This window comes from Triticum urartu, chromosome 3 (assembly GCF_003073215.2).
Source record: "Triticum urartu cultivar G1812 chromosome 3, Tu2.1, whole genome shotgun sequence".
NCBI lineage: Eukaryota > Viridiplantae > Streptophyta > Magnoliopsida > Poales > Poaceae > Triticum > Triticum urartu.
In genome coordinates, this window is record NC_053024.1 from 629653472 (window position 1) to 629725560 (window position 72089).

General features: G+C 43.1%; 3 protein-coding genes across 5 annotated transcripts; all 3 read left to right on the top strand.

Moving 5' to 3' along the window:
* The first annotated feature begins 17373 nt into the window (after positions 1 to 17373).
* On the top strand, positions 17374 to 21436 carry LOC125545472 (two-component response regulator ORR26-like). Its single transcript, XM_048709419.1, has 5 exons — positions 17374 to 17639; positions 18608 to 18760; positions 18869 to 19249; positions 19365 to 19441; positions 20157 to 21436. Exons 1-5 carry the CDS (start codon positions 17531 to 17533, stop codon positions 21189 to 21191), a joined length of 1755 nt encoding a protein of 584 aa, XP_048565376.1. The 5' UTR covers positions 17374 to 17530; the 3' UTR covers positions 21192 to 21436.
* Positions 21437 to 22262: 826 nt separating this feature from the next.
* LOC125545473 (peptidyl serine alpha-galactosyltransferase) lies at positions 22263 to 26676 on the top strand. 2 transcript variants are annotated; one of them, XM_048709420.1, is made up of 8 exons: positions 22263 to 22650; positions 22963 to 23133; positions 23404 to 23647; positions 23768 to 23968; positions 24067 to 24533; positions 24606 to 24770; positions 25052 to 25295; positions 25702 to 26676. In XM_048709420.1, the coding sequence occupies exons 1-8, from the start codon at positions 22367 to 22369 to the stop codon at positions 26368 to 26370; spliced, it is 2445 nt and encodes an 814-aa protein (XP_048565377.1). In that variant the 5' UTR covers positions 22263 to 22366; the 3' UTR covers positions 26371 to 26676. The 2 variants fall into 2 exon arrangements, with proteins under 2 accessions (XP_048565377.1, XP_048565378.1); XM_048709421.1 differs by having other exon boundaries at positions 22268 to 22654.
* Positions 26677 to 27936: 1260 nt separating this feature from the next.
* LOC125545475 (structural maintenance of chromosomes protein 2-1-like) lies at positions 27937 to 37345 on the top strand. Of its 2 annotated transcripts, none has more exons than XM_048709423.1 (21): positions 27937 to 28379; positions 28898 to 29578; positions 29666 to 29809; positions 29894 to 30184; positions 30310 to 30495; positions 30600 to 30764; positions 30849 to 30908; positions 31032 to 31094; positions 31216 to 31307; positions 32310 to 32406; positions 32865 to 32981; positions 33068 to 33286; positions 34252 to 34392; positions 34493 to 34660; positions 34844 to 35028; positions 35163 to 35256; positions 35342 to 35430; positions 35556 to 35781; positions 36599 to 36673; positions 36796 to 36932; positions 37026 to 37345. In XM_048709423.1, the coding sequence occupies exons 1-20, from the start codon at positions 28062 to 28064 to the stop codon at positions 36910 to 36912; spliced, it is 3528 nt and encodes a 1175-aa protein (XP_048565380.1). In that variant the 5' UTR covers positions 27937 to 28061; the 3' UTR covers positions 36913 to 36932; positions 37026 to 37345. The 2 variants fall into 2 exon arrangements, with proteins under 2 accessions (XP_048565380.1, XP_048565379.1); XM_048709422.1 differs by having other exon boundaries at positions 27938 to 28379; positions 37011 to 37345.
* Positions 37346 to 72089: the final 34744 nt, after the last annotated feature.

Genomic DNA, 72089 nt, shown 5'->3' on the forward strand with positions numbered 1-72089 from the left:
AAACCTTCCAGTTGCATCATATACAACTCTTCTTCCAGAAATCCATTCAGGAATGCAGTTTTGACATCCATCTGCCAAATTTCATAATCATAAAATGCGGCAATCGCTAACATGATTCGGACGGACTTAAGCATCGCTACGGGTGAGAAGGTCTCATCGTAGTCAATCCCTTGAACTTGTCGAAAACCTTTCGCGACAAGTCGAGCTTTGTAGACAGTAACATTACCATCAGCGTCAGTCTTCTTCTTGAAGATCCATTTATTCTCAATTGCTTGCCGATCATCGGGCAAGTCAACCAAAGTCCATACTTTGTTCTCATACATGGATCCCATCTCAGATTTCATGGCTTCAAGCCACTTTGCGGAATCTGGGCTCACCATCGCTTCTTCATAGTTCGTAGGTTCATCATGATCTAGTAGCATGACTTCCAGAACTGGATTACCGTACCACTCTGGTGCGGATCTTACTCTGGTTGATCTACGAGGTTCAGTAGTATCTTGTTCTGAAGTTTCATGATCATTATCATTAACTTCCTCAGTTATTGGTGTAGGTGTCGCAGAAACAATTTTCTGTGATGTACTACTTTCCAACAAGGGAGCAGGTACAGTTACCTCGTCAAGTTCTACTTTCCTCCCACTCACTTCTTTCGAGAGAAACTCCTTCTCAAGAAAGTTTCCGAATTTAGCAACAAAAGTCTTGCCTTCGGATCTGTGATAGAAGGTGTATCCAATAGTTTCCTTTGGATATCCTATGAAGACAGATTTCTCCGATTTGGGTTCGAGCTTATCAGGTTGAAGCTTTTTCACATAAGCTTCGCAGCCCCAAACTTTAAGAAACGACAACTTTGGTTTCTTGCCAAACCACAGTTCATAAGGCGTCGTCTCAACGGATTTTGATGGTGCCCTATTTAATGTGAATGCGGCCGTCTCTAGAGCATAACCCCAAAATGATAGCGGTAAGTCAGTAAGAGACATCATAGATCGCACCATATCTAGTAAAGTACGATTACGACGTTCGGACACACCATTACGTTGTGGTGTTCCGGGTGGCGTGAGTTGCGAAACTATTCCACAGTTTTTCAAATGTACACCAAACTTGTAACTTAAATATTCTCCTCCACGATCAGATTGTAGAAACTTTATTTTCTTGTTACGATGATTTTCAACTTCACTCTGAAATTCTTTGAACTTTTCAAATGTTTCAGACTTATGTTTCATTAAGTAAATATACCCATATCTGCTTAAATCATCTGTGAAGGTGAGAAAATAACGATATCCGCCACGAGCCTCAATATTCATCAGACCACATACATCGGTATGTATGATTTCCAACAAATCTGTTGCTCTCTCCATAGTACCGGAGAACGGTGTTTTAGTCATCTTGCCCATGAGGCACGGTTCGCAAGTACCAAGTGATTCATAATCAAGTGGTTCCAAAAGTCCATCAGTATGGAGTTTCTTCATGCGCTTTATACCGATATGACCTAAACGACAGTGCCACAAATAAGTTGCACTTTCATTATCAACTCTGCATCTTTTGGCTTCAACATTATGAATATGTGTATTACTACTATCGAGATTCAATAAGAATAGACCACTCTTCAAGGGTGCATGACCATAAAAGATATTACTCATATAAATAGAACAACCATTATTCTCTGATTTAAATGAATAACCGTCTCGCATTAAACAAGACCCAGATATAATGTTCATGCTCAACGCTGGCACCAAATAACAATTATTTAGGTCTAATATTAATCCCGAAGGTAGATGTAGAGGTAGCGTGCCGACCGCGATCACATCGACTTTGGAACCGTTTCCCACGCGCATCGTCACCTCGTCCTTAGCCAATCTTCGCTTAATCCGTAGCCCCTGTTTCGAGTTGCAAATATTAGCAACAGAACCAGTATCAAATACCCAGGTGCTACTGCGAGCATTAGTAAGGTACACATCAATAACATGTATATCACATATACCTTTGTTCACTTTGCCATCCTTCTTATCCGCCAAATACTTGGGGCAGTTCCGCTTCCAGTGACCAGTCTGCTTGCAGTAGAAGCACTCAGTTTCAGGCTTAGGTCCAGACTTGGGTTTCTTCTCTTGAGCAGCAACTGGCTTGCTGTTCTTCTTGAAGTTCCCCTTCTTCTTTCCTTTGCCCTTTTTCTTGAAACTAGTGGTCTTGTTGACCATCAACACTTGATGCTCTTTCTTGATTTCTACCTCCGCAGCTTTCAGCATCGCGAAGAGCTCGGGAATAGTCTTGTTCATCCCTTGCATATTATAGTTCATCACGAAGCTCTTGTAGCTTGGTGGCAGTGATTGGAGAATTCTGTCAATGACGCAATCATCTGGAAGATTAACTCCCAATTGAATCGAGTGATTATTATACCCAGACATTTTGAGTATATGCTCACTGACAGAACTGTTCTCCTCCATCTTGCAGCTATAGAATTTATTGGAGACTTCATATCTCTCAATCCGGGCATTTGCTTGAAATATTAACTTCAACTCCTGGAATATCTCATATGCTCCATGACGTTCAAAACGTCGTTGAAGTCCCGATTCTAAGCCGTAAAGCATGGCACACTGAACTATCGAGTAGTCATCAGCTTTGCTCTGCCAGACGTTCATAACATCTGGCGTTGCTCCAGCAGCAGGCCTGGCACCCAGCGGTGCTTCCAGGACGTAATTCTTCTGTGCAGCAATGAGGATAATCCTCAAGTTACGGACCCAGTCCGTGTAATTGCTACCATCATCTTTCAACTTTGCTTTCTCAAGGAACGCATTAAAATTCAACGGAACAATAGCACGAGCCATCTATCTACAATCAACATAAACAAGCAAGATACTATCAGGTACTAAGTTCATGATAAATTTAAGTTCAATTAATCATATTACTTAAGAACTCCCACTTAGATAGACATCCCTCTAATCCTCTAAGTGATCACGTGATCCAAATCAACTAAACCATGTCCGATCATCACGTGAGATGGAGTAGTTTCATCGGTGAACATCATTATGTTGATCATATCTACTATATGATTCACGCTCGACCTTTCAGTCTCCGTGTTCCGAGGCCATATCTGTATATGCTTGGCTCGTCAAGTATAACCTGAGTATTCCGCGTGCGCAACTGTTTTGCACCCGTTGTATTTGAACGTAGAGCCTATCACACCCGATCATCACGTGGTGTCTCAGCACGAAGAACTTTCGCAATGGTGCATACTCAGGGAGAACACTTCTTGATAATTTAGTGAGAGATCATCTTATAATGCTACCGTCAATCAAAGCAAGATAAGATGCATAAAAGATAAACATCACATGCAATCAATATAAGTGATATGATATGGCCATCATCATCTTGTGCCTGTGATCTCCATCTCCGAAGCACCGTCATGATCACCATCGTCACCGGCGCGACACCTTGATCTCCATCGTAGCATCGTTGTCGTCTCGCCAATCTTATGCTTCCACGACTATCACTACCGTTTAGTAATAAGGTAAAGCATTACATCGCGATTGCATTGCATACAATAAAGCGACAACCATATGGCTCCTGCCAGTTGCCGATAACTCGGTTACAAAACATGGTCATCTCATACAATAAAATTCAGCATCATGCCTTGACCATATCACATCACAACATGCCCTGCAAAAACAAGTTAGACGTCCTCTACTTTGTTGTTGCATGTTTTACGTGGCTGCTATGGGCTTAAGTAAGAACCAATCTCACCTACGCATCAAAACCACAACGATAGTTTGTCAAATAGACTCCGTTTTAACCTTCGCAAGGACCGGGCGTAGCCACACTCGGTTCAACTAAAGTTGGAGAGACAGTCGCCCGCAAGCCATCTATGTGCAAAGCACGTCGAGGGAACCGGTCTCGCGTAAGCGTACGCGTAAGGTTGGTCCGGGTCGTCTCGTCCAACAATACCGCCGAACCAAAGTATGACATGCTGGTAGGCAGTATGACTTGTATCGTCCACAACTCACTTGTGTTCTACTCGTGCATATAACATCAACATAAATAACCTAGGCTCGGATGCCACTGTTGGGTTTCGTAGTAATTTCAAAAAATTTCCTACGCACACGCAAGATCATGTGATGCATAGCAACGAGGGGGAGAGTGTTGTCTACGTACCCAACACAGACCGACTGCGGAAGCGATGACACGACGTAGAGGAAGTAGTCGTACGTCTTCACGATCCAACCGATCAAGCACCGAAACTGCGGCACCTCCAAGTTCGAGCACACGTTCAGCTCGATGACGATCCCCGGACTCCGATCCAGCAAAGTGTCGGGGAAGAGTTCCGTCAGCACGACGGCGTGGTGACGATCTTGATGAACTACAGCAGCAGGGCTTCGCCTAAACTCCGCTACAGTATTATCGAGGAATATGGTGGCAGGGGGCACCGCACACGGCTAAGGAATAGATCACGTGGATCAACTTGTGTGTCTAGAGGTGCCCCCTGCCTCCGTATATAAAGGAGTAGAGGGGGGAGGCTGGCCGGCCAAGCTTGGTGCGCCAGGAGAGTCCTACTCCCTCTGGGAGTAGGATTCCCCCCCCCCCAATCCTTGTTGGAATAGGATTCGCGGAGGGGGAAAAGAGGAGGAGGGGGACAGCCACCTCTCCTAGTCCTAATAGGACTAGGGGAAGGGGGGAGGCGCGCAGCCCATCTAGGGCAGCCCCTTCTCTTTTCCACTAAGGCCCACTATGGCCCATATAGCTCCCGGGGGGTTCCGGTAACCCTCCCGGTACTCCGGTAAAATCCCGATTTCACCCGGAACACTTCCGATATCCAAATATAGGCTTCAAATATATCAATCTTTACGTCTCGACCATTTTGAGACTCCTCGTCATGTCCATGATCACATCCGGGACTCCGAACAACCTTCGGTACATCAAAATGCATAAACTCATAATGTAACTGTCATCGTAACCTTAAGCGTGCGGACCCTACAGGTTCGAGAACAATGTAGACATGACCGAGACATGTCTCCGGTCAATAACCAATAGCGGGACCTGGATGCCCATATTGGCTCCTACATATTCTACGAAGATCTTTATCGGTCAGACCGCATAACAACATACGTTGTTCCCTTTGTCATCGGTATGTTACTTGCCCGAGATTCGATCGTCGGTATCCAATACCTAGTTCAATCTCGTTATCGGCAAGTCTCTTTACTCGTTCCGTAATACATCATCTCACAACTAACATATTAGTTGTAATGCTTGCAAGGCTTATGTGATGTGTATTACCGAGAGGGCCCAGAGATACCTCTCCGACAATCGGAGTGACAAATCCTAATCTCGATATACGCCAACCCAACATCTACCTTCGAAGACACCTGTAATGCTCCTTTATAATCACCCAGTTACGTTGTGATGTTTGGTAGCACCCAAAGTGTTCCTCCGGCAAACGGGAGTTGCATAATCTCATAGTCATAGGAACATGTATAAGTCATGAAGAAAGCAATAGCAACATACTAAACGATCGTGTGCTAAGCTAATGGAATGGGTCATGTCAATCAGATCATTCAACTAATGATGTGACCTCTTTAATCAAATAACAACTCATTGTTCATGGTTAGGAAACACAACCATCTTTGATTAACGAGCTAGTCAAGTAGAGGCATACTAGTGACACTTTGTTTGTCTATGTATTCACACATGTATTATGTTTCCGGTTAATACAATTCTAGCATGAATAATAAACATTTATCATGATTATAAGGAAATAAATAATAACTTTATTATTGCCTCTAGGGCATATTTCCTTCATAAGCCTCTAGTTGACTAGCTCGTTGATCAACAAATAGTCATGGTTTCCTGACTATGGACATTGGATGTCATTGATAACGAGATCACATCATTAGGAGAATGATGTGATGGACAAGACCCAATCCTAAACATAGCACAAGATCGTATAGTTCATTTGCTAGAGTTTTTCCAATGTCAAGTATCTTTTCCTTAGACCATGAGATCATGTAACTCCCGGATACCGTAGGAGTGCTTTGGGTGTACCAAACATCACAACGTAACTGGGTGACTATAAAGGTATACTACGGGTATCTCCGAAAGTGTCTGTTGGGTTGACACGGATCAAGACTAGGATTTGTCACTCCGTATGACGGAGAGGTATCTCTGGGCCCACTCGGTAATGCATCATCATAATGAGCTCAAAGTGACCAAGTGTCTGGTCATGGGATCATGCTTTACGGTACGAGTAAAGTGACTTGCCGGTAATGAGATTGAACGAGGTATTGGGATACCGACGATCGAATCTCGGGCAAGTAAAATACCGATTGACAAAGGGAATTGTATACGGGGTTGCTTGAATCCTTGACATCGTGGTTCATCTGATGAGATCATCGAGGAGCATGTGGGAGCCAACATGGGTATCCAGATCCCGTTGTTGGTTATTGACCGGAGAGTCGTCTCGGTCATGTCTACATGTCTCCCGAACCCGTAGGGTCTACACACTTAAGGTTCGGTGACGCTAGGGTTGTATGGATATGAGTATGCAATAATCCGAAAGTTGTTCGGAGTCCCGTATGAGATCCCGGACGTCATGAAGAGTTCCGGAATGGTCCGGAGGTGAAGAATTATATATAGGAAGTGCAGTTTCGGCCATCGGGAGAGTTTCAGGGGTCAACGGTATTGTACCGGGATCACCGGAAGGGTCCCGGGGGTCCACCTGGTGGGGCCACCCATCCCGGAGGGCCCCATGGGCTGAAGTGGGGAGTGAACCAGCCCATAGTGGGCTGGTGCGCCCCCCCCCTTGGGCCCCCCATGCGCCTAGGGTTGGGAACCCTAGGGGAGGGGGCGCCTCCACTTGCCTTGGGGGGCACTCCTCCCCCTTGGCCGCCGCCCCCCTAGGAGATCCCATCTCCTAGGGCCGGAGCACCCCCCTAGGGGGCCTATATAAAGGGGGAGGGAGGGCAGCCGCACCCTGAAGTCTTGGCGCCTCCCTCTCCCCTGCTACACCTCTCCCTCTCGCAGAAGAACGGCGAAGCCCTGCTGCGGTGACTGCTGCATCCACCACCACGCCGTCGTGCTGCTGGATCTTCATCAACCTCTCCTTCCCCCTTGCTGGATCAAGAAGGAGGATACGTCACGCTGACCGTACGTGTGTTGAACGCGGAGGTGCCGTCCGTTCGGCGCTAGGATCTCCGGTGATTTGGATCACGACGAGTACGACTCCCTCATCCCCGTTCTTTGAACGCTTCCGCTCGCGATCTACAAAGGTATGTAGATGCATCCGATCACTCGCTGCTAGATGAACTCATAGATGGATCTTGGTGAAAACGTAGGATTTTTTTTTTGTTTTCTGCAACGTTCCCCAACAGCAGGGGGCACCCCATGGACACAACAATTGATCATTGATCTCTTAGCCGTGTGCGGTGCCCCCCTCCACCATAATCCTCGATAATATTGTAGCGGTGCTTAGGAGAAGCCCTGCGACGGTAGAACATCAAGATCGTCACCACGCCGTCGTGCTGACAGAACTCTTCCCCGACACTTTGCTGGATCGGAGTCCGTGGATCGTCATCGAGCTGAACGTGTGCTAGAACTCGGAGGTGCCGTAGTTTCGGTGCTTGATCGGTCGGGCCGTGAAGACGTACGACTACATCAACCGCGTTGTGCTAACGCTTCTGCTTCCGGTCTACGAGGGTACGTAGACAACACTCTCCCCTCTCGTTGCTATGCATCACCATGATCTTGCGTGTGCATAGGAAAATTTTGAAATTACTACGTTCCCCAACAGTGGCATCCGAGCCTAGGTTTTATGCGTTGATTTTATATGCACGAGTAGAACACAAGTGAGTTGTGGGCGATATAAGTCATACTGCTTACCAGCATGTCATACTTTGGTTCAGCGGTATTATTGGATGAAGCGGCCCGGACCGACATTACACGTACGCTTACGCGAGACTGGTTCTACCGACGTGCTTTGCACACATGTGGCTGGCGGGTGTCAGTTTCTCCAGCTTTAACCAATTGTGGCTATGCCCGATCCTTGCGAAGGTTAAAACAACACCAACTTGACAAACTATCGTTGTGGTTTTGATGCGTAGGTAAGAACGGTTCTTGCTAAGCCCGTAGCAGCCATGTAAAACTTGCAACAACAAAGTAGAGGACGTCTAACTTGTTTTTGCAGGGCATGTTGTGATGTGATATGGTCAAGACATGATGCTAAATTTTATTGTATGAGATGATCATGTTTTGTAACCGAGTTATCGGCAACTGACAGGAGCCATATGGTTGTCGCTTTATTGTATGCAATGCAATCGCGCTGTAATGCTTTACTTTATCACTAAGCGGTAGCGATAGTCGTGGAAGCATAAGATTGGCGAGACGACAACGATGCTATGATGGAGATCAAGGTGTCGCGCCGGTGACGATGGTGATCATGACGATGCTTCAGAGATGGAGATCACAAGCACAAGATGATGATGTCCATATCATATCACTTATATTGATTGCATGTGATGTTTATCTTTTATGCATCTTATCTTGCTTTGATTGATGGTAGCATTATAAGATGATCTCTCACTAAATTTCAAGATAAAAGTGTTCTCCCTGAGTATGCACCGTTGCCAAAGTTCGTCGTGCCCAGACACCACGTGATGATCGGGTGTGATAAGCTCTACGTCCATCTACAACGGGTGCAAGCCAGTTTTGCACACGCAGAATACTCAGGTTAAACTTGACGAGCCTAGCATATGCAGATATGGCCTCGGAACACTGAGACCGAAAGGTCGAGCGTGAATCATATAGTAGATATGATCAACATAGTGATGTTCACCATTGAAAACTACTCCATTTCACGTGATGATCGGTTATGGTTTAGTTGATTTGGATCACGTGATCACTTAGAAGATTAGAGGGATGTCTTTCTAAGTGGGAGTTCTTAAGTAATATGATTAATTGAACTTTAATTTATCATGAACTTAGTCCTGATAGTATTAGCATATCTATGTTGTAGATCAATAGCTCGCGTTTAGCTCCCCTGTTTTATTTTTGATATGTTCTTAGAGAAAACTAAGTTGAAAGATGTTAGTAGCAATGATGCGGATTGGATCCGTGATCTGAGGTTTATCCTCATTGCTGCACAGAAGAATTATGTCCTTAATGCACCGCTAGGTGACAGATCTATTGCAGGAGCAGATGCAGACGTCATGAACGTTTGGCTAGCTCAATATGATGACTACTTGATAGTTTAGTGCACCATGCTTAACAGCTTAGAATCGGGACTTCAAAGACGTTTTGAACATCATGGATCATTTGGATGTTCCAGGAGTTGAAGTTAATATTTCAAGCAAATACCCGAGTTGAGAGATATGAAGTCTCCAACAAGTTCTATAGCTAAAAGATGGAGGAGAATAGCTCAAGCAGTGAGCATGTGTTCAGATTGTCTGGGTACTACAATCGCTTGAATCAAGTGGGAGTTAATCTTCCAGATAAAATAGTGATTGACAGAATTCTCTAGTCACCATCACCAAGTTAGTAGAACTATAGTATGCAACGGATGATGAAAACGATTCCCGAGCTTTTCATGATGATGAAATCGATGAAGGTAGAAATCAAGAAAGAGCATCAAGTGTTGATGATTAACAAGACCACTAGTTTCAAGAAAAGGGCAAAGGGAAAGAAAGGGAACTTCAAGAAGAACGGCAAGCAAGTTGCTGCTCAAGTGAAGAAGCCCAAGTCTGGTCCTAAGCCTGAGACTAAGTGCTTCTACTGCAAAGGGACTGGTCACTAGAAGCGGAACTGCCCCAAGTATTTGGCGGATAAGAAGGATGGCAAAGTGAACAAAGGTATATTTGATATACAGATTATTGATGTGTATTTTACTAGTGTTCGTAGCAACCCCTCGGTATTTGATACTGGTTCAGTTGCTAAGAGTAGTAACTCGAAACGGGAGTTGCAGAATGAACAGAGACTAGTTAAGGGTGAAGTGACGATGTGTATTGGAAATGGTTCCAAGATTGATATGATCATCATCGCACACTCCCTATACTTTCGGGATTAGTGTTAAACCTAAAATAAATGTTACTTAGTGTTTGCGTTGAGCATGAATATGATTGGATCATGTTTATTACGATAGGGTTATTCATGTAAGTTAGAGAATAATTGTTGTTCTGTTTACATGAATAAAACCTTCTATGGCCATACACCCAATGAAAATGGTTTGTTGGATCTCGATCGTGGTGATACACATTTTTATAATATTGAAGCCAAAAGATGCAAAGTTAATAATGATAGTGCAACTTATTTGTGGCACTGCCGGTTAGGTTATATTGGTGTAAAGCGCATGAAGAAAATCCATGCTGATGGGCTTTTGGAATCACTTGATTATGAATCAGTTGATGCTTGCGAACCATGCCTCATGGGCAAGATGACTAAGACTCCGTTCTCCGGAACAATGGAGCGAGCAACAGATTTGTTGGAAATCATACATACTGATGTATGTGGTCCGATGAATATTGAGGCTCGCGGCAGGTATCATTATTTTCTGATCTTCACAGATGATTTGAGCAGATATGAGTATATCTACTTGATGAAACACAAATCTGAAACATTTGAAAAGTTCAAAGAATTTCAGAGTGAAGTGGAGAATCATCGTAACAAAAATAGAAGTATCTACTATATGATCACAAAAGTAAAATATTTGAGTTACGAGTTTGGCCTTCAGTTAAAACAATGTGAAATAGTTTCACTACTCACGCCACCTGGAACACCATTACAGTGTAATGGTGTGTCCGAACATCGTAACCGTACTTTATTAGATATGGTGCGATCTATGATGTCTCTTACCGATTTACCACTATCGTTTTGTGGTTATGCATTAGAGACAGCTACATTCACATTAAATAGGACACCATCTAAATCCGTTGAGACGACACCGTATGAACTATGGTTTGGCAAGAAACCTAAGCTGTCGTTTCTTAAAGTTTGAGGTTGCAATGCTTATGTGAAAGAGTTTCAACCTGATAAGCTCAAACCCAAATCGGAGTAGTGCATCTTCGTAGGATACCCAATAGAAAATGTTGGGTACACCTTCTATCACAGATCCGAAGGCAATATATTCGTTGCTATGAATGGATCCTTTCTAGAAAAGGAGTTTCTCTCGAAAGAAGTGAGTGGGAGGAAAGTAGAACTTAATGAGGTAACTGTACCTGCTCCCTTATTGGAAAGTAGTTCATCACAGAAATCTGTTCCTGTGATTACTACACCAATTAGTGAGGAATCTAATGATGATGATCATGTAACTTCAGATCAAGTTACTACCGAACCTCGTAGGTAAACCAGAGTGAGATCCGCACCAGAATGGTATGGTAATCCTGTTCTGGGGGTCATGTTACTTGACCATGACGAGCCTACGAACTATGAGGAAGCGATGATGAGCCCAGATTCCGCGAAATGGCTTGAGGCCATGAAATCTGAGATGAGATCCATGTATGAGAACAAAGTGTGGACTTTGGTTGACTTGCCCGTTGATCAGCAAGCCATAAAAAATAAATGGATCTTCAAGAGGAAGACGGACGGTGATAGTAGTGTTACTATCTACAAAGCTAGAATTGTCGCAAAAGGTTTTCGACAAGTTCAAGGTGTTGACTACGATGAGAGTTTCTCACTCATATCTATGCTTAAGTCTGTCCGAATCATGTTAGCAATTGCCGCATTTTATGAAATCTGGCAAATGGATAAACAAAACTGCATTCCTTAATGGATTTATTAAAGAAGAGTTGTATATGATGCAACCAGAAGGTTTTGTCAATCCTAAAGGTTCTAACAAAATATGCAAGCTCCAGCGATCCATCTATGAACTGGTGCAAGCATCTCGGAGTTGGAATATACGCTTTGATAAGTTGATCAAAGCATATAGTTTTATACAGACTTGCAGTGAAGCCTGTATTTACAAGAAAGTGAGTGGGAGCACTACAGCATTTCTGATAAGTATATGTGAATAACATATTGTTGATCGGAGATAATGTAGAATTATTCTGCAAAGCATAAAGGAGTGTTTGAAAGGAGTTCTTCAAAGAAAGGCCTCGGTGAAGCTGCTTACATATTGAGCATCAAGATCTATAGAGATAGAGCAAGACGCTTGATAAGTTTTTCAATGAGTACATACCTTGACAAGATTTTGAAGTAGTTCAAAATGGAACAATCAAAGAAAGAGTTCTTGCCTGTGTTACAAGGTGTGAAGTTGAGTAAGACTCAAAACCCGACCACGGCAGAAGATAGAGAGAGAATGAAAGTCATTCCCTATGCCTTGGCCATAGGTTCTATAAAATATGCCATGCTGTGTACCAGATCTATTGTATACCCTACACTGTTTTTGGCAAGGGAGTACAACAGTGATCTAGGAGTAGATCACTGGACAACGGTAAAATTATCCTTAGTGAAATAAGGATATGTTTCTCGATTATGGAGGTGACAAAAAGATTCGTCGTAAATGGTTATGTCGATGCAAATTTTGACACTGGTCCTGATGACTCTAAATCTCAATCTGGATACATATTGAAAGTGGGAGCAATTAGCTAGAATAGCTCCGTGCAGAGCATTGTTGACACAGAAATTTGCAAAATACTTACGGATCTGAATGTGGCAAACCCGTTGACTAAACTTCTCTCACAAGCAAAACATGATCACACCTTAGTACTCTTTGGGTGTTAATCGCATAGCGATGTGAACTAGATTATTGACTCTAGTAAACCCTTAGGGTGTTGGTCACATGATGATGTGAACTATGGGTGTTAATCACATGGTGATGTGAACTATTGATGTTAAATCACATGGCAATGTGAACTAGATTATTGACTCTAGTGCAAGTGGGAGACTGAAGGAAATATGCCCTAGAGGCAATAATAAAGTTATTATTTATTTCCTTATTTCATGATAAATGTTTATTATTCATGCTAGAATTGTATTAACCGGAAACATAATACATGTGTGAATACATAGACAAACAGAGTGTCACTAGTATGCCTCTACTTGACTAGCTCGTTGATTGAAGATGGTTATGTTTCCTAGCCATAGACACGAGTTGTCATTTGATTAACGGGATCACATCATTAGGAGAATGATGTGATTGACTTGACCCATTCCATTAGCTTAGCACTTGATCGTTTAGTTTGTTGCTATTGCTTTCTTCATAACTTATACATGTTCCTATGGCTATGAGATTATGCAACTCCCGTTTATCGGAGGAACACTTTGTGTGCTACCAAACGTCACATCGTAACTGGGTGATTATAAAGGTGCTCTACAGGTGTCTCCGAAGGTACTTGTTGGGTTGGCGTATTCGAGATTAGGATTTGTCACTCCGATTGTCGAAGAGGTATCTCTGGGCCCTCTCGGTAATGCATATCACTTAAGCCTTGCAAGCAATGCAACTAATAAGTTAGTTGCAAGATGATGTATTACAGAACGAGTAAAGAGACTTGCCGGTAACGAGATTGAACTAGGTATTGAGATACCAACGATCGAATCTCGGGCAAGTAACATACCGATGACAAAGGGAACAAACGTATGTTGTTATGCGGTCTGACCGATAAAGATCTTCGTAGAATATGTAGGAGCCAATATGAGCATCCAGGTTCTGCTATTGGTTATTGACCGAAGATGTGTCTCGGTCATGTCTACATTGTTCTCGAACCCGTAGGATCCGCACGCTTAACGTTATGATGACAGTTTCATTATGAGTTTATATATTTTGATGTACCGAAGGTTGTTCGGAGTCCCGGATGTGATCACAGACTTGACGAGGAGTCTCGAAATGGTCGAGACATAAAGATCGATATATTGGACGACTATATTTGGACAACGGAAAGGTTCCGGGTGAGATTGGGACAATACCGGATCACCGGGAGGTTACCGGAACCCCCGGGAGGTATATGGGCCTTATTGGGCCTTAGTGGAAAGGAGGGGAAAGGAGCAAGGGAGGGGGCACCCCCCAAGCCCAATCCGTATTGGGAAGGGGGCCGGGCCCCCCTTTCCTTCCTCCCTCCTTCCTCTTCCTTCCCTCTCCTACTCCTAATAGGAAAAAGGGGAGTCCTACTCCCTGTGGGAGTTGGACTCCCCCCTAGGGCGCGCCACCCTCCTTGGCCGGCCCCCTCCTCCACTCCTTTATATACGGGGGCAGGGGGCACCCCATGGACACAACAATTGATCATTGATCTCTTAGCCGTGTGCGGTGCCCCCTCCACCATAATCCTCGATAATATTGTAGCGGTGCTTAGGCGAAGCCCTGCGACGGTAGAACATCAAGATCATGACCACACCGTCATGCTGACGGAACTCTTCCCCGACACTTTGCTGGATCGGAGTCCGGGGATCGTCATCGAGCTGAACGTGTGCTAGAACTCGGAGGTGCCATAGTTTCGGTGCTTGATCGGTCGGGCCGTGAAGACGTACGACTACATCAACCGCGTTGTGCTAATGCTTCCGCTTCCGGTCTACGAGGGTACGTAGACAACACTCTCCCCTCTCGTTGCTATGCATCACCATGATCTTGCGTGTGCGTAGGAAAATTTTGAAATTACTACGTTCCCCAACACACACTTCCATTCCTTTTGCCACACGATATATGTTGTCGAGCTCAAGGCGAGTCTGTCATCCTTGTGCTAGCCCGACCTCTTTCTCGTTCCAGTGATGCCGACCACAAACCGGATTATCTCATAATCCTTGTTGCATGGCCATGCTTATCCTGGTCGGATCACACGAGGGGCCCAGAGTATATCTCTCCTGATCGGAGGGGCAAATCCCATCTTGCTCGACCACGTCTCGCAGCATGGTCCTGGACAAACCCGAAACCTACCTTTATAACTACCCAGTTACGGAGTAGCGTTTGGTCGGCCCAAAGCAAGTCTGTCACCATCCCGAGTACATGCGTCAGCTCAGGTCTTAGAACATAGAACATATGTTGTACTAGAGACTCACAGATGACATATCGCTGCGTCTCATAGTTGGGTCTGTCCGACTTGGACCTTATCTCGACTCGGATCCGACTACGTCGAATCCGACCAGATCCTTCCAAGTCCATATTATCCGGTTAGCATCCAATGCTCCATGGCTAGTGAGACCAAGCCATCGACCGTGTCATATGCTAGTCTAGTTGGCTGCACGTCCACACAACCCTTTCGACTAGGGACCTTTTAGAACAGTCATCATACAATGCATAGTCCCATAAACAAGTCACATACTTGCTGATACACATCATTGATAATGTCCAAGGACTATCTTTATTCATAAATACATAGGAAATATCATCATACATGATTGCCTCTAGGGCATATCTCCAACACTTGATACTTTAATGCTATGGTTGGGTTTTACCTTAATGATCTTTAGTAGTTGCGGATGCTTGCTAGAGGTGCATATGATCCAAATAGAGAAAGTATGTTAGCTTATGTCTCTCCCTCTAATAAAATTACAATAATGATTACCGGTCTAGTTATCGATTGCCTAGGGACAAATAACTTTCTCGTAACAAAAAGCTCTTTACTAAAACTAACTTAGTTGTGTCTTTATCTAAACAGTCCCTACTTTTTATTTACATGCTCTTTATTATCTTGCAAACCTATTCAAAAACACCTACATAATACTTCTAGTTTCATACTTGTTTTGGGTAAAGCGAACGTTAAGCGTGCGTAGAGTTGTATCGGTGGTCGATAGAACTTGAGGGAATATTTGGTCTACCTTTAGCTCCTCATTGCGTTCGGCACTCTTACTTATCGAAAGAGGCTACAATTGATCCCCTATACTTGTGGGTTATCAGGACGCACTCTCCCCGCTCGTTGCTATACTTCTCCTAGATAGATCTTGTGTGATTGTAGGCAATTTTTTTGAAATACTACGTTCCCCAACAAATGGAATATGTTATGAAGATGTGTTTATCTTTTTTTGTGGAGGGTAATCTATTCATGTGGTGTGTTCTACAAATAATAGAAATAAACCTCACACAATTCCATCATGTATGAGCCCACATATATGGAAATATATGGTTAGCACATTGGGACGGTGCAGGCCTATGTATGTTGCGTTTGAGTCTAAGCCCACATCACCAAAAACTTGGCCGAGGTTCGTTTGTACATCTAACCAAGATTACAAGAATGCATTGGCAGTGGGAGGAGGGGAACTGACAAGCCAAAAAAATGAAGACCTTTTGAATATCACAGAAAATTTGAGGTACATATTGTTATGATTATAAATAGTTTAGACACATAATATATACTACATGACTAGTCTCCAAACGAGCATCACTTCGTGAGAATTTGTGGGACCACTAAATTATCCTCGATATCAACCAATTCCAGGTGTGTGGTCCGAGGGGATGTGCTCACATATGAATGTGTATGTATGATAGTCCACATGCATGTGTGTATATTTCATTTTTTAACTATAGGAGAAGCCCCCACAATATAATTAGGCATGTAAGAGACCTGAACTCTCGGGGTGAACTTATACATCCACTCCTCTAAATTTGTGTCTGTCTATCACACAGTTTTATTTTTATCGCTAGACTAACACATGCTATCAGGTGGACACCATGACATGGCAAAGCAAGCGCACCCATGTCGCCCGACGCCCTTTACGTTACTGTAATGGTTAAAGGAAGGTTTGGGGAAAAAAAAGAAGACAAGTTGAGGAGAACCCAATGAAAAGAAGACAAGTAAGAGAGCCAGACGAGATAATGGTAATATACTGGGGTTATTTTGCGGTGGTAATAAGTTACAATGCATCAATCCACCTAATTTTTTTACGATGAATTAATCTCAGTTATTTTTTCTAACCCCGCAAGACTAAAGACATATTTGTTGCATTATGATTGAATAAACATACCGGGGCTCGGTGTAATAAGAATTATTTGTAAATCCGTCAGACTCATCTTCCCCATGGCTGGTTTAGAGAATAATCTCTTCACAACAACATCCGCAGACATACATCGGTTGCCACACTACAACATCCGCATATCCAAAATGCACTTCATCTGCATCTACAGAATTCGGCCTCCACATCCACCACCAAAGCATCACCCACTAGCCAGGAAAGCACATTATATTCAGACAAGCTTAGCCCCTTATCTCCTATCACAAGACCCAACTTACAACTTAACAAAGCCCCATGTCAGTCAGTATGCCTAATAACAATAACATTTCCCAGCCATAGAGAACGGGCAGAACCATCAGAAAAGCAACACGCCTCACACCCCCACTTGATCAAAAGTCCGGTCACGGCTCACTCGGCTCGGCTTCGTCTCTTATTCCAAAGCCATTTGTTGGGCTCGCGAGAAAAGCCGCAGTCGGAATAAAGTTGGTTAAGCGCAAGCGCGCGCGCCAATATTAATCGGCCCCCTCCCCCCCCACTTCCCCCCAACCCCCGGCCCTTTTACCCGCCTCCCCACCTTTGCCTCCCACCGCCCGCCCTCCTGCTCCCTCCCACTCCACTCGCAGGCCCCCGCCCGCCGCGCACCGAGAGAGCGAGGAAGGAGGGGGGCTCGGCGCGGCGCGGCGCGGCCATGGCCGACGCGTCCGCCTTCCCCTACGGGCTGCGCGTCCTCGTCGTCGACGACGACCCCACCTGGCTCAAGATACTCGAGAAGATGCTCCGCAAGTGCTCCTACGAAGGTTCGAATCTTCGCCTGCTTTCCTCCTCGGGTTCCCGATCGGCTTGGCGTGGCGGCTACGCCGTCGCCTCCCCATATGCATCCGTCCGTCGCCCATGCGTGCCTGCTGCTTGTTTAAATTACCCAGCGAAATCGGTTGAGAGTTGAGACTAATCGCTATAATTAAATTATTGTGTGCGTGTGCGTGTGCGTTCTGGGATTGAAGTGGACTTTTCGGACCTTGTCGATCGAATTTAGGCTGTCTGGGGAACTTTCTTTCATAGATTTGTATCATCCAGCGGTTTGCCCGCTTTTGGATTCCCCTTTTGTGTCTGTTTTTGCTTGTGTGTGTATGTGACTGGTTGGTGTCAACCGTGAGTGACTGAGTGCGAGCAGCAGAGGCCTTGTCCATCAAACCCTTTTTGGCTAAAAAATTTGTATAGCGAACAACATATGCATTTCGAGTCTGTGTCCACTTTTAAGTGATGATGATTGCTCAATAATTCAGATGGATATCTTTTTCTCCGCAGAGGGGTTGGTATCACTGCTGCATCAGTTTTGTTTCTTTGAGGTGCTGCGTAATTTGCTTTTGAGGCAACTCCTGTGTAATTTACCAGGAACGACACATTAAAATTCAGAGCGTGTAGTTACTTCCGACGATATCTTCTTTGCGGCCTTTCACCATTTAGGTGTTATATTTCCGTGACACCAGTGACTGGGGACTTTGAGGGCTATGTAGAAAATTCAGTTTTAACATACAGTACTTACCTGTCCTTTTGGTAGACCTATTGCCAATCATCACCTACTGAGTGGTCAGTGTTCTTAACTAACTTAACTACCAATCTATTAGCCTCTCTGTTTTGTGTTTTGCGCCAGCGCAGAAACCATTTTTATGCCTCCCTATTTATGTTAATAGTCATGATTTTTGTGTGATGAATGATGATGAGTTATCTGTTTATCAGTTAGACTAAACTAGTTATCTACCTGCAGTTACCACATGCGGCCTAGCTAGAGTTGCTCTTGAAATTCTCCGGGAGAGGAAAAACAGGTTCGACATTGTGATTAGTGATGTCAACATGCCAGATATGGATGGCTTCAAGCTTCTTGAACACATTGGACTTGAGATGGATCTGCCTGTTATAAGTTAGTATCCAACACCAAACCCCTGCAATTTTCAAAGAAGAAATGATATTTTTATTCAGTTTGAATATCTACTCAAAACTGCCAAACTGCTCCATTCTGTTTTCACAGTGATGTCCATTGATGGGGAGACAAGTAGGGTGATGAAAGGTGTGCAGCATGGTGCTTGCGATTACCTCCTTAAGCCTGTTCGGATGAAGGAACTCCGGAACATTTGGCAACATGTATACAGGAAGAAAATGCACGAGGTTAAAGAGATCGAAGGTCATGATAGCTGTGATGATCTCCAGATACTAAGATATGGTTTCGAGGGATTTGATGAGAAGGGCCTATTTATGACAGTTGATTCCGATCCCACGAGGAAGAGAAAAGACATGGACCACGGAGATCAGGACTCCAGTGACGGTGCTACTGCTAAAAAGGCTAGAGTAGTCTGGTCTGTTGATCTGCATCAGAAGTTTGTAAATGCTGTGAACCAAATTGGATTCGACAGTGAGTGCTCTCTGAAATATCAGTTACCTTCCTATATATTTATCAGTTACCTTCCTATAAATTTATCAAATCAGCATGATCCTCATTCCAAAAGGGCAATGCCGTCATTTTGCAGAAGTGGGGCCGAAGAAAATATTGGACCTGATGAACGTGCCGGGCTTAACAAGAGAGAATGTTGCTAGCCATCTTCAGGTATGACATGATGTTCAAATGGCAAATTTCTATGGTCTCTTTTCTTGAAAAAGGAACCGAGTTCATAAAGAGGGCGTTAAATCAGATTTTTAATAAAATCAAGAAAGTTTGTATACAGGACACACTAAATTCAGATAACTGCACCATGACTTTTCTCCAACTCCCTATACCTGGTGTGTCATGACAAATTTGGGCAACTTTGAAACTCACAAATCAGGCGTATGAATAGCAGTAAAATTGGAATTTATAATCTGATGCAGGTAGTTTCTCGTGCAATAAAGGATCACCTTTTTAAAATAACACAAGATCACCTTTGTCAGAGTTCCCCCTAGAAGTAAGTGAAAGGAGATTCTTGGTTCAGTAAATGACACAAAAAGGGATGTTATGGTGTTGCAATGAGTTCCCGCCATGTGCATTCTTTCCCTGTGCCATGTTCATGGGTTATGACAAAGCTCCTATTTGATCATTGGTCGAGCTACTGTAGGAACATATACTTTCTGAGTAGCTCCCTTGTAAAAAAACTTTTTTGCAGTTTATATTAACCTGAATCCTTGCCTTTAACTGTCAAATATCACATACTCAAAATGCATACAAATTCATGTGAATTCTGAAGCACTTACCCAACACTCTAGAATTCAGGTAAAATCATTGTATTCCTGAAAACTAAGGAATGGTTTTCTAGTATTCATCAGAAGAAAATTCGTTGTTAATGCAGAAATATCGCCTATACTTGGGGAGGCTGCAAAAGCAGAACGAGGAAAGGATATTGGGCTCTGGCAGGCAAGATTTCAGCACTAAGGGACCATCATCAGAGAACCTTAACCTCAGAAGCTCCTTCCAAGAGCAACCAAGCAACACTTCCAGTGGATATCTGCATGCTTCCCAGAAGATACAAGGCCAGAGCAGTTTGTCAGATTCTCAGTTAGAAGAAACCAAGCGCACGGTCCCCTTACCGGCGCCAGATAGAAGCATGAATTCTGTAAGTTCAGCTGCCGAACCTCAGAATGTCGCCGGTGTTTCACCAATAGGCGGCGTGCTGTCGTTCAAAGGTTTGCCAGTGAATCAGGACAGGAAGCCATCAGAAACCATGATACTGGAATGCCAGGCCTGGACTGGAGGAGTGCCAGCAAAGCAGTTCATGCAGTACCCAAAGCACAACCATGCACGCTGCGACTTGTTAGGGGATTATGCATGCCTACCAAAGCCAGACTTGGAACACCCCACTGCTCCTGGCCATTTGTTTACCCCACCGCCGCTTATCTCAATGAGTTGCAGTACGGAGATGGACGCCAGAAACTTCTCAGATGTGAAGCCAGCCCTTCTTGACTGCATCAAGTCCTTCTCCCCGGCGTTGACATGTACAGCTGATTCGGTTTCTGTTCAGATCAGTGACAGTGTTGTGACCGCAACCAATGCTGCTGACCGGAAGTTTTCCAGTGTGGAAGGTTTGCCTAGCACTAAAGATTGTTACTTCGGCCAGACGAGCAACCAAGGCTCCTGGCTTCGTTCGCAAGAGGAGCCAAGCATCATATGCGGGGCGGATTTTGCTTCTCTGCCCGAGGATCTCCCCGGCTACCCACTTCAAGGAGGTGTCTCCTTTGAGAATGTAGGGCTGAGTAGCATTGATTTGTTTCACTACAACGACGCGATGATACTATCTGGGCTACAAAGTAACTGGTATGATGATCAAGACCACTTCAGCAGCGAAACGACGGACTACCCGTTGATGGATGGATGCCTCTTTGCATAATCCCCCTTCTGTTCGGCCATGCCGTTTTGCGAGGAGAGGATGGTGTTGTTTGGTATGTCTCCATATAGCACCTCTTGTAGGGCTGCAGTGTTCTAACTTGATCCTTTGGTGGAAGGATCTAATTGTAGTAACTCCACTTTTGATAAAAATGTCTGTATTATAGACCGTGGCATGGTATAATCTATAAATACTCTTCGAGGATCTCTCAAAGTATATATATGGAGACTGTCGAATATTTGCTTTCAGAGCCAGCACTGCTGTAGATTTTCGCTCTGATGCAGCATTGCAGACTGTGTTTGCTATTGCCATTGCACATCACAGGCAAACATAACTTCTACTCCCTCCGTCCCACAAACGATCTTATTGTGGGACGGAGCGAGTAAGTTTCAGGTTGGTCAGACAGGTTTCTTCTTCTCCCCCTGAGGGCGCGGAGAAAGTTACTACTGATCTAACACAAAAGAATTTCTTGGGTGGGGTAGCGGTTAGTAGACTTTGATGCAGTATGATACAAACCAAAACTAATCTAGCATCTGCAAAGATGAATGAAACAGTAGAGTTGCAATCATAACCAGTTTGCATCACAATTGCACTGGAACTCACTTGCTGCTGCACCAGCTGAACTGTCTGCCTCCGGCCAATCTGAGTGTGCTTCCATTTGACTCTGTTGTGATGCCAAAAGTATGAACACTCCGGAGTGAATTTCGGTGACTGAGAAAATCATGTAAATTATACCCAAATTAGTGTGATTATTATTTGTTAAACACCCCGTTTATCGGTTGATTTATGTAAGGCGTCCACAAGTTTCAAGGTTTACGCATTGGCCGACAACTAGATTTTTACTACTCCCTCTGTCTCAAAATGTTAGTGGGCAAAAACGCCTTACATTTTAAGACAGAGGGAGTATTTAATAAAAACAATTTTGCTACCGTAGTGATTTTGTAACTGCGAACAGGGTGTAGTATTATCACACAAGCTTTGAACCTTACCCAAGACCAGCACTGCCTTTTGACTTTTTAGGGGGTTTGCGTAAACCGGCCCGGTTGGCGTACTCCTGAGCACCCGTCGCCTTCCGTCAGTACACGAATCCTTCAGGCCTTCAGGGTCAGAGGCTCGGACACAAAGCAGCGAGAAAACGAAGGTAGGATCCGGGCGCGAGATCCGCCACCCCACCACCAATGGCGGCGGCCGCGCTCCTCCTCCTCCTGCTGCTGTGGCCGGCCGTGGTGTATGCCGCCGGGGAGGGGCGGCGGCTGCACACGCTCTTCTCGGTGGAGTGCGGCGACTACTTCGACTGGCAGGCGGTGGGGCTCCTCCACAGCCTGCGCAAGGCGGGGCAGCCCGGCGGCGTCACCCGCCTCCTCAGCTGCGCCCCCGACCAACTCCCCTCCTACCGCGGCCTCCGCATCGGCCACACTCTCCAGGTCCCCTCCTACAGCCGCCACCCCCGCACCGGCGACTGGTAGGTAACTCTCGTCGCCGCACGCACATTCAGCACGCATGCTCCTCTCCTCCTCGTTCCCCATTTGTTCCACTTTACCCTGCGCCCGGCCGAAGCTGAAACTTCTGGGGTTAGGATTTGAGACGGACTGAGAAATTAGTTGCGGACTGCTTCTGCATTTGGAATTTATAACGCTTGATTTGGGTGAGGTGCTTGATTTGGCAGGCCCTTCTTGGAGTGAACTGATTGGGGCATGGATGAATATGAATACGAGCTTCGAAGATTTCCTCATTTGGAATGAAAGTGACCTTGGTGTTCATTTTCCGTGTGCAGGTACCCAGCCATCAACAAGCCTGCAGGGGTGGTACATTGGTTGGAGCACAGCCCAGAGGCGGACAACGTCGATTGGGTCGTGATCTTGGATGCAGACCAGATTGTTAGAGGCCCGATTATCCCTTGGGAACTCGGAGCAGAAAAAGGCAAGCCTGTTGCAGCTTATTATGGGTATGGTTTCAGTCAGCAATTTAGAATTGATGATCCTTCTGTCCATTTTCTGCTTAGTATGGTAATGTGGAATTGGGCGATGGTAGTAAAATTAGTTACTGAAATAGTGCTGTACCACATCAATAGTTTAGACATTGGTGACTCATCCTTCCTCGCAGAGCATACCTTTTGTACTGAGTGTCACTTGTTAACTCAGGTTCATATCATTGTCTGACTGGAAGTCTGGAACTCAGCCTCCGATTTATCTTATTTACGTATTCTCTTAACTAGGTATTTGAAGGGTTGTGATAACATCCTTGCACAGTTGCACACTGCACATCCAGAATTTTGTGACAAAGTTGGTGGAATTCTGATCATGCATATCGATGACTTAAGAGCTCTAGCCCCTCTGTGGCTGTCAAAAACTGAAGAAGTGAGGCAAGATAAGTCCCACTGGTCAACTAATATTACTGGTGATATATATGGCATGGGGTGGATCAGTGAGATGTATGGGTACTCATTTGGCGCTGCAGAAGTAAGCTCGATTACTCTTCTTCACTGTATTATGCATTGTGAAAGCAAATATTTCCCGAGTATATTTTATGTGGTTTTACATATTACCTTCATTGTATAATACTATAATCCTCTTTGACAGGTAGGTCTAAGACACAAGATAAATGATGACATAATGATCTACCCAGGCTATACTCCAAGAATTGGCACTGAGCCACTTATCCTGCACTATGGTTTGCCATTTAAAGTTGGAAATTGGTCCTTCAGCAAGTTAGAACACCATGAGGATGGTATAGTTTATGACTGCAACCGCTTATTTCCTCCACCTCCATTCCCTAGAGAGGTAAACAGTCTTCCTAACCATATTTTGGGATGTTCTCACTGGTAGGCAGTGGCTAGCTATGCTGCATGTGACTATTTAATGTTACTAACTTTATATAGGTTGAGGTGATGGAATCTGACCCAAATGTGAAACGGGCCTTATATCTAAGCATCGAGTGCATTAACACATTGAACGAAGGGCTTCTTTTGCATCACACATCTGTTGGCTGCCCGAAACCACAGTGGTCAAAATACTTGAGCTTCCTTAAAAGCAAAAGGTTCTCAGAGCTTACAAAACCAAAGTACTGGAACAGTCTAAAAGTTGAAAACAAATTGACTGTACAGCATGTTGCATTGTCCAAAAGCAGACATCCAAAAATACACACCCTTTTCTCAACCGAATGTTCGTCGTATTTTGACTGGCAAACTGTTGGGCTCATGCACAGCTTTCGTATAAGCGGTCAGCCTGGTAATATTACACGCTTATTGAGTTGTACAGACGAGGAATTGAAGAATTACAAGGGCCGTGACCTTGCTCCCACACATTATGTTCCATCTATGAACAGACACCCACTGACAGGGGACTGGTATAAACTTCTGGCTTAATAATGCGCTCAAAACTTTTGCTCGGTACATAATCTTTTACTTGTTCTTCTTAGGTACCCAGCAATTAATAAACCAGCAGCAGTTCTCCATTGGATTAACCATGTGCAGACTGATGCTGAGTTCATTGTTATCTTGGATGCTGATATGATCATGAGAGGTCCCATCACTCCATGGGAGTATGGTGCAAAACTTGGTCATCCTGTTTCAACTCCCTATGAGTAAGATTCTTATGTGGCGCTGTGTAATTTGCAGCATGTGTTGCTGTGGTTTAGTGATATTACAGTTCCTGTTTACCAGATATGTTGAGAGGTGCTTCTATGCATCGACTCCATGCTGAGTTTGCACAAATCTTAGTGCACATCTAAGAGTTCGTTGAACCAACTTACCTCTTGCGTACTTCAAGATTTGTGCAAGTCTCATTGCAAAGTTGAGGCAGTGATGCATGTAATTACTGCATATGAGAGAACCATGTACTAATATCATCCTTTCTGTTTGTCAGTTATCTCATTGGGTGCGATAACATACTTGCAAAGATACACACTCGCAATCCATCTGCATGCGAAAAGGTTGGTGGTGTCATTATCATGCATATTGATGATCTCCGACGTTTTGCTATGCTGTGGCTGCACAAATCAGAAGAGGTTCGTGCAGACAAAGATCACTATGCGACAAACATTACTGGTGATATATATGCCTCTGGCTGGATAAGTGAGATGTATGGTTACTCTTTTGCAGCAGCCGAGGTATGTGTAGTGGTTTATCTTTTCCCCTTTTGTCCTTGCAACTGCAAGCATATGTCTGCAACTGGCTGCATCGCATTAGAACTTACTGGCTATATTGAATCATTTTAAAACCTGTAGATGTTTACATCAATGCAAATATGGTGCTTGTAACTGCTAGAGATAGTCTATGGAAAGCGTGCGCTAATAAGTTCTAGAAAGCTAGCATGGTTTGCTTCAGTTGGCAGTGAGATCTCTCGGTGTCAGTAGAAGTTCGAAAGCTAGTATGGATAGCACCAGCTGGCAGTTAGCATTCATAAGTTCTAGAAATCTAGTATAGACGATGAACTATAAGGGCTATGATCTTGTCCTTCTCTGCAAAATTGGTTTATCTTGCTGCTTGACAGTTTCTTCTTCACTTGTCATGCAGCTTAACCTGCGACACATCATAAGGAGTGACATATTAATATATCCAGGCTATGTTCCTCTGCCTGGAGTAAATTACAAGGTTTTCCATTATGGGCTGAGATTTGGTGTTGGTGATTGGAGCTTTGACAAGGCAGACTGGAGAAACGCTGATATTGTAAACACATGTTGGGCCAAGTTCCCTGAACCACCTGATCCATCTGCTATCACGAAAGGCAATCAAAATGCACGGGAGAGGGATCTTCTCAGCATCGAGTGTGGCAAGGCTTTGAACAAGGCCCTATACTTGCACCACAAACGCCGAAATTGCCCTCGACTAAGCACCACCATAGGCAGCATCTCGAAGAAAATTGAGGAAGTTTTAACCTCCAATAAATCAGAGAGAGTTACACAACGGTCGTCCACAACTACAATTGGACGAAATGTGGAGCACATGGATGTGACCAGGCAGCAGGCTGTTGAAAGAGCCACAGACACTGTATCACGTGTACATGGATCAAAGAGACTAGCCAGATCATCAAAGATGTGGATTTTTGCTGTTTGGGCAACATCTGTAGTAGTTTTTTTACTGGTAATCTCGATGTTTTTCTCGGATCGAAGGAGAAGTGTTTCGAGATCTAGGGCTTCCAGAAGCCAGAAGGCCCACAGCTTGACTATAAAACAAACAGTATGATCATAAGTTTATTCCTTTGCCAATACAGACATAAAGGGGGTACAGTACAAGGAATCTATAGGAAAGAAGAAGCCGGAGCTGATTAACCATGTGAATTCCTTATTTTTGACAAGTTTTTTTAGTGCTATTAGCAGATTTTGTTGCAACTACTGTAGCTAACGCTGTTATGTTCAATTCCTATAGGTGTTTGTTTAGCTTGGTGTAATTGATATGCTCTTGTATTGTTTTCCCTAGTCAATTAAGGTGTCTGTGTAGAAAATTGTATGTGATTAACTAGCATACGGATAGAATAAACATTTTGGTCACAATCCCTCTGGACTGCTATACAAAATTATATGTGTTTTCAAGTTTTTGGTCACACAATCCCTGTAGCACAACCGCTCTGTCTTCAAGTTTTTTTTCCACATCTTTAAACGACAAGTATTTCGTAAAAACATCTCCAACAACTTCTCTTTCCTGTCCTTACTCTTAGAATTGAGCCAAAAAAGCTAGTCCAACGACTCTCGTTTTCCCAGTAAAATATTGGTGATAAAAAACGCAACCTCCACGTAGAGAGGGGGTCAGGAAGAGCACAACTCCCTCGTGTGAGGGGTGTTGCCCTTCTCACAATACCACCCAAACCGTGGGCCCATATGTCACACACCGCCTTCCCATCCGTCATCGCCGTTGACTAGCGCCGCCGTCCGCCAGAGAGAGAGGCAGGGTGTCATACAAGACTTCATTTATCTAGATGTAGACCCATTTTTGCCTCGGGATGCGTTATGTTACGGTAATATATTATGTCATCACAAACATCTGTTTCTCTATTAACTACTTGTCACATAAGCAAATTTGCCTTGATATGCGTTGTGTTTTTTTTGAACGTAAATAACTTTATTCCTCATATAATAGCCATGTCATTTACAGTATGTGGAAGAATAAAGTCAGGGGGATTGGAGTCCCAAAATTCAGATAAACCAAGGCTAAAGCAGTGCTTTGCTAAACAATCAGCAACAAGATTGGTTTCCCTTCCACAATAAACAAAGCTGACATTTGAAAAGTTAATCGCCAGCAGACTAGTCTCGGTGATGATTGGCACATCGGGACCCATGTAAGCATCAAGGTCTGAAACTGCCTCCAATGCATTTAAACTACCTGATTCAATGATTATATTGGAGCACCCGAAATTAGAAGCCAGAATAAATCCATACCGAATAGCCTTTATCTCTGCCGAAACCACTGATGCAACATTAATTTTGTTAATAGCTAAGTTACTCTCACTATGACCAGCTTGAGGAAGATTTACTGGAAATCTGTTGAAGATTCTCTTATAGAAATAGCATAGCAAGTTAGCAAAAACACCCCAGAAAAACTAGTGATTGCGCAAAAACGAGTCTAATTTTGTTTTTTGAGCAAGCAAAAACAAGTCTAGGAAAAACAGAGTAAACGCCTTACGCGAAGCCCAGCCAAAGGCCCAGGTTACCATCTCAGCCCAGAAGCCCAACCAAAGGCCCAGAATACCCCACCCGCCGTCAGCATATTCTCCCTCGGCTCTCCTTTCCTCACTACCAGTCGCCAGTCCACTCCACACGGCGGAAACCATTTCGAAACCCCATCCCCGAAAATCCCCCCCCCCCCCAAAACTTTCCCCCTCCACCCCCCCCAAACCCTAGCCGGATCTCCCGCCGGCGACGCCCCCGGCGGCCGGCGAGATGCACATCAAGGAGGTCTGCCTGGAGGGCTTCAAGTCGTACGCGGGGCGGACGGTGGTGCCGGGGTTCGACCCGCTGTTCAACGCCATCACCGGGCTCAACGGCTCCGGCAAGTCCAACATCCTCGACTCCATCTGCTTCGTGCTCGGCATCACCGACCTCCGCGCCGTGCGCGCCGCCTCGCTCCAGGAGCTCGTCTACAAGCAGGGCCAGGCCGGCGTCACCAAGGCCACCGTCTCCATCGTCTTCGACAACTCCGACCGCGCCCGCTCCCCGCTCGGCTACGAGGACTCGGCCGAGATCACCGTCACGCGCCAGGTTACGCATCCCACCCCCCTGCCCCGACTTACGCTGCCCACCTGTCCTTTTGACGCCTCCCTATGCGCGTGATTGGGTTCCGTGGGAGAATTTCTGAAGGGGATTTAGTGCGTCCCTTACACTTCTGTCCTTAGTGGTTCGAATTTGACGCTAATTGTTGAGTCGGGAGTTGTTGTCCGTCTGCCTGTTGGTCCTCGAGATCGTGATACTGACTGGAGGTGGATTTTAGAAAGGATTTTTAGGAGTTTTGAACTATGGATATGCTCTAGATTTAGGTCGTTGTGGACTTTTGGCATTCCAGTATTTATGCGCAAGAATGTTTTCCACTAACAGGCAATAACGCCTTGTCAAATTTTGCAATTAATTCACTTAATTATGATGGATCTGCTTTAACTGAAGTTGCTATCTGCAGTTTATTTATTTTTCGATCAGATTCTTAATCTTTGTAGTGTTTCTATTGTGGACCATTAGTGCCTCCAGCTTTACTGAATACTGACAAGCTACTCTTGTATCTGTAGATTGTAGTTGGTGGACGGAACAAATACCTTATAAATGGCCATCTTGCACAACCTTCCCGGGTGCAGACTCTTTTCCACTCTGTGCAGCTTAACGTGAACAATCCCCATTTCCTAATTATGCAAGGACGTATTACGAAAGTGCTGAACATGAAGCCTCCAGAAATTCTTTCCATGTTGGAAGAGGCAGCCGGCACAAGGATGTACGAAATGAAGAAGGAATCTGCTCTGAAAACACTTGAGAAGAAGCAGAACAAAGTCGAGGAGATCAATAAACTTCTTGATGATGAAATCCTTCCTGCATTGGAGAAACTTAGAAAAGAGAGGTGCCAGTACATGAAATGGGCCAATGGTAACACTGAACTGGATCGACTGAAAAGATTCTGTATTGCATATGAGTTTGTTCAAGCTGAGAAAGTGCGAGAAAGTGCACTCAGTGATGTCAAACAAATCCAGGGAAAGATTGTTGAACTGGATGAAAGCACAGAAAAGCTAAAAGCAGACATAGATGAAATGGACAAAAACGTAGCTACCTTAACTGCTGAAAAAGAAGCCAAGCTAGGCGGTGAGATGAAGGTTTTGTCAGAGAAAGTGGATAAGCTCTCACATGCACTTATTAAGGAAACTTCTCTGATGGATAATCAAGAGGAAACTCTAAGGTCAGAGGAAAAGGCTGCTGAAAAGGTAATGCATTATTTATTTTCACGTCCCTCAGTACCCATATTTATTCCAAAATACTTACAGTGTGGCATATATGCCATCTGTTTATAGATCCTGAAGAACATTGAGGACATCAAGAGATCTATTGTTGAAAGAGATGCTGCTGTAAAAAATGCAGAGGACGGTGCATCTGATATGAGTAAGAGAGCAGAGGATCTGACAAAGGAGATAGATGATAGCGAGAAAGAATATCAGGTATGCAAACTTTTGCAAATCATAGAATGTATAAACTGACAACTTGACTTTGAGTTCCTGGATACTAAATTCTACTTTACACAGGGTGTGCTGGCAGGAAAAAGCAGTGCGAATGAGAAGAAATGCCTAGAAGATCAACTTAGAGATGCAAAAGCTGCTGTTGGAGAGGCAGAATCTGGACTAAAGCAGTTGACGACAAAAATAAGCCATTCTGAGAAGGAGCTGAAAGAGAAGAAAGCTCAGATGAAATCCAAGCGTGATGAAGCTACTGCAGCTGAGAAAGAGCTGAAAGCTAGGACAAAAGACTTGGATGCTATCAAGGCATCCATGGGGTCTATAAATTACGAAGAGGGCCAGATGGAAGCTCTGCAAAAGGTATGCAAAAAAGATCATTTTCCTGTGGCATAAACGGTGCATATTACTATTTTAGAAGTTCCTTAACAGGTAGGCAATGTTTGGGAACTGTTTTTCATCACTCTGTGTTATTCCATCATTCATAGGATCGATCAACAGAGGTAGAGGTGGTTCAAAAATTGAAGGACAAAGTTCGTGCACTTTCTGGTGAGCTGGGGAATGTGAACTTCAGCTATCAAGATCCTGTCAAAAAATTTGATAGATCAAAAGTCAAAGGAGTAGTTGCGCGGCTTATTAAGATAAAGGATAGCTCCACGGCAACAGCATTGGAGGTCTGTTTCAGCAAACTCCTCATTTTTGTTTTGAAGTTGAGTTCCCCTTTCAGTGAAGGAACTGGTTTGGATGCATCAGTTTAATTCCTAGTCAAATTATGCAGGTTGCTGCTGGAGGCAGGCTATATAATGTGGTTGTTGACACAGAAACCACAGGAAAGCAGCTCCTACAAAACGGAGGGCTCAAAAGGAGGGTGACCATAATACCGTTGAATAAAATCCATACAGGCACTATACCTGATAGAGTCCAGCAGGCGGCTCGTAGAATGGTCAGTGAATGTTTTGTTTTCATTCGTTGGATATAACCTTTTTGCTGACTTTTGAGAATGTTATACTGATTTGTATGTATGTAGGTTGGAGCTGAAAATGTAACATTAGCTCTAGAATTGGTTGGCTATGACGAAGAAGTAAAGGTTAGTATTTTCATCCTATGATTGTATAATTTGTATTAGTTTTTACAGTATTCTGCACTATGTATATGCCTTGTCATTCATTATATCAACAATCTTAAATTTTGAAGAGATTCCTTATTGCAGAATGCTATGGCTTATGTCTTTGGCTCGACATTTGTATGTCGAAATATGGAGGCAGCAAAGGAGGTAATGTAGCTTTCTTCAGAAATATGTTCTAGTCATTCTAGTTCTAACTGAGTCTGCCTATCCAAGTATAATATATGTTCAGTGTTGGTTCTTACTGAGACAGTTGATTCTCTTGTTATAGATTGCCTTCAATAGGGAAGTTGGCAGTACAAGTGTGACTCTTGAAGGTGACATTTTCCAGCCTAGTGGGCTATTGACCGGAGGCAGTCGCAGGTAATATTATGTCACATTTCACATTTCACTTGGTGTTAATGCTTGCATCTGATTTATTTTCAGATGAATTTTGAAATGGGTGTTCCTTTCCTTTGCCTTCCCTGTTGTTTTGGATCATGTAGTACATTTCTTTTATCACCCCTCGGCTTTAAAACTGTCAAAGTAGCCCTGAAGGAATTGACTACTGTTTAAATAACCCCTGAGACGGTTTTGGCACTGTGGTAGGTGACATGGCTGAGGAGGTGGTATATCACCTCCACATCATGTAAAATGTTAGGAAACAAAATAAGTCAGGAAAATCAGTTTACTTTTAAATTGGATTTACAAAAAGCCTGTAATTTTAATAATTTTTAAAGTATTCCAAAACGGAAAAACTATACTTTTCAAAATGTTTGGAAATATGAATTGATCAGATTTCTGATTCTGGAACAGATTTCACCTGTTCTGTTGAAATTTCAAAATCAGGAAACAAATGAATTTCTTTTGTCATCCTGGGAATTTGTTTCTAAAATAGGAATAATTTTACCTGGGCCATTTCTTTTACCTGTTAGCTTTTTAGATGATGTGGCGGACAAGTAGGCGCCACATGCTGAATTGTCAACCACCCCGCCTGTCGTGGTGGTAAAACCACACTCAGAACGATATATTTTGGGATCATTTTAATGGTATTCAACTGCTTAGGGGCTGCTTAGAGGGTTTTGAAGCTCAAGTGGTTATGTTGACTTGGCCCCGAAACCTCAGGGGGGTGATCTAGACTTTTTCTAAAAACAATTATTTTTCCTTAGCATTCTTAAGGGGCTCTAGGGTAGGCAGACATGTTCGTCAGGCCTTATTTCTTTGGTACTGGTTGGTCATAGTCAAAATTTCGAGCAGATATTGGGCATCTTTGGCATCTTATAGTTGTATTTTCTGGAGACAAGCTAGATTACTTTCAGAAAACAAAACAAGTATACTGGATTTGTTCTCATTTTATCTACTAATCTGATGAGATAAACACTACAGAGGTGGTGGGGACTTGCTAAGGAAACTCCATGAATTAGCTAAAGCTGAGGCTGATCTCTCTGAACATGAGGACAGGCTCTCTGTTATTGAACAGAAGGTATTCACTTAATGCAATGCCACTACATGCTATCCTGTTTTCTTTTGAGTACATATGTATTTATAGTACTCTTCATGATCCGGGATCTTCTTATGTTATGTGATACTACAATATTCTCTACAAACCACATTTTGCTGTTAAATATCTGCCTTCATCTGTGAACTGAAAGTTTGTAAAACTTTGGTTTTGCAACATAAGAAATAAATGGCATTAGCATGTATACACGATGGTCAAGAAGGAAAGTGAATTTATGGTGCTACCAATTAAAATCTAATTGATCATGTATTGTACATTAAACACACATTAGTTTTTGTTTGTTTAGTACTGATAATTATCTCTCTTCATTGGTATAAACATGTTATACATTGGCATCATAACATTGGTTAGATTGATTCTTTTTAATGGAATGCTTTACAATTGTCTGATAAGTAGATATTTTGATTTACCTTGTTTTGCAGATTGCTGTGCTCCTGCCTCTGCATAAAAAGTACGCTGAGTTGAAATCTCAGTTTGAACTCAAATCATATGATCTGTCATTATTTCAAAGCAGAGTTGAACAAAATGAACATCACAAGGTATAATTATTTTTATGCCACCAATATGGTTACCTTACCACATTCAGCTTCAAATTGGATCAACAATTGTTCTATTTGTACTTTAGTTAGGTGAACTTGTGAAGAAACTTGAGCAAGAACTCCAGGAATCAAAAGAAGAATTGAAGGAAAAACAAGTGGAGCATAAAAAATGTGTATCCACTGTTTCTGATTTGGAAAAGACAATTAAGACTTATGGCAGTGAACGTGAAGGTAGGCTCAAAGCTCTAGAAAAAAAGATAAAGTCACTGAAATCGGAAATGCAGGCCATGTCGAAGCAATTAAAGGTTGGTTTCTGACTCTGTTTTTGCCATAGGTGATTTGCATTTGTCACTTGCAATATTATCTCTGGAGTGTTACCGTGTTCAATAAGATGTTCCTCTTCTTTGTTATCTGGAGTTAACTTCTAGCTCTAGAATGATTTCTTTATGGTCAGTAGTGTTCTTTTATAGGATTGTCCTTTTCTTTCACGAATGGATTGTCTGGTTGTTTTATGACATGCATATTCTGTTAGATATAGATAACTGAGATACTTTCACTAGTCTGCTTATTGTTAAAGATCATAAATTCCATTGACTGCCATCAGTCAAACACAGGCTCCCGCTGTAGATGCGTGTAAGTTTGCAGGGTACCGTCCTGTTATTGGTGCAGAATCAATGTTCAAAAAAGTGGAAAGCGTAAGGCCAGCATTGGACGCGCTTAAGCACGCTTAAGCATTTTTTAAAATTGGCCAGAATTTGACTGTTTTTGAATAATATGCACAGGAAAATAGGAAACATAGCACATAGACAATTGAAATAGCATCTAAATTGCAGTTCATACCATAGCAAATACACATCACTCATCTGGTTCACACAGCAAGCAAAATAACAACTAAAATGCAGTTCAGTTCAAATAGATATAGCCTAATAGAGATCATGTTGCCAGAATCTGAAGGAAATAGTTCCCGAACGGACCCTAATAATAAGATAAATGGCATATTGCCATTATTGCGCAAGCAGCCAAACAGAAGTAGTTCAAAAACAGCCAAGTTCTGTCCATTTTTTTTTAAAATGGATTAATCTACCACTTAGGCTTTCTTTAACACTGTGCAGAATATATTTGGACTATAGTGTGCCTGGTTACTACTGAATTTTATGTATGATATTATGTTCACAACTTCATTGTGAGTTTTAGTTCAGTCCTGAGCATTAATCCCAGCAGTTTAATGAATAACATATCTGTTGTTTCTATGTTTGCTTATCCTGATTAGGCTTATCAAAGCGAGAGGGAGAGGCTTATTATGGAGAAAGATGCAGTTGCTAATGAACTTGCTTCGCTTGAAGAGCAATTGATAACTTCGAAAGCTCAGATTACCGCGCTGTCTGAAACCTGGGGCACACATAAGAGCAAGGTAGTTCAATATGCGGTGTAATGGCTTATTTGTACTTAACTACCAGCCGTTACATTTCATTTATTAAAGTATTTCCCTTTGTTTCACTGATCACATGCAGGTTGCTGCCACAAAGCTAGAGTATGACCAAGCTGAATCTGAGCTCAACATTGGTCGCTCCAAACTGAAGGAATGTGACTCACAAATAAACAGCATCTCCAAAGAGCAGCAAAAACTTCAGCAGCTACTTGGTGATTCGAATGTCGAAAGGAAGAAAATGGAAAATGAGGTACTTATTGGGTCTAATCTCTGGTGCATATTTTTGCTTTATAACTGATTTTTTTCAGTATTGTACTTATTGGGTATGTGGTGCATATTTCTACTTTATAACTGATGTTTTTTAATACTGTTCTGATTGTGTAGATGGTGAATATTTCTGCTTTTATAACTTACTGTTTTTTAACTTCTTAAGGTTAAGAGGATGGAGATAGAGCAGAAGGATTGCTCTTCAAGGGTTGATAAGCTAATGGAGAAGTACAGTTGGATTGCAACTGAGAAACAATTGTTCGGAAAAAGTGGTACAGATTACGACTTTGCATCGTGTGAACCACACAAGGCGAGGGAAGAACTTGATAATCTCCAAGCTCAGCAATCCGGGTACATCTTTTATCTAAAAAAAGTGAAATAAGGAAAATTGCAAGTACATCTAATGTTTCTGGATAGTTGTTCTCTTATCAGCTGTTTAATTTTCAATGCAACGAACTGACTTATTACTTCACTGTCAAATGCAGTCTTGAGAAGAGGGTCAATAAGAAAGTTATGGCAATGTTTGAGAAGGCAGAGGATGAATACAATGATTTGATATCGAAGAAAAATATTATCGAGGTAGGTCTTGCACATCTAAATTTCTTGATAACCTGGGATTGATTTTGGTACCAGCATGCAATATACCTTTTGTTGTCATCTTCAGAATGACAAGTCAAAAATCAAGAAAGTGATAGAAGAGTTGGATGAGAAGAAGAAAGAGACCTTGAAAGTTACATGGCTCAAAGTTAACAAGTAAGTAACCTTTCTGTAATATTTCCCAGCAGATGCACCACTGCATGAATATTGCTCATACTCTGTAATGATAGTATTCTCTTTACTCACAAATGTACAAAGTTAACTAACCTCTGCTCCTGTAGGGATTTTGGGTCTATATTTGGTACTCTTCTACCTGGTACAATGGCAAAACTTGATCCTCCTGAAGGTGGTACCTTCTTGGATGGTCTTGAAGTTCGGGTGGCATTTGGAACAGTCTGGAAGCAATCTTTGTCTGAACTTAGTGGAGGACAGCGGTCCCTTCTTGCTCTTAGTCTTATTCTGGCGTTACTTCTTTTTAAACCTGCGCCGCTTTACATATTAGATGAGGTATGTCTGCATGTGATTTTGTATTTAAATTGCTTACCGGTTACCACCATCTCTAATCTGGCTGGTCATACTACAAACTAGCATAGTCAATTAAGATTAGCAAGACTGTTATGCAGTGTTCCTGCAAATCACATGACAGATTTTACAGAGACAGTTCACTGAAACTTAAACAAAATCAGCTTCAAGGCTGGCTGGAACTTGATCTGTCTTATGATCAGGCATTTTATGATGTTTGGATTTTGGAAATGATCAGTTAACAGTTAAGACTAAAACAACTAGTCCACCGGTCTGAACATGATTCCATGACACCTGGCTGCCAACATTTAGTTTGCTGTTTTATATTTTTCTAGACTGTGGTAGAAAGTATACCATGGTATGGATTGGGAAGATTGATAGTTTGATACTGCATAGACTCCATAGTGCACCATTGTATATTATTGTGACGTTTGATCTCCATTGCTTGATACAGTGGTTCTGATCTAAACATATGGTGTGATATGGACCTAAAACTTGATTATTACCAACACTAGCTTGCAAAAATAATCAGGCCAATATTTTTCATTTTATGCTCATATGGATAGACTGGTTTATCTAGAAGTCCCTCTTCTGTCTAGTTGGAACCTTTGTTCCTGGCATGCCACATTTGTTGTCGATGTAAATTCTTTAGTTTGAGCAAGATGATTCTACCATGTTTCTTTTTTTTAGTCCCATATGCTCCAGGTTTGAGGTATTTGCAAGTTGTTTTGATGTACAGAATAAAAAAACAAATTAATAATAATGTTCCTTTTCAACTGATCTGGATGTCCCTGTACTGCAGGTTGATGCTGCCCTTGATCTGAGCCATACCCAAAACATTGGTAGAATGATAAAGGCACATTTTCCACAGTCCCAGGTAATCTTGCTCCTCTAGATGGTGCAATCCTGTAATGACTCATGTTCAGTTACCGTCTGTATGTGTGTGTTGGGAACATTGTTTCATCCTTTCAGTTGACAATTCAAATTTGGTCATTGCAGTTCATAGTTGTGTCGCTAAAAGAGGGTATGTTCAACAACGCCAACGTGATATTCCGAACGAAATTTGTGGATGGGGTGTCCACTGTGACACGAACAGTCCCTTCGAAACAGAAATGATAGACATGCTTTGTCTGAAGGTATGCTCTCAACTCAAAATTAGGTTGTTTACGACTAAAGGCTATAATCAAATAACGGCTTACCAATTCCTTATTCAGAGATGGCTAATTCAGGGACACGACTGTGAAGAACTCTTTGGTCATGGCAATCAACAACTAACCGGCTTCCAATGTTCTGCGGTAGTTGGATTCGCTACAAAGTCTCAAGCCCCTCACTTGTAGGCTATTGGCATCACAATATGTTTGCAAACCTATGTACTAACTCAATATTAGAACATGTCGTCATGTTGATGTATATACATTTTTTCTTCTGTGTATCTTGGCCTGGTGGCGTATTATTCACTCTATATTTGTAACTGTTTGTCTCTGTCTAGGGTCTACTCTGTGTGATACTCAAAACACTTACACTATTCTAGAGCTAGCTGTTTCCTAAATGGGTGCCATGGCTTCTTTTAGCAGAAGCAGGGTGTTTTATATTCTACCAGAAAAAAATGGTGTTTTATATTCAAAGTAATAGTAGTCATTTGAAGGATACAAAATACTCCCTCCATCCCATAATATACTAGTGTCAATATGTCTTGGGACGGAGGGAGTAGCACTTTGGAAGGTCACCAAATCGCAAATAACGGCTCTTTTGACTACCATCCAATACACTGCGACTGTGCAAGGCTGGCTCGTTCTTTGCCAGATCTGCTTGCCTGTCGCATGCATTGCCGCAGACCAGCGCGTGCTGCAGGAAGTATAAAGGCCACGGCGAAAACAATTGATATCCTGAAGGCATTACTAGCCCGGGTTGGACACTGAAAGTGTTGGTGAGATCGTGACAACTGACAATCCCATCATTTCCGTACAATCACGTGGTACAGATTATATGAAGCACAAAATAGGATTCTAGGAAGCACGCGGCACAGAAGTCATGAACTTTTTTTTTTCTGAAACGGAGGCAAATTTTTTGTTTCATCGATTAATTAAGAAGAAGAGAACTGTCCAATTAATTATGAAAAATCAGGCGAAAGCCATTACAAACGTACCACAGACGAACTACTCACATGACATGAAACCCCACAACGACACATACGCCCCTTCAAACTAACAACAACCAACCTCGACATTGCTATCACGCCAAGTGATCCAAGAAGAACACCTCGACACAAGACATCATGCTCCTCCCAAACCACAAAGGCAACCCAGTCCAAGAGGACGAGCCGAGAGATCGGAGATCATCCATCAATCAAGCACATTCGTCTTGTCTATGGCACCACTCTTGCCTTTGCCGACCTTCTTTGATTTGCCCCTTATTGGCGTCCTAGTTAGGAGGCAAGCAATTGACCTACCCAAACCAGGTCTAGCAACCTTCATGTTGGCAAGCAAGTCACAAAACTCCTTTGCGAAGAAAGCATTAGAATTTGGAGCAGGTGCCGACACACTTGACTCGATGGTCATGCCACTCACAGGCACCATTTGCTCGATGGTCACATGCACCACTTGCTCGATGGTCATGCCACTCACAACCCCACGCTGGCAAGCAAGTCATGAACTTGGTATGGTTTGGTACCTCTTGCATGACCGAACCATCAAACTCTGCATGATCTGAGTGTGATGATAAAATGAACGGCATGCCAGCTCATATAAATAGTAGGATGTGGCTAGGTCTCAGTCGATTAAGACTTAATCAAGTCTCAGTCAATTAATATATGTAAGAAAGAAAAAAGAAAAAATTTCACGGATCTTAATGTAAGATCTCACTAATATAACATTGACTGAGACATAAATCAAGTTTCAGTCGACTGAGATTTAGCAACACTGTAAATAGTACTCTCCCAAAACTCCTAATTTTCCACCCTGGTTGGTTGAGCCTGCAGCGACATGTACTCAGGCTTCCTATGTTGGTGGCTCTGGATTGAGATATAGGAGTAAACCAAGCCACTCTTTTTAGTTTTTATTAAATCCGTGCCTGCCAAACACCGATTTGCCTTAGTGCAACCATCTTGTAGGAGTCGTGCCGGCTAAGTGGTCATCCTCCCTGTGATTTGGAACACATGGAAAAAGGGGAACCGAAGGATGGATCGCGGCTAACCTACATCGAAGTGGCAAATATGGCCTTTGAGGATATGCGTCAGCGCGAGCTTGCTTTCGGAGCGCAAGGCTAGATCATTGGCGTGATTCCTGCATAGTGCCCTTTTTTCTTTAGCTTGTTTCCCTAAGAAACATCTTTCCTCTTGTAAATGTATGTTTCTCCGAGTAGGGCGTTTCGGTGCCCAGTCTCATCTACACCCGGTTAGAATACAATTCGTAAATTTTTTTTTTTAGAAAATTTCATTTTTTTTGTAAGGTAGACAATTTGATATGTGAGGACCGCTTCAAATCTCAAGTCATTTGGGCATCTGAGCAGCTCTCAGTAGAAAAGACAAATCAGACCAAAACAGTATAAGAACAGTAAACATTTTTACAGACCCGCAATTTATCTTTCTTGCTGAGAGCTCCTCAACTGTCCAAATGATTTGAAAATTGGAGCGGACCTCACGCATCAAATTGTCTACCGCACAAAAAAATTGGAATTTTTAAAACTTTTTTAGGATTTATTTTGATTTTTTTCATCAATGCGGGTGCAAATGAGCTCGGGTGTAGAGATGGATTTTCGTGTTTCTTCCTTCTATCTTAATGAAAAGGCAACGCTTTTGCCCGTTGCTTGAAAAAACAAATCACCTTGTGAACCTGTAAAAATCATCACTTCAAACTCTATCTACTTTTTTCTCTGCTGTATATGCGTTTTTTCTTTTAATGATGCGTGGGCACATTTCTCGAAACCGCAACTCTCCGATTTGAACGAGTTAGTTAAGATGTATCATGTATATAAGCCTAGAAGATTCACTTGTACTGCCAAAGAGTCATGAAGCCGAATCTTTTTGACTTTGGTGTTCATGTTCTCTTCGCATCGTCTCTTCTGCGAGCAAAAAAGGCCACATGAACTGCTAAGTGAGATCCACACCGTGTTTCTTTTGCGCCCCCACCCCCATAACTAATATAGTAAAGTACACATGCATTGCACGCACGGACTTAAATAACCATAGTAATGAATGAATAATGACATATCACATTATAACAGGTAACACATGTATGTTTGGAGTCATATATGCATGTGTATTTGTAGATTTAATTCTCGCAGTTCATCCCCTTGAAAATCAAATTATAGCTACAAAATACTCGAAGACTGGACGATATAATACTACACGAAACACATGAGAAATATATCCAACATAATTATTTTGAGTAATGCTACACATACAGATTGGTTGTTACGGATTCAACGGATTGTAATTAGGTGGCCGTTTTTGATTGGAGATTAGGAGGGAGGCGCGGCTCATCCCCATGAAAATCTGGGGGGATTAAGTAGCGTTGAGATGCCTGTATTCCTCCGTGCGTCTAGGATCATTGATTATCTTTAGGTATTCCATATTGCAATTTTGAGTAGCTAGTATTGCATCTTCAAAGACAAATGAAACTTTTGAATGATATGTCATAGCCTTGAACGAAAAAAAAAACATAAATTCAAAGTCAAGAGCAATTCTTTTAGAGGAAAACAAACTTGGGGGAATATATGGCCGAGTGTAGAACAAATAAGAAGTGCATTTGATTTGAGGTTTTTGCATATCGTGCATTGTAATTCATAAAGTGAAGAACGGAGTGGTAATTTGAAGAAAAAGGTTGAATAATGGAAGTATGGAATATTCTAGAACAAAGGATGTTTGTGTTTTGACGTTTGTGCATATTATTCGTTGTAAATTATAAAGTCTAAAAGAATGGTAATACATTCAGAGGAATTGTTTTGTAAAATTTAAATGGAAGATTTTGGAACAAAGAGGAAGTTGTTTTGAGGTTTGTGCATTGTGATTAAGCTCAAACATGGAATCTTCTACATACTACACATGGCAAAACCCGACTGAGTGAAGAAGATATCCGACAACCAACATTGCTCAGATTTGTTACCTTTATACCGTCGGATTGATTTCATCCAACAATCAATATTCAAAGTATAGATATAGATGTTCTAGGCTCCGACCCAATGAACTATTTGAATGCTAGTCAAATTCTCAAAATTAATGAGTTAGTTCGACAAATTGGACGTAGTCCATTTCTCCAGATCGGATGAACCAAGTGTTGTTTTCTTGAGGACGGGGTGGGTGGGCTAAGGTGGTGTGGGGTTGAGCAGAGACGCGAGGTTCTTGAGTCGTGACCTTTGCCATGCTATTGCCTTGTTGGTTGTTGCTATAGAAAGTCTCAAATCCCAGGAAAATTGTGGTGGAGCTGAGGCTTCACGACACACCTTATCTAGCCATCCATTTTCTACATCATGATACATGTAGGATTTTTTTGTCTTTTTAACCCCTTGTCGGCGGGCACGCCTAGGGTGAGGAACCCGAAGGAGAGTGGGGTCGGTGGGAGGCAGCAGGAGAACTGGCTCCCGTACGTCGCCGCCTTCTGCGACAGGAACGACTGCACACCGCCGCCGAGCTCGACGAGGCCGTCAAGCCTAGGGTTGAATGTGTCCGTGTGGTTGTAGCCGAATTGGAAGCCTTTGATGGCTTTCGAGCCGGTTAGTGCAAGGGTGTCAGAGGCGTAACTCCCTAGAGTGTATGAGCTTTCTAGGTAGCTAATAACGTACTGGCACTGGTCATGAGAACAACCTTTCCACTACCAGCCAAGCTGTGAGCACACCATAGAGATACAGAAGAAGGGCGTGAGGAGCTTGATGCCGTAGAGTCGAACAGTGTGCCGACATGGGTGTTGCAGCGCACCAGAAGACGTGGTTTCCGGTGTCGATGCCGATGGCCGAATGTCGGCAACCCAATCCCAATTGTGACCATGTACTCCATCGAGCCTAGCGCGTCTCCCAGGAGGGGCAGCATGCTCACGTCAGATTGGTGCAACCCGTTCGCACCGCGGCCTGCTGGACGTAGCCCGCTCGGGCAACGTCATGGTGCAGCTGCTCCGAGAAGCTGCGCTCCTTGGAGGGCACTAGCGTGCAAGGTCCGTGTCGGTGGCTCAAATATAAATAATTATTGAATAAATACAACATGGTAAAGTGTGATGGGGGGCATATGCCCTTTGTCCATGTTGATTTTATATTCTGCAAAACTTTTTAATAATTTATTTAAGCATATAGATATATTGGATCCTTATTTAATATGGGCCCCAGGTCGGCACACCCCTGTTTCATTACTCAAAACCAAAGATCGAGAGAGGAAGAAGTGAGTGGACGGAACTCGGCCAAGGTAAAGGATAATCATTGCAAAAGTGCATTTTGCCATGTTCACTAACTAAACTTTCCACTTCGCATCAACTAAAATTGCCATGAAATACGTTCGGGTTGCTATGCTTAAAATCCGAATGTTCGTAATTTATTATTTCTGCTTTTTTATGGGTCGGTCTAGAGCGAGGAAGAAGTTGCTTAGGCGCACATCTTTACCACGTCCAAATCGATTAGTATCATGACACCAAGTTCTTTTCCTAGGACGAACGGAACTTTATCTTGTTGTATGCACGTATTAATTAAGGGAACTAAAGCAACTATTTCACTAGCCTGAGCATGATTGCATGGCACCTTGCTGCAAACATTTAGTTTTTTCTAGACCGTGGTGGAAGTACGCCATGGTATGGACTGGGAAGATTGATAGTTTGATATGTATAGACTGGTTTACCTAGAAGTTGTTGGGGAACGTAGTAAAATTTTAAAATTTTTTACGCATCACCAAGGTCAATCTATGGAGTTATCTAGCAACGAGGGAGAGGGGAGTGCATCTACATACCTTTGTAGATCGCGAGTGGAAGCGTTCAAGAGAACGGGGTTGATGGAGTCATACTCGTCGTGATCCAAATCACCGATGACCTAGCGCCGAACGAACGACACCTCCGCGTTCAACACACGTACGGTTGGGAAGACGTCTCCTCCAACTTGATCCAGCAAGGAGGAAGGAGAGGTTGATGGAGATCCAGCAGCACGACGGCGTGATGGTGGAAGCAACGGTGATCTCGGCAGGGCTTCGCCAAACTCAGCAAGAGGGAGAGGTGTCACGGGAGGGAGAGGGAGGCGCCAGGGGCTAGGGTGTGGCTGCCCTCCCTCCCCCCACTATATATAGGACCCCTAGGGGGCGCCGGCCCTAGGAGATGGGATCTCCAAGGGGGGGCGGCGGCCAAGGGGGTGGCTTGCCCCCCAAGCCAAGTGGGGCGCCCCCCACCCCTAGGGTTTCCAACCCTAGGCGCAGGGGGAGGCCCAAGGGGGGGCGCACCAGCCCACTAGGGGCTGGTTCCCCTCCCACTTCAGCCCATGGGGCCCTCCGGGATAGGTGGCCCTACCCGGTGGACCCCCGGGACCCTTCCGGTGGTCCCAGTACAATACCAATTACCCCCGAAACTTTCCCGATGGCCGAAACTTGACTTCCTATATATAAATCTTCACCTCCGGACCATTTTGGAACTCCTCGTGATGTCCGGGATCTCATCCGGGACTCCGAACAACTTTTGGGTTACCGTATACTAATATCTCAACAACCCTAGCGTCACCGAACCTTAAGTGTGTAGACCCTACGGGTTCGGGAGACACGCAGACATGACCGAGACGACTCTCCGGTCAATAACCAACAGCAGGATCTGGATACCCATGTTGGCTCCCACATGCTCCTCGATGATCTCATCGGATGAACCACGATGTCGAGGATTCAATCAATCCCGTATACAATTCCCTTTGTCAATGGGTACGTTACTTGCCCGAGACTCGATCGTCGGTATCCCAATACCTCGTTCAATCTTGTTACCGGCAAGTCACTTTACTCGTACCGTAATGCATGATCCCGTGATCAACCACTTGGTCACATTGAGCTCATTATGATGATGCATTACCGAGTGGGCCCAGAGATACCTCTCCGTCATACGGAGCGACAAATCCCAGTCTCGATTCGTGCAACCCAACAGACACTTTCGGAGATACCCGTAGTGCACCTTTATAGTCACCCAGTTACGTTGTGACGTTTGGCACACCCAAAGCACTCCTACGGTATCCGGGAGTTGCACAACCTCATGGTCTAAGGAGATGATACTTGACATTCGGAAAAGCTATAGCAAACGAACTACACGACCTTTGAGCTATGCTTAGGATTGGGTCTTGTCCATCACATCATTCTCCTAATGATGTGATCCCGTTATCAATGACATCTAATGTCCATAGTCAGGAAACCATGACTATCTTTTGATCAACGAGCTAGTCAACTAGAGGCTCACTAGGGACGTGTTGTGGTCTATGTATTCACACATGTATTACGATTTCCGGATAACACAATTATAGCATGAACAATAGAAAATTATCATGAACAAGGAAATATAATAATAACCATTTTATTATTGCCTCTAGGGCATATTTCCAACAGTCTTCCACTTGCACTAGAGTCAATAATCTAGTTACATTGTGATGAATCGAACACCCATTGAGTTTTGGTGTTGATCATGTTTTGCTCTAGGGAGAGGTTTAGTCAATGGATCTGCTACATTCAGGTCCGTATGTACTTTACAAATATCTATGTCTCCATTTTGAACACTTTCACGAATGGAATTGAAGCGACACTTGATATGCCTGGTCTTCCTGTGAAACCTGGTCTCCTTGGCAAGGGCAATAGCTCCAGTGTTGTCACAGAAGAGAGTCATCGGGTCCGACGCATTGGGAATGACTCCTAGGTCGGTAATGAACTCCTTCACCCAGATTGCTTCTTGTGCTGCCTCCGAGGCTGCCATGTACTCCGCTTCACATGTAGATCCCGCCACAACGCTTTGCTTGCAACTGCACCAGCTTACTGCCCCATCATTCAAAATATACACGTATCCGGTTTGTGACTTAGAGTCATCCAGATCTGTGTCGAAGCTAGCATCGACGTAACCCTTTACGACGAGCTCTTCATCACCTCCATAAACGAGAAACATATCCTTAGTCCTCTTCAGGTACTTTAGGATATTCTTGACCGCTGTCCAGTGTTCCATGCCAGGATTACTTTGGTACCTTCCTACCAAACTTACGGCAAGGTTTACATCAGGTCTGGTACACAGCATAGCATACATGATAGACCCTATGGCCGAGGCATAGGGGACGACACTCATCTTTTCTCTATCTTCTGCCGTGGTCGGGCATTGAGCCGTGCTCAATCTCGTACCTTGCAATATAGGCAAGAACCCCTTCTTTGACTGATCCATATTGAACTTCTTCAATATCTTGTCAAGGTACATACTCTGTGAAAGACCAATGAGGCGTCTCGATCTATCTCTATAGATCTTGATGCCTAATATGTAAGCAGCTTCTCCAAGATCCTTCATTGAAAAACACTTGTTCAAGTAGGCCTTTATGCTTTCCAAGAATTCTATATCATTTCCCATCAACAGTATGTCATGCACATACAATATGAGAAATGCTACAGAGCTCCCACTCACTTTCTTGTAAATGCAGGCTTCTCCATAAGTCTGCGTAAACCCAAACGCTTTGATCATCTCATCAAAACGAATGTTCCAACTCCGAGATGCTTGCACCAGCCCATAAATCGAGCGTTGGAGCTTGCACACCTTGTCAGCATTCTTAGGATCGACAAAACCTTCCGGCTGCATCATATACAATTCTTCCTTAAGGAAACCATTAAGGAACGCCGTTTTGACGTCCATTTGCCATATCTCATAATCATAGAATGCGGCAATTGTTAACATGATTCGGACGGACTTCAGCTTCGCTACGGGTGAGAAAGTCTCATCGTAGTCAACCCCTTGAACTTGTCAATAACCCTTAGCGACAAGCCGAGCTTTATAGATGGTTACATTACCATCCGCGTCTGTCTTCTTCTTAAAGATTCATTTATTTTCTATGGCTCGCCGATCATCGGGCAAGTCAGTCAAAGTCCATACTTCGTTTTCATACATGGATCCTATCTCGGATTTCATGGCTTCCAGCCATTTGTCGGAATCTGGGCCCGCCATCGCTTCCTCATAGTTCGAAGGTTCACCGTTGTCTAACAACATGATTTCCAAGACAAGGTTGCCGTACCACTCTGGTGCGGAACATGTCCTTGTGGACCTACGAAGTTTAGTAGCAACTTGATCTAAAGTTTCATGATCATCATCATTAACTTCCTCTCTAGTCGGTGCAGGCACCTCAGGAACAATTTCCTGAGCTGCGCCACTCTCCGGTTCAAGAGGCAATACTTCATCAAGTTCTACTTTCCTCCCACTCACTTTTTTCGAGAGAAACTCTTTCTCTAGAAAGGATCCATTCTTGGCAACAAAGATCTTGCCTTCGGATCTGAGGTAGAAGGTATACCCAATATTTTCTTTAGGGTATCCTATGAAGACGCATTTTTCCGACTTGGGTTCGAGCTTTTCAGGTTGAAGTTTCTTGACATAAGCATCGCATCCCCAAACTTTTAGAAACGACAGCTTAGGTTTCTTCCCAAACCATAATTCATATGGTGTCGTCTCAACGGATTTCGACAGAGCCCTATTTAAAGTGAATGCAGCAGTCTCTAAAGCATAGCCCCAAAATGACAGCGGTAGATCGGTAAGAGACATCATAGATCGCACCATATCCAATAGAGTGCGATTACTATGTTCAGACACACCATTACGCTGGGGTGTTCCAGGCGGCATGAGTTGTGAAACTATTCCACATTTCCTTAAGTGCGTGCCAAATTCGTGAATCAAGTATTCTCCCCCACGATCTGATCGCAAGAACTTGATTTTCTTGTCACGTTGATTCTCAACCTCACTCTGAAATTCCTTGAACTTTTCAAAGGTCTCAGACTTGTGTTTCATTAAGTAGACATACCCATATCTACTCAAGTCATCAGTGGGGGTGAGAACATAACGATAGCCACCGCGAGCCTCAACACTCATTGGACTGCACACATCAGTATGTATGATTTCCAATAAGTTGGTTGCTCGCTCCATTGTTCCTGAGAACGGAGTCTTGGTCATTTTACATATGAGGCATGGTTCGCACATGTCAAATGATTCATAATCAAGAGACTCCAAAAGTCCATCTGCATGGAGCTTCTTCATGCGTTTGACACCTATGTGACCAAGGCGGCAGTGCCACAAGTTGTGGGACTATCATTATCAACCTTACATCTTTTGGTATTCACACTATGAATATGTGTAACATTACGCTCGAGATTCATTAAGAATAAACCATTCACCAGCGGAGCATGACCATAAAACATATCTCTCATATAAATAGAACAACCATTATTCTCGGATTTAAATGAGTAGCCATCTCGAATTAAACGAGATCCTGATACAATGTTCATGCTCAAAGCTGGCACTAAATAACAATTATTGAGGTTTAAAACTAATCCCGTAGGTAAATGTAGAGGTAGCGTGCCGACGGCGATCACATCGACCTTGGAACCATTCCCGACGCGCATCGTCACCTCATCCTTCGCCAGTCTCCGCTTATTCCGCACCTCCTGCTTTGAGTTACAAATGTGAGCAACCGCACCGATATCAAATACCCAGAAGCTACTAAGAGTATTGGTAAGGTACACATCAATTACATGTATATCACATATACCTTTAGTGTTGCCAGCCTTCTTGTCCGCTAAATATTTGGGGCAGTTCCGCTTCCAGTGACCACTTCCCTTGCAATAAAAACACTCAGTCTCGGGCTTGGGTCCATTCTTTGGCTTCTTCCCGGCAGCTTGCTTACCGGGCGCGGAAACCCCCTTGTCGTCCTTCTTGAAGTTCTTCTTACCCTTGCCTTTCTTAAACTTAGTGGTTTTATTAACCATCAACACTTGATGTTCCTTTTTGATCTCCACCTCCGCTGATTTCAGCATTGAATATACCTCAGGAATGGTCTTTTCCATCCCCTGCATATTGAAGTTCATCACAAAGCTCTTGTAGCTCGGTGGAAGCGACTGAAGGATTCTGTCAATGACCGCGTCATCCGGGAGATTAACTCCCAGCCGAGTCAAGCGGTTATGCAACCCAGACATTTTGAGTATGTGCTCACTGAGAGAACTATTTTCCTCCATCTTACAACTGAAGAACTTGTCGAAGACTTCATATCTCTCGATCCGGGCATGAGCTTGGAAAACCATTTTCAGCTCTTCGAACATCTCATATGCTCCGTGTTGCTCAAAACGCTTTTGGAGCCCCGGTTCTAGGCTGTAAAGCATGCCGCACTGAACGAGGGAGTAATCATCAGCACGTGACTGCCAAGCGTTCATAACATCTTGGTTCTCTGGGATGGGTGCGTCACCTAGCGGTGCTTCTAGGACATAATCTTTCTTGGCAGCTATGAGGATGATCCTCAGGTTCCGGACCCAGTCCGTATAGTTGCTGCCATCATCTTTCAGCTTGGTTTTCTCTAGGAACGCGTTGAAGTTGAGGACAACGTGGGCCATTTGATCTACAAGACATATTGTAAAGATTTTAGACTAAGTTCATGATAATTAAGTTAATCTAATCAAATTATTCAATGAACTCCCACTCAGATAGACATCCCTCTAGTCATCTAAGTGAAACATGATCCGAGTCAACTAGGCCGTGTCCGATCATCACGTGAGACGGACTAGTCAACATCGGTGAACATCTTTATGTTGATCGTATCTTCTATACGACTCAAGCTCGACCTTTCGGTCTTCCGTGTTCCGAGGCCATGTCTGTACATGCTAGGCTCGTCAAGTCAACCTAAGTGTATTACGTGTGTAAATCTGGCTTACACCCGTTGTATTCGAACGTTAGAATCTATCACACCCGATCATCACGTGGTGCTTCGAAACAACGAACCTTCGCAACGGTGCACAGTTAGGGGGAACACTTTCTTGAAATTATGACGAGGGATCATCTTATTTAAGCTATCGTCGTTCTAAGCAAATAAGATGTAAAACATGATAAACATCACATGCAATCAAATAGTGACATGATACGGCCAATATCATTTGCTCCTTTTGATCTCCATCTTCGGGGCTCCATGATCATCGTTGTCACCGGCATGACACCATGATCTCCATCATCATGATCTCCATCATCGTGTCTTCTTGAAGTTGTCTCGTCATCTATTACTTCTACTACTATGGCTAAGGGTTTAGCAATAAAGTAAAGTAATTACATGACGTTTATGTTGACACGCAGGTCATAAATAAATTAAGACAACTCCTATGGCTCCTGCCAGTTGTCATACTCATCGACATGCAAGTCGTGATTCCTATTATAAGAACATGATCAATCTCATACATCACATATATCATTCATCACATCCTTTTGGCCATATCACATCACACGGCACATGCTGCAAAAACAAGTTAGACGTCCTCTAATTGTTGTTGCACGTTTTTACGTGGCTGCTATAGGTTTCTAGCAAGAACATTTCTTACCTACGCCAAAACCACAACGTGATATGCCAATTTATATTTACCCTTCATAAGGACCCTTTTCATTGAATCCGATCCGACTAAAGTGGGAGAGACAGACACCCGCTAGCCACCTTATGCAACTAGTGCATGTCAGTCGGTGGAACCAGTCTCACGTAAGCGTACGTGTAAGGTCGGTCCGGTCCGCTTCATCCCACGATGCCGCCGAATCAAGATAAGACTAGTAACGGCAAGTAAATTGACAATATCGACGCCCACAACTCCTTTGTGCTCTACTCGTGCATAGAAACTACGCATAAACCTGGCTCATGATGCCACTGTTGGGGAACGTAGCAGAATTTTAAAATTTTCTACGCATCACCAAGGTCAATCTATGGAGTCATCTAGCAACGAGGGAGAGGGGAGTGCATCTACATACCCTTGTAGATCGCGAGCGGAAGCGTTCAAGAGAACGCGGTTGATGGAGTCGTACTCGCCGTGATCCAAATCACCGATGACCTAGCCCCGAACGGACGGCACCTCCGCGTTCAACACACGTACAGTTGGGAAGACGTCTCCTCCAACTTGATCCAGCAAGGGGGAAGGAGAGGTTGATGGAGATCCAGCAGCACGACGGCGTGGTGGTGGAAGCAACGGTGATCTCGGCAGGGCTTCGCCAAGCTCAGCAAGAGGGAGAGGTGTCACGAGAGGGAGAGGGAGGCGCCAGGGGCTAGGGTGCGGCTGCCCTCCCTCCCCCCCACTATATATAGGACCCCTAGGGGGGCGCCAGCCCTAGGAGATGGGATCTCCAAGGGGGGGCGGCGGCCAAGGGGGTGGCTTGCCCCCCAAGCCAAGTGGGGCGCCCCCCACCCCTAGGGTTTCCAACCCTAGGCGCAGGGGGAGGCCCAAGGGGGCGCACCAGCCCACTAGGAGCTGGTTCCCCTCCCACTTCAGCCCATGTGGCCCTCCGGGATAGGTGGCCCCACCCGGTGGACCCCCGGGACCCTTCCGGTGGTCCCGGTACAATACCGATTACCCCCGAAACTTTCCCGATGGCCGAAACTGGACTTCCTATATATAAATCTTCACCTCCGGACCATTCCGGAACTCCTCGTGACGTCCGGGATCTCATCCGGGACTCCGAACAACTTTCGGGTTACCGTATACTAATATCTCAACAACCCTAGCGTCACTGAACCTTAAGTGTGTAGACCCTACGGGTTCGGGAGACACGTAGACATGACCGAGATGACTCTCCGGTCAATAACCAACAGCAGGATCTGGATACCCATGTTGGCTCCCACATGCTCCTTGATGATCTCATCGGATGAACCATGATGTCGAGGATTCAATCAATCCCGTATACAATTCCCTTTGTCAATCGGTACGTTACTTGCCCGAGACTCGATCGTCGGTATCCCAATACCTCATTCAATCTCGTTACCGGCAAGTCACTTTACTCGTACCGCAATGCATGATCCCGTGATCAACCACTTGGTCACATTGAGCTCATTATGATGATGCATTATCGAGTGGGCCCAGAGATACCTCTCCGTCATACGGAGTGACAAATCCCAGTCTCGATTCGTGCAACCCAACAAACACTTTCGGAGATACCCGTAGTGCACCTTTATAGTCACCCAGTTACGTTGTGACGTTTGGCACACCCAAAGCACTCCTACGATATCCGGGAGTTGCACAATCTCATGGTCTAAGGAGACGATACTTGACATTCGGAAAAGCTATAGCAAACAAACTACACGATATTTGAGCTATGCTTAGGATTGGGTCTTGTCCATCACATCATTCTCCTAATGATGTGATCCCATTATCAATGACATCTAATGTCCATAGTCAGGAAACCATGACTATCTTTTGATCAACGAGCTAGTCAACTAGAGGCTCACTAGGGACGTGCCGTGGTCTATGTATTCACACATGTATTATGATTTCCGGATAACACAATTATAGCATGAACAATAGACAATTATCATGAACAAGGAAATATAATAATAACCATTTTATTATTGCCTCTAGGGCATATTTCCAACAGAAGTCCCTCTTCTTTCTAGTTGGAACCTTTGTTCCTTGCATGACACATTTGTTGATGTAAATTCTTGAGTTTGAGCAAGCAGGTTTTACCATGTTTCTTCTTTGTACTCCTATACGGCTCCATGTTTGAGGTGTTTGCAAGATGGTTTGACAGAGAGAATAACAAAATGGAAATCCTTTTCAACTGATCTGGATGTACCTAAACTGCAGGTTGATGCTGCCCTTGATCTAAGCCATACACAAAACATAGGTAGAATGATAAAAGCACATTTTTCGCAGTCCCAGGTAATCTTGATCCTCTAGATGGTGCAATTCTGTAATGACTTATGTTCAGTTACCCCGTGTATGTGTTGGGAACTCTACTTCATATTTTCAGTTGACAATTCAAAGTTGGTCTTTGCAATTCATAGTAGTTTTGTAGCGACCAGACCTCAAACGGTCCAATCTCTGAGCTCCGGTGTCATCCCTGGATCAGTAATGCTAACACCACACAGTACTTGAAGGATTTATAACATAGTAGCAATCACACACTTATTACATCGAGTGTCTCCAAAAGAGAACTTATTACAATAAATATGGCTTAAGGCCATCTAATAACGATAAGAACGGAAGGCTTGGAAGATAAGTGAGTCCATCAACTCCAACGGCATCACCGAGTATAGAACCACGACCTAAAACTCCTTAATCGTCGTCTGAAAAGTCTGCAACATTAACGTTGCAGCCCGAAACGGGTCAGCACATGGAATATGCTGCCAATGTAACACATAGAGAGTAACGGAAAGAAACAGCTATTCTATATGCATATTTGGCTGGTGGAAATCTCTATGGTTACATTTTTGCGAAAAGCCAATTTTTCCCTACTGCAAAGGAATAAATTTATTTAACTATCATGGTGGTTGTTAAACATTGAGAATGGTTGACAGCATTCTCAATCCTAATTAAACATCATCATTAAACAAAGCCATCAAAATTAAATTTTATAGTAACATGTTGAGATTCACATGATAATCCAGATACTAGATACTCAAGATGTCCATAAACGGGGACACGGCTAACCATGATTAGTTTATACACTCTGCAGAGGTTTGTGCACTTTTCTCCACAAGACTTGATCGCCTCCGTTTGGTTTCTCGCACTACACGGTGTTTGAGAAACGGATGACCGAGACATAGTCTTTCAGAAGCGCTAGCACCTTACGATGGGTAGACCGTACCACCTACATCCCCTACATCTGCTAGTCTACCACTGTAAGAGTTTGCACGACTTAGTCAACTAAGCTAGAGCCCATAATAGCTTGTGGCTGCACACGGAAGTTTCTAGCATGAATAATCTCATGATCCCTTTGAGCCTGGGTGGCGGTCCATAAAGAAAAACAGGCAATCCTGGAATACCCAGGTACCTCAATCCACCCAGATGTGTGTTTAAGTTGCCACCTTAAATAAACCATTAATTAACAATCTCACATCTGTCATGGATACACTCACCCAATCCACGTCTACTAGCATAGCATGGCATAATAAGCAACGTAGAAGTAACTCCCAAAGGTTTGATAATAAACAGGTAATATGTACTACCTCAACTACTTCCCAAACCCATAATTTAATTAGATCCTAATCATGCAATGTGTAAGGATTTATCTAACACAATAAAACTGGGTAGTAGGAGGTATGATCAAAGTGTTACTTGCCTTGCTGATGATCCGGGAAACCTAGCGATTCGAAGTAACAAGCGGCGCACTCCGGGCACTCTATCGCAAACAAACAAGAATACAATAAGTACTCAACTAATGCATAGGTAAAACTCAAATAAGAGATCTAACCAGAAGGTTCAACTTAAGAACTCCGGTTGGCAAAAAGAATCAAATCGAACGAAGCAACGAAAGACAAAACGGCAAAAGAAATAGGCTTCGTTTACTATTCTGGATCTAAGGCAATTTTTACAGTGGCAAAAACTTGTTTGAGTTGGTTAATCGGAAAGAGGGTTTCAAGACGAAACTCCATGCGCTTGAATCGTCTGATTCCGATAAACAAGCGAAAAGTTAGACTAAAACGAAAATCGGATCAGAAATCGCGATCAGAAAAATCGTGGATTTAATCCGAGAAAAAGAAAAACGACGAACGTTCATTAAAACGAACGAACGGACGAACACTCGCTATTTAAATAAACCGTAAAACCGATCTATTTAAAAAAACCGAAACTAAAAAAACGAACAAAACCGTCGGAAAACCGAACGGTTTTTCGGGAAAAATTGGCGACTAAAAAAAAACTACCTTCGGCAACTCCGGCGACTAATCCGGCGGTGGCGGTGGTCGGCGACGCGGGTCGGCGGGGCGGCGACGCAGGGTGGCGCTAGGCGGCGGCGGCGCGGGGCGGCGCTAGGCGGCGGCGGCGCGGGGCTAGGGCGGCGCTAGGGTTTGGGGGGGGGGGGTTCCGGCTGGGCCTCCCCGACTTATAAAGCCGGACGGGCCTAGTGTCCGGGTCGGACACGGCCCGTAGGTCGGTTGCGTTTTTTATAAATTGTTACGCTCAGAAAAAAAAGAAAAGGACTACTAAACGGACTCCAAAAATCCCGAAATAAATTTTCCCCGGCTTCTAAAATTAAGCCGCACACGATGAACATTTATTTGGAGCCTAAATGCAATTTTGCAAAACGCACATTTTTCCTAAATTTAAATAAAATAGCAAATAAAACCAAATAAAACCTTGTTTGATTTTTTTATTAAATCCTCAATATTTCTTTATTTTGGGAAAGTCATTTTATTCCCTCTCTCATATTTTTATAATAGAAATAATTGAAGATAGAATAAATAAAATCAAAAGATCCTATTCTCACAATTTGAGACAACTCAAATATGAAAATAACGAAATCCCCAACTCTCTCCGAGGGTCCTTGAGTTGCGAAAATTTTCTAGGATCAACCAAAATGCAAAGTATGATATACAATGATGATCTAGTGTATAACATTCCAAATTGAAAATTTGGGATGTTACAAGTTTCGCTAAAAAAGGGCATGTTCAACAACGCCAACGTGATATCCCGATTCCCGAACAAAATTTGCTGTGGGGGTCCACTGTGACACGTATCTATTTCTTTAAACCAAATATTATCATGATTCTGAACACTATTCTCTGGTTTCAGATTATTGAGTGCAACACTCGTAAGGCAGTAGGAGAACTGGCTCCCGTACGTCGCCGCCTTCTGCGACAGGAACGACTGCACACCGCCACCGAGCTCGACGAGGCCGTCAAGCCTAGGGTTGAATGCATCCGTGTGGTTGTAGCCGAATTGGAAGCCTTTGATGGCTTTCGAGCCGGTTAGTGCGAGGGTGTCAGAGGCGTAGCTCCCTAGGGTGTATGAGCTTTCCATGTAGCTAATCACGTACTGGCACTGGTCATGAGAACAACCTTTCCACTACCAGCCAAGCCGTGGGCACACCATAGAGATACAGAAGAAGGGCGTGATGAGCTTGATGCCGTAGAGTCGAACAGTGTGCCGACATGGGTGTTGCAGCGCACCAGAAGACGTGGTTTCCTTGTCGATGCCGACGGTCTGGCCAAATGCCGATGACCCAATCCCAATTGTGACCACATACTCCATCGAGCCTAGCGCGTCTCCCAGGAGGGGCAGCATGCTCACGTCAGATTGGTGCAACCCGTTCGCACTGTGGCCTGCTGGACGTAGCCCGCTCGGGCAACGTCATGGTGCAGCCGCTCCGAGAAGCTGCGCTCCTTGGAGGGCACCAGCATGCAAGGTCTGTGTCAGTGGCTCGACGACACTATGCTCCAGCCGGTGAGAATGATTTTGAATAGAATAACATATAATGTACTCAACTATAAATAATTATTGAATAAACACAACATGGTAAAGTGTGCCAGGGGCATATGCCCTCTGCCATGTTGATTTTATATTCTGCAAAACTTTTTAATAATTTATTTAAGCATATAGATATATTTGATCCTTATTAAATATGGGCCCCAGGTCGGCACGCCCTTGTTTCATGAAGGAAATATGCCCTAGGGGCAATAATAAAGTTGTTCTTTACATTTCCTTACATGATGATAAATGTTTATTATTCATTCTAGAATTGTATTAACTGGAAACTTAGTACATGTGTGAATACATAGAGAAACAGAGTGTCACTAGTTTGCCTCTACTTGACTAGCTCGTTGAATCAATGATGGTAATGTTTCCTAACCATAGACATGAATTGTCATTTGATTAACGGGATCACATCATTAGAGAATGATGTGATTGACTTGACCCATCTTGTAGCTTAGCACGATGATCATTTAGTTTATTGCTATTACTTTCTCCATAACTATACATGTTCCTATGACTATGAGATCATGCAACTCCTGGATACCGGAGGAACACTTTGTGTGCTACCAAACGTCACTACGTAACTGGGTGAATATAAATGTTCTCTACATGTGTCTCCGATGGTGTTTGTTGAGTTGGCATGGATCAAGATTGAGATTTGTCACTCCGATTATCGGAGATGTATCTCTGGGCCCTCTCGGTAATGTACATCACTATAAGCCTTGTGAGCAATGTAGCTAATGAGTTAGTTACGGGATGTAGCATTACGGAACGAGTAAAGAGACTTACCGGTAACGAGATTGAACTAGGTATTGAGATACCGACGATTGAATCTCGGGCAAGTAACATACCGATGACAAAGGGAACAATGTATATCGTTATGTGGTTTGACCGATAAAGATCTTCGTAGAATATGTAGGAACCAATATGAGCATCCGGGTTCCGCTATTGGTTATTGACCGGAGACATGTCTCGGTCATGTCTACATAGTTCTCAAACCCGTAGGGTCCGCACGCTTAATGTTTGATGACGATCGGTATTATGAGTTTATGTGGTTTGATGTACCGAAGGTAGTTCCGAGTCCCGGATTTGATCACGGACATGACGAGGAGTCTCGAAATGGTCGAGACATAAAGAACGATATATTGAAAGACTATGTTTGGACATCGGAATGGTTCCAGATGAAATCAGGGGTATACCAGAGCACCGGGAGGTTACCGGAACCCCCCGGGAGGTATATGGGCCTCATTGGGCCTTAGTGGAAGAGAGGAAACAGAAGAAAAGGAGGGGGCGCCCCCAAGCCCAATCCGAATTGGGAGGGGGGCAGCCCCCCTTTTCATTCCTTCTTCCTCCTCCTTTCTTCTCTCCTAGAACCAACAAAGGGAAGGGGAAATCCTACTCCCGGTGGGAGTAGAACTCCCTTGGGGCGCGCCTAGAGAGGCCGGCCCCCTTCCCCTCCTCCACTCCTTTATATACGGGGGAGGGGGGCACCCCATGGACACACAAGTTGATCATTGATCTTTAGCCGTGTGCGGTGCCCCCTCCACCATAATCCACCTCGGTTATATCGTAGCGGTGCTTAGGCGAAGCCCTGTTCCGGTAGCAACATCATTACCGGCATCATGCCGTCGTGCTGACGAAGCTCTCCCACGAAGCTCTACTGGATCGTGAGTTCGCGGGACGTCACCGAGCCGGACGTGTGCAGATCGCGGAGGTTCCGTATCTTCGGTAGTAGATTGGTCGATCATGAAGACGTACAACTACATCAACCACGTTGTCATAACGCTTCCGCTGATGGTCTACGAGGGTACGTAGACGATACTCTCCCCTCTCGTTGCTATGCATCACCATGATCTTGTGTGTGTGTAGGAATTTTTTTAAAATTACCGCGTTCCCCAACAGTGGTATCAGAGCCAGGTTTATGCGTAGATGTTATATGCAACACAAAGGAGTTGTGGGCATGGGTATATACATATTGCTTGCCGTCACTAGTTGATTCTTGATTCAGCGGCATTGTTGGATGAAGCGGCACAGACCGACATTACGCGTACGCTTATGCGAGACTGGTTCTACCGACGTGCTTCGCACACAGGTGGCTAGTGGGTGTCTGTTTCTCCAGCTTTCATTGAATCAGATTCAATGAACAGGGTTCTTTCTTCAGATCAAAAAGCAATCACTATACCACGTTGTGGTTTTTGATGCGTAGGTAAGAACGGTTCTTGCTCAGCCCGTAGCAGCCACGTAAAACTTGCAACAACAAACTAGAAGCCGTCTAACTTATTTTTGCAGGGCATGTTGTGATGTGGTATGGTCGAGACATGATGCTAAATTTTATTGTATGAGATGATCATGTTTTGTAACACAGTTATCGGCAACTGGCAGGAGACATATGATTGTCGCTTTATTATAAGAAATGCAATCGCCATGTAATTGCTTTACTTTATCACTAAGCGGTAGCGATATTCATAGATGCAATAGTTGGCGAGACGACAATGATGCTTCGATGGAGATCAAGGTGTCAAGCCGGTGACGATGGTGATCATGACGGTGCTTTGGAGATGGAGATCAAAGGCACAAGATGATGATGGCCATATCATATCACTTATATTGATTGCATGTGATGTTTATCCTTTATGCATCTTATTTTGCTTAGTTCGGCGGTAGCATTATAAGATGATCTCGCACTAAATTTCAAGGTATAAGTGTTCTCCCTGAGTATGCACCGTTGCTACAGTTCGTCGTGCCGAGACACCACGTGATGATCGGGTGTGATAAGCTCTACGTTCACATACAACAGGTGCAAGCCAGTTTTGCACATGCGGAATACTCGGGTTAAACTTGATGAGCCTAGCATATGCAGATATGGCCTCGGAACACTGGAGACCGAAAGGTCGAGCGTGAATCATATAGTAGATATGATCAACATAGTGATGTTCACCATTGAAAACTACTCCATCTCACGTGATGATCGGACATGGTTTAATTGATATGGATCACGTGATCACTTAATATGATTAGAGAGATGTCTATCTAAGTGGGAGTTCTTAAGTAATTTGATTAATTGAATTTTAATTTATCATGAACTTAGTACCTGATAGTATTTTACATGTCTATGTTGTTGTAGATAGATGGCCCGTGCTGTTGTTCCGTTGAATTTTAATGCGTTCGTAGAGAAAGCTAAGTTGAAAGATGATGGTAGCAACTACACGGACTGGGTTCGTAACTTGAGGATTATCCTCATTGCTGCAGAGAAGAATTACGTTCTGGAAGCACCGCTAGGTGACAAACCCACTCCAGGAGCAACGCCAGATGTTATGAACACCTGGCAGAGCAAAGCTGATGACTACTCGATAGTTCAGTGTGCCATGCTTTACGGCTTAGAACCGGGACTTCAACGACATTTTGAACGTCATGGAGCATATGATATGTTCCAGGAGTTGAAGTTAATATTTCAAGAAAATGCCCGGATTGAGAGATATGAAGTCTCCAATAAGTTCTATAGCTGCAAGATGGAGGAGAATAGTTCTGTCAGTGAACATATACTCAGAATGTCTGGGTACCACAACCACTTGACTCAACTGGGAGTTAATCTTCCTGATGATTGTGTCATTGACAGAGTTCTTCAATCACTGCCACCAAGCTAAAAGAGCTTCGTGATGAACTATAATATGCAAGGGATGGATAAGACGATTCCTGAGCTCTTCGCGATGCTAAAAGCTGCGGAGGTAGAAATCAAGAAAGAGCATCAAGTGTTGATGGTCAACAAGACCACCAGTTTCAAGAAAAAAGGTAAAGGGAAGAAGGGGAACTTCAAAAAGAACAGCAAGCCAGTTGTTGTGAAGAAACCCAAGTTAGCTTAGCACGATGATCGTTTAGTTTGTTGCTATTGCTTTCTCCATAGCTATACATGTTCCTATGACTATGAGATCATGCAACTCCCGAATATCAGAGGGACACTTTGTGTGCTACCAAACGTCACAACGTAACTGATTATAAAGGTGCTCTACAGGTGTCTCCGATGGTGTTTGTTGAGTTGGCATGGATCAAGATTGGGATTTGTCACTCCGATTGTCGTAGAGGTATCTCTGGGCCCTCTCGGTAATGCACATCACTATAAGCCTTGCAAGCAATGTAGCTAATGAGTTAGGTATGGGTTGAAGCATTACGGAACGAGTAAAGAGACTTGCCGGTTGATACGTCTCCAACGTATCTATAATTTTTGATTGCTCCATGCTATATTATCTACTATTTTGGACATTATTGGGCTTTATTATCCACTTTTATATTATTTTTGGGACTAATCTATTAACCGGAGGCCCAGCCCAGAATTGTTGTTTTTTGCCTGTTTTAGGGTTTCGAAGAAAAGGAATATCAAACGGAGTCCAAACAGAATGAAACCTTCGGGAACGTGATTTTCTCACCGAATACAACTCAGGAGACTTGGACCCTACGTCAAGCCAATTAACAGGAGGCCACGAGGTAGGGGGGCGCGCCTGCCCCCCAGGCGCGCCCTCCACCCTCGTGGGCCCCCTATTGCTCTACCGACGTACTTCTACCTCCTATATATATCCACGTACCCCCAAACGATCAGATACGGAGCCAAAAACCTAATTCCACCGCCGCAACTTTCTGTATCCACGAGATCCCATCTTGGGGTCTGTTCTAGAGCTCCGCTGGAGGAGGCATCGATCACGGAGGGCTTCTACATCATCATCCAAGCCCCTCCGATGAAGTGTCAGTAGTTTACTTCAGACCTAAGGGTCCATAGTAGCTAGATGGCTTCTTCTCTCTTTTTGGATCTCAATACAATGTTCTCCCCCTCTTTCGTGGAGATCTATTCGATGTAATCTTCTTTTTGCGGTGTGTTTGTTGAGACTGATGAATTGTGGGTTAATGATCCAGTCTATCTATGAATAATATTTGAATCTTCTCTGAATTCTTTTATGTATGATTGGTTATCTTTCCAAGTCTCTTTGAATTATCAGTTTGGTTTGGCCTACTAGATTGGTTGTTCTTGCCATGGGATAAGTGCTTATCTTTGGGTTCAATCTTGTGGTGTCCTTTCCCAGTGACAGAAGGGGCAGCAAGGCACGTATTGTATTGTTGCCATCGAGGATAACAAGATGGGGGTTTTATCATATGGCATGAAACTATACCTCTACATCATGTCATCTTGCTTAAGGCGTTACTCTGTTTTTAACTTAATACTCTAGATGCATGCTGGATAGAGGTCGATGAGTGGAGTAATAGTAGTAGATGCAGGCAGGAGTCGGTCTACTTGTCTTGGACGTGATGCCTATATACATGATCATACCTAGATATTCTCATAACTATGCTCAATTCTGTCAATTGCTCAACAGTAATTTGTTCACCCACCGTAGAATACTTATGCTCTTGAGAGAAGCCACTAGTGAAACCTATGCCCCCCGGGTCTCTTTCTCATCATATCAATCTCCATCACTTTATTATTGCTTTGCTTTTTTTTACTTTGCTTTTACTTTTTACTTTGCATCTCTATACCAAAAATACCAAAAATATTATTTATCATCTCTATCAGATCTCACTTTCGTAAGTGACCGTGAAGGGATTGACAACCCCTAAGCGCGTTGGTTGCGTTGAGCTATTGTTTTTGTGTAGGTACAAGGGACTCGCGCGTAGCCTCCTACTGGATTGATACCTTGGTTCTCAAAAGTTGAGGGAAATACTTACGCTACTTTGCTGCATCATCCTCTCCTCTTCGGGGAAATCCAACGCAGTGCTCAAGAGGTAGCAAGAAGGATTTCTGGCACCGTTGCCGGGGAGTTTGCACAAAAGTCAACATACCAAGTACCCATCACTATCCCAATCTCCCGCATTACATTATTTGCCATTTGCTTCTCGTTTTCCTCTCCCCCACTTCACCCTTGCTGTTTTATTCACCCTCTCTCTTTATCCTCCCTCTCTTTCTCTATTTTCCTCTTTTTGCCCGTTTGCTTTTTTGTTTGCTTGTGTGTTAGTTTGTTTGCTTGTCGTCATGGCTAGTCTCATATCTTCTCCGTTGTCTCCCGAGAATGAATTTCTAAATTTTAAACAAAGGGAGGGAGAAAATCTAAAAGATGCTTGGTATAGAATTTGCAATGCTCAAAATAGATCTACCAGGAAGCAATCAACTTCAGTTCTTCTCCGCAATTTTTATGTAGGTGCTAGTCCTTGGTATAGATATATCCTTGATACCATTACCGGAGGGAATTTCTTGGGTAGCCATACTTTTGATTCTTATAATGCTATGTTAGATTTATTTGGCTCACCACCTCTTTTGGTTAATGGAACTATGTTAACTTTGGAGCATGTTATGCAAAGACTTGAAATTATTGAATATAAAGTTGCTACCATTGAATTAATTGAAAATCTAGATAAAAAGATCCATAATTAAATTACCCAATATGGATCTAGGGTAGGAATGACTTTGAAAAATATTAAGGAAAAGGAACCCATAGTTAATGAGAAAATAAATCTAGATTCCACTAGAAACGATAAACTTGAGGGTATCATTACAAACTTGGGAATCGCTTTTTCTTCCGTAAAGAATACTCCAAGTCCTCCTACTAAAATTGCCAAGCTTATGTATGTTCCTAAAAATAAGGGTGAATCATCTAGTAAGGAAATTGCGGATCTTAAATCTATAAGTATTCATCCCAATCTCTTTGCTATCATTAAGGAACCAATTGCTACAAATGAATTTTTTGATCTTGTGCCTAAGAGTTTGATAATCACTAGAAAGAAAGAAATTCCTAAGGGATATAGATGCCTCATTGAAGAATTGCCTACCAAAGATGGCAATACCTAGATCTATTCTTGCTTGTTATGCCTAGCTAGTGGCGTTAAACAATAGCGCTTGTTAGGAGGCAACCCAATTTTATTGTTTCCTAGCATTTTGCTCCTGTTTAGTAATTAATAAATTATTTAGCATCTGTCTTGGTTGTGTTTTTTGTGTTTAATTAGTGTTTGTGTGATACGTCTCCGTCGTATCTACTTTTCCAAACACTTTTGCCCTTATTTTGGACTCTAACTTGTATGATTTGAATGGAACTAACCCAGACTGACGCTGTTTTCAGCAGAATTGCCATGGTGTTGTTTTATGTGCAGAAAACAAATATTCTCAGAATGGCCTGAAACTCCACGGAACATCTTAGAAAACATAATAAAAAATCCTCGCCAAAGATGAGATCAGGGGGCCCACACCCTTCTCACGAGGGTGGGGGCATGCCCCCTACCTCGTGGGCCCCCTGGATGCCCTCCGATGCCAACTCCAACTCTATATATTTGCTTTCGGAGAGAAAAAAATCAAAGAGAAGAAATCATCGCGTTTTACGATACGGAGCCGCCGCCAAGCCCTAAAACCTCTCGGGAGGGCTGATCTGGAGTCCGTTCGGGGCTCCGGAGAGGGGGTTCGTCGCCGTCGTCATCATCAACCATCCTCCATCACCAATTTCATGATGCTCACCGTCATGCGTGAGTAATTCCATCGTAGGCTTGCTGGACGGTGATGGGTTGGATGAGATTTATCATGTAATCGAGTTAGTTTTGTTAGGGTTTGATCTCTAGTATCCATTATGTTCTGAGATTGATGTTGCTATGACTTTGCTATGCTTAATGCTTGTCACTAGGGCCCGAGTGCCATGATTTCAGATCTGAACCTATTATGTTTTCATGAATATATGTGAGTTCTTGATCCTATCTTGCAAGTCTATAGTCACCTACTATGTGTTATCATCCGGCAACCCCGAAGTGAAAATAATCGGGACCACTCCCGGTGATGACCATAGTTTGAGGAGTTCATGTATTCACTATGTGCTAATGCTTTGTTCCGGTTCTCTATTAAAAGGAGGCCTTAATATCCCTTAGTTTCCAATAGGACCCCGCTGCCACGGGAGGGTAGGACAAAAGATGTCATGCAAGTTCTTTTCCATAAGCACGTATGACTATATACGGAATACATGCCTACATTACATTGATGAATTAGAGCTAGTTCTGTGTCACCCTATGTTATGACTGTTACATGATGAACCACATCCGGCATAATTATCCATCACTGATCCGGTGCCTACGAGTTTTCCATATACCGGTTCTCGCTTATTTACTTTCCCGCTGCTACTGTTACAATCACTACAAAATACCAAAAACATTACTTTTGCTGTCTTTACTTTTGTTGCCGCTACCACCACTATCATATTACTGTGCTACTAAACACTTTGCTGCAGATACTAAGTTTCCAGGTGTGGTTGAATTGACAACTCAGCTGCTAATACTTGAGAATATTATTTGGCTCCCCTTGTGTCGAATCAATAAATTTGGGTTGAATACTCTACCCTCGAAAGCTGTTGCGATCCCCTATACTTGTGGGTTATCAAGACTAATTTCTGGCGCCGTTGCCGGGGAGCATAGCTCTATTCTTTGAGTCACTTGGGATTTATATCTTCTTATCACTATGAAGAACTTGAGAGATCCAAAAACCAAGATCTATCCCTCAACTACGAGGGGAGGTAAGGAACTGCCATCTAGCTCTGCACTTGATTCACCTTCTGTTATGAGTAAGTTTGCGACACCTACACCTGCTTCTGCTATTTGTTCTGATATGTCGCATGTTATTGATGATGCCACTTCTGCTATGCATGATACTTATGATGAAACTGCTTCTATGCCTGATACTACCGTGCCCCTTGGTGAATTTCTTGATGAACAAATTGCTAGGGCTAGAGAAAAAAAATTATTGAATCTGAATACGATGATGATAGTGATGATGAAAATATGCCTGTTATTCCCGAGGGTTATCTTTTTGATATGGAATCTTCTGCCGCTATTTTAGCTTGCAAGGATAGATATGAGCTTAAGAGGTTATTAGTTAAATGGAACAAAGAATCACTTAGAGATAAAATGAAACCCGGCCCTGCTTTTGCTACTTCACCTATTTGTGTTCCTGATAAGGATTATGAATTCTCTATTGATCCTGATATAATTACTTTGGTTGAATATGATCCGTTTTATGGCTATGAATCTGAAACTGTTGTGGCACATCTTACTAAGTTAAATGATATAGCTGTCCTGTTCACTAATGATGAGAGATCGCGTTAGTTTTATATACTCAAAATATTTCCGTTCTCATTAAAGGGTGATGCTAAGATATGGTTTAATTCTCTTGATCCTGGTTGTATGCGTAGTCCCCAGGACATGATTTATTACTTCTCTGCTAAATATTTCCCTGCTCATAAGAAACAAGCTGCTTTGAGGGAAATATACAACTTCGTGCAAATTAAAGAAGAGAGTCTCCCACAAGTTTGGGGGAGGCTTCTCAAGTTAGTTAATGCTTTGCCTGATCATCCTCTTAAGAAACCTGAAATACTTGATATCTTTTATAATGGACTAACCGATGCTTCCAGAGATTACCTGGATAGTTGTGCTGGTTCTCTTTTCAGGGAAAGAACACCGGATGAAGCTGAGATCCTATTGAATAATATGTTGACAAATGAAAATAATTGGGCACCTCCTGAGCCAGCTCTTGAGCCAACTCCTGCTCCAATTACTGAACCTATTCCTAAACCAACTCCGAAGAAGAGAGGTGTTCTATTCCCCAGTCCCGAAGATATGCAAGAGGCAAAGAAATCTATGAAAGAAAAAGGTATTAAAGCTGAAGATGTTAAGAATTTACCTCCTATTGAAGAAATACATGGTGTTAATGTACCACCTGTTGAAGAAACATATGATCTTAATTCTTTATTTATTGAAGAACCTCCAGACCTAGATATCCCGACACAGGTAGTAAAGGTAAATTCTCTCTATAGATATCATAAAGCTGAAGTCCCTCCTACTAGAATTGCTAGTCAGTGCTTGGATGAGTTTGATAACTTCATGTTTAAGCAAGACGACTTCAATGCTTATTTTGGTAGACAACTAAAAGAAAATGCTTATACGATTAGACGCTTGGGTGATTATATGGCTAATATTAAAGGTGAACTTAAACTTGTTAGCAAACATGCTTCTATGGTTACCACTCAAGTAGAACAAGTACTTAAGGCTCAAAAAGAAGTGCTTGATGAAATGAATAGTAAGAAAAATGATTATGCTATTAGAGTGGCTACTAGAACTGGTAGAATGACTCAGGAACCTTTGTATCCTGAAGGCCACCCTAAGAGAATCGAGCAAGATTCTCAAATAAATAATATTGATGTTCCTAGTTCTTCTAAAAAGAAGAAGAAAAATGATAGAACTGTGCAAACTTCTAGTGAACCTATTGCTGAACCACATGATAATCCAAATGATATTTCTATGTCTGATGCTGAAACACAATCTGGTAATGAACATGAACCTAGTGAAAATATTAACGATAATGTTCATGATGATGCTCAACCTAGTAATGATAATGATGTAGAAATTGAACCTGCTGTTGATCTTGATAACCCACAATCAAAGAATCAACGTTATGATAAAAGAGAATTTGTTTCTAGGAAACATGGTAAAGAAAGGGAACCTTGGGTTCAGAAACCCATGCCTTTTCCTCCGAAACCATCCAAGAAAAAGGATGATGAGGATTTTGAGCGCTTTGCTGAAATGATTAGGCCTATCTTTTTGCGTATGAGATTAACTGATGTGCTCAAAACAAATCCTTATGCTAAATATATGAAGGATATCATTACTAATAAAAGAAAGATACCGGAAGCTGAAATTTCCACCATGCTTGCTAATTATACTTTTAAGGGTGGAATACCAAAGAAACTTGGAGACCCCGGAGTACCTACTATACCTTGCTCCATTAAAAGAAATTATGTTAAAACTGCTTTATGTGATCTTGGAGCCGGTGTTAGTGTTATGCCTCTCTCTTTATATCGTAGACTTGACTTGAATAAGACACCTACCGAAATATCTTTGCAAATGGCTGATAAATCAACTGCTATACCTGTCGGTATCTGTGAGGATGTGCCTGTTGTGGTTGCAAACGTTACTATTTTAACAGACTTTGTTATTCTTGATATTCCTGAGGATGATAGTATGTCTATTATTCTTGGAAGAACTTTTCTTAATACTGCAGGGGCTGTTATTGATTGCAACAAAGGAAATGTCACTTTTCATGTTAATGGTAATGAGCATACGGTACACTTTCCGAAGAAACAACCTCAAGTTCATAGTATCAACTCTATTGGAAAAATTCCATCGATTATATTTGGAGGTTTTGAATTTCCTCTTCCTACTGTCAAAAAGAAATATGATATTCTTATTATTGGGGATGTGCATATCCCCATTGAGGTAACTTAGTGTTATTCGAAATTTCTCCGGTTTCATGATTATCGGAATGAGTTTGTTAACAAGACTTGATCAACCTTGTTAGTGGATTCTTTTTGATGAGCATGAGATGGATGAAACTAGAAGTACAAACTTCTGTACCCCACTTTTACTTTCTGTTATTTATATTAAATAAAGTAAAAATAGTACTTTCAGTCTGTTACCTGACTTATCTGTGCAATATAAAAATATCACGAAAATAAAAGTCCTCAGAATGCCATGCCAATTTAATATGATTTTTTCGAGAATATTTGAGGATTTACTGTGCAAAAATTGCCGCGGGAGGAGCTGCCACCTGGCCACGAGGGTAGTGGGCGCGCCCCCCCTAGGGCGCGCCCCCCTGCCTCGTGGGCCCACGGTGGCCCTCCTCCACTTATCCCAGCACCCATCTTCTTCCTCTATCTCACACAAACCCGAAAAACCAACTCAAGCACGAGTTCCAGCCACTTTTGTTGTGATTTTCGATCTCCTTGCTCAAAGCACCTCTCGCAAAACTGCTTGGGGAGATTGTTCCTTGGTATGTGACTCCTCCATTGGTCCAATTAGTTTTTGTTCTAGTGCTTTATTCTTTGCAAATTTGTGCTGCATAGGTGACCATGTTCTTGAGCTTGCATGTCAAATTTATATGGTTCCAAGTAGTTCTAATGCTTGATATAGGCTCTAGGCACTTGTAGGAGTAGTTGCTATCAGTTTTATTGAAGTTGGTTCACTTTTGTTTGAAATTACTAAAAATTTCAGAATTTTTCAGAGAAAAACAATATGCTTAGGAAGATGTTCCAAGGTGGTTCCTCTAACGGAGCTCACGAGATTTTCTACTTTAAGTTTTGTGTTGTGAAGTTTTCAAGTTTTGGGTAAAGATTTGATGGATTATGGAACAAGGAGTGGCAAGAGCCTAAGCTTGGGGATGCCCATGGCACCCCCAAGATAATCTAAGGACACCTAAAAGCCAAAGCTTGGGGATGCCCCGGAAGGCATCCCCTCTTTCGTCTACTTCTATCGGTAACTTTACTTGGAGCTATATTTTTATTCACCACATGATATGTGTTTTGCTTGGAGCGTCTTTTATGATTTGAGTCTTTGCTTGTTAGTCTACCATAATCATCCTTGCTGTACACACCTTTTGAGAGAGCCATACATAACTTGGAATTTTATAGAATACTCTATGTGCTTCACTTATATCTTTTGAGTTATATAATTTTGCTCTAGTGCTTCACTTATATCTTTTAGAGCACGGTGGTGGATTTGTTTTATAGAAACTATTGATCTCTCATGCAGTCATGCTTCACTTAGATTATTTTGAGAGTCTTAATAGCATGGTAATTTGCTTAATAATAATATGCTTGGTATTCAAGATTTGTAAAACTTTCTTTTGAGTGCGTTGAATACTAAGAAATAAAATTGATGATTGATAATTGTTTTGAGATATGAGGATGGTGATATTAGAGTCATGCTAGTTGAGTTGTTGTGAATTTGAGAAATGCCTGTGTTAAAGTTTGTGATTCCCGTAGCATGCACGTATGGTGAACCGTTATGTGATGAAGTCGGAGCATGATTTATTTATTGATTGTCTTCCTTATGAGTGGCGGTCGGGGACGAACAATGGTCTTTTCCTACCAATCTATCCCCCTAGGAGCATGCGTGTAATACTTTGCTTTGATAACTTCTAGATTTTTGCAATAAGTATATGAGTTCTTTATGACTAATGTTGAGTCCATGGATTATACGCACTTTCCTTCCTTCCACCATTGCTAGCCTCTTTAATACCGCACACTTTTAGCCGGTATCATACACCCACCAAATAACTTCCTCAAAACAGCCACCATTCCTACCTATCATGGCATTTCCATAGCCATTCCGAGATATATTGCCATGCAACTTTCCACCGTTCCGTTCATTATGACACGCTCCATCATTGTCATATTGCTAGCATGATCATGTAGTTGACATCGTATTTGTGGCAAAGCCACCGTTCATAATTCTTTCATACATGTCACTCTTGATTCATTGCATATCCCGGTACACCGCCGGAGGCATTCATATAGAGTCATATTTTGTTCTAAGTATTGAGTTGTACGAAAAATAAAAAGTGTGATGATCATCATTTTTAGAGCATTGTCCCAAATGAGGAAAGGATGATGGAGACTATGATTCCCCCAAAAGTCGGGATGAGACTCCGGACGAAAAAAAGGAAAAAGAGGCCATAAAAAAGAGAAGGCCCCAATAAATGAGAGAAAAGGAGAGAAGGGACAATGTTACTATCCTTTTACCACACTTGTGCTTCAAATTAGCACCATGATCTTCATGATAGAGAGTCTCTCATTCTGTCACTTTCATATACTAGTGGGAATTTTTCATTATAGAACTTGGCTTGTATATTCCAATGATGGGCTTCCTCAAAATGCCCTAGGTCTTCGTGAGAAAGCGAGTTGGATGCACACCCACTTAGTTTCTTTTGTTGAGATTTCATATACTTATAGCTCTAGTGCATCCGTTGCATGGCAATCCCTACTCACTTACATTCATATCTATTGATGGGCATCTCCATAGCTCGTTGATACGCCTAGTTGATGTGAGACTATCTTCCCCTCCTTTTGTCTTCTCCACAACCACCATTCTATTCCACATATAGTGCTATATCCATGGCTCACGCTCATGTATTGCGTGAAGATCGAAAAAGTTTTGAAAATGTCAAAAGTATGAAACAATTGCTTGGCTTCTCATCGGGGATGTGCATGATTTAAATACTTTGTGTGGTGAAGATAGAGCATAACCAGACTATATGATTTTGTAGGGATAGCTTTCTTTGGCCATGTTATTTTGAGAAGACATAATTGCTTTGTTAGTATGCTTGAAGTATTATTATTTTTAAGTCAACATGAACTTTTGTCTTGAATCTTTTGAATCTGAATATTCATACCACAATTAAGAAGATTTACATTGAAATTATGCCAAGTAGCACTCCGCATCAAAAATTCCATTTTTATCATATTCCTACTCAAGGACGAGTAGGAATTAAGCTTGGGGATGCTTAATACGTCTCCAACGTATCTATAGTTTTTGATTGCTCCATGCTATATTATCTACTGTTTTGGACATTATTGGGCTTTATAATCCACTTTTATATTATTTTGGGACTAACCTATTAACTGGAGGCCCAACCCAGAATTGTTGTTTTTTTTTGCCTATTTTAGGGTTTCAAAGAAAAGGAATATCAAACGGAGTCCAAACGGAATAAAACCTTCGGGAATGTGATTTTCTCACCGAATACAACTCAGGAGACTTGGACCCTACGTCAAGCCAATTAACAGGAGGCCACGAGGTAGGGGGGCGCGCCTGCCCCCCAGGCGCGCCCTCCACCCTCGTGGGCCCCCCTGTTGCTCCACCGACGTACTTCTTCCTCCTATATATATCCACGTACCCCCAAACGATCAGATACGGAGCCAAAAACCTAATTCCACCGCTGTAACTTTCTGTATCCACGAGATCCCATCTTGGGGCCTGTTCCGGAGCTCCGCCGGAGGGGGCATCGATCACGGAGGGCTTCTACATCATCATCCAAGCCCCTCCGATGAAGTGTCAGTAGTTTACTTCAGACCTACGGGTCCATAGTTAGTAGCTAGATGGCTTCTTCTCTCTTTTTGGATCTCAATACAGTGTTCTCCCCCTCTTTCGTGGAGATCTATTCGATGTAATCTTCTTTTTGCTGTGTTTTTGTTGAGACCGATGAATTGTGGGTTAATGATCCAGTCTATCTATGAATAATATTTGAATCTTCTCTGAATTCTTTTATGTATGATTGGTTATCTTTGCAAGTCTCTTCAAATTATTAGTTTGGTTTGGCCTACTAGATTGGTTGTTCTTGCCATGGGAGAAGTGCTTAGCTTTGGGTTCAATCTTGCAGTGTCCTTTCCCAGTGACAGAAGGGGCAGCAAGGCATGTATTGTATTGTTGCCATTGAGGATAACAAGATGGGGTTTTTATCATATTGCATGAAACTATGCCTCTAGATCATGTCATCTTGCTTAAGGCGTCACTCTGTTTTTAACTTAATACTCTAGATGCATGCTGGATAGCGGTCGATGAGTGGAGTAATAGTAGTAGATGCAGGCAGGAGTCGGTCTACTTGTCTCGGACGTGATGCCTATATACATGATCATACCTAGATATTCTCATAACTATGATCAATTCTGTCAATTGCTCAACAGTAATTTGTTCACCCACCGTAGAATACTTATGCTCTTGAGAGAAGCCACTAGTCAAACCTATGGCCCCCGGGTCTCTTTCTCATCATATCAATCTCCATCATTTTATTATTGCTTTGCTTTTACTTTTTACTTTGCATCTCTATACCAAAAATACCAAAAATATTATTTATCATCTCTATCAGATCTCACTTTCGTAAGTGATCATGAAGGGATGGACAACCCCTAAGCGCGTTGGTTGTGTTGAGCTATTGTTTTTGTGTAGGTACAAGGGACTCGCGCGTAGCCTCCTACTGGATTGATACCTTGGTTCTCAAAAACTGAGGTAAATACTTACGCTACTTTGCTGCATCATCCTCTCCTCTTCGGGGAAATCCAACGCAGTGCTTAAGAGGTAGCACCGGTAACGAGATTGAACTAGGTATTGAGATACCGACAATCGAATCTCGGGCAAGTAACATACCGATGACAAAGGGAACAACGTATATTGTTATGCGGTTTGACCGATAAAGATCTTCGTAGAATATGTAGGAACCAATATGAGCATCCAGGTTCCGCTATTGGTTATTGACCGGAGACATGTCTCGGTCATGTCTACATAGTTCTCGAACCCGCAGGGTCCGCACGCTTAACGTTCAGTGACGATTGGAATTATGAGTTTATGTGTTTTGATGTACCGAAGGTAGTTCGGTGTCCCGGATTTGATCACGTACATGACGAGGAGTCACGAAATGGTCGAGACATAAAGATCGATATATTGGAGGCCTATGTTTGGACATCGGAATGGTTCTGGGTGAAATCGGGAGTATACCGGAGCACCAGGAGGTTACCGGAACCCCCCGGGTGGTATATGGGCCTTATTGGGCCTTAGTGGAAGAGAGGGAAAAGAAGCAAAGGAGGGGGCGCGCCCCCCCAAGCCCAATCCGAATTGGGAGGGGGCCCGGCCCCCCTTTCCTTCCTTCTTCCTCCTCCTTCCTTCTCTCCTAGAACCAACAAAGGGAAGGGGGGGGGGGGGGAATCCTACTCCCGGTGGGAGTAGGACTCCCTTGGGGCGTGCCTAGAGAGGCCGGCCGCCTCCCCGTCCTCCACTCCTTTATATACGGGGGAGGGGGGCACCCCATGGACACACAAGTTGATCATTGATCTTTAGCCGTGTGCGGTGCCCCCCTCCACCATAATCCACCTCGGTAATATCGTAGCGGTGCTTAGGCGAAGCCCTGTTCTGGTAGTAACATCATCACCGTCATCACGCCGTCGTGCTGACGAAGATCTCCCTCGAAGCTCTACTGGATCGTGAGTTTGCGGGACGTCACCGAGCCGAACGTGTGCAGATCGCGGAGGTGTCGTACCTTTGGTACTAGATCGGTCGATCGTGAAGACGTACGACTACATCAACCACGTTATCATAACGCTTTCGC

Bases quoted from the DNA above. Each gene is read 5' to 3' on its own strand.
- LOC125545472 (XM_048709419.1), top strand. From the start codon at position 17,531: ATGGCCGACGCGTCCGCCTTCCCCTACGGGCTGCGCGTCCTCGTCGTC. The intron at 17,640-18,607 runs GTTCGAATCTTC...ATCTACCTGCAG, and splicing joins CCGCAAGTGCTCCTACGAAG to TTACCACATGCGGCCTAGCT. The intron at 18,761-18,868 runs GTTAGTATCCAA...CTGTTTTCACAG, and splicing joins GATGGATCTGCCTGTTATAA to TGATGTCCATTGATGGGGAG.
- LOC125545473 (XM_048709420.1), top strand. From the start codon at position 22,367: ATGGCGGCGGCCGCGCTCCTCCTCCTCCTGCTGCTGTGGCCGGCCGTG. The intron at 23,134-23,403 runs GTATGGTTTCAG...TCTCTTAACTAG, and splicing joins CCTGTTGCAGCTTATTATGG to GTATTTGAAGGGTTGTGATA. The intron at 23,648-23,767 runs GTAAGCTCGATT...CCTCTTTGACAG, and splicing joins ACTCATTTGGCGCTGCAGAA to GTAGGTCTAAGACACAAGAT.
- LOC125545475 (XM_048709423.1), top strand. From the start codon at position 28,062: ATGCACATCAAGGAGGTCTGCCTGGAGGGCTTCAAGTCGTACGCGGGG. The intron at 30,765-30,848 runs GTCAGTGAATGT...GTATGTATGTAG, and splicing joins AGCAGGCGGCTCGTAGAATG to GTTGGAGCTGAAAATGTAAC. The intron at 35,782-36,598 runs GTATGTCTGCAT...CCTGTACTGCAG, and splicing joins CGCTTTACATATTAGATGAG to GTTGATGCTGCCCTTGATCT.